General features: G+C 51.0%; 1 protein-coding gene, 2 long non-coding RNA genes and 1 pseudogene across 3 annotated transcripts; 2 read left to right on the forward strand and 2 right to left on the reverse strand.

Moving 5' to 3' along the window:
• Window positions 1–11,858: 11,858 nt before the first annotated feature.
• Window positions 11,859–15,242, reverse strand: LOC147579869 (uncharacterized; annotated as a pseudogene).
• Window positions 15,243–17,965: 2,723 nt separating this feature from the next.
• LOC147579870 (uncharacterized) lies at window positions 17,966–25,844 on the forward strand. Its single transcript, XR_015252237.1, has 3 exons — window positions 17,966–18,039; window positions 18,806–19,027; window positions 19,943–25,844. It is a non-coding gene; the product is annotated as an uncharacterized LOC147579870 (long non-coding RNA).
• Window positions 25,845–30,931: 5,087 nt separating this feature from the next.
• LOC147579871 (uncharacterized) lies at window positions 30,932–35,044 on the reverse strand. The gene is made up of 2 exons (XR_015252238.1): window positions 34,490–35,044; window positions 30,932–34,330 (listed from the first exon to the last, which is right to left on the reverse strand). It is a non-coding gene; the product is annotated as an uncharacterized LOC147579871 (long non-coding RNA).
• ZFP36L1 (ZFP36 like 1 zinc finger CCCH-type) lies at window positions 33,604–39,011 on the forward strand. Its single transcript, XM_086709439.1, has 2 exons — window positions 33,604–33,810; window positions 36,198–39,011. The coding sequence occupies exons 1-2, from the start codon at window positions 33,754–33,756 to the stop codon at window positions 37,155–37,157; spliced, it is 1,017 nt and encodes a 338-aa protein (XP_086565565.1). The 5' UTR covers window positions 33,604–33,753; the 3' UTR covers window positions 37,158–39,011.
• Window positions 39,012–70,086: the final 31,075 nt, after the last annotated feature.

Genomic DNA, 70,086 nt, shown 5'->3' on the forward strand with positions numbered 1-70,086 from the left:
ACAGGCTCCCTTGAGCCTCAGCCCTGATGGTTTGTGCCCCAGGGCTGATTAAGGCATGTGGTGCTCTCTGGGCCCGACTCCGCTCAGAAACATGCCATGATTTGGCTTTCCCTTCAGTTCTGTCCTGATATTTTCTTCTAATACCCAACTCATGACTTGACTTCCCTTTCGCTACACGCTTAAGGTAAGGCTGACGGCTATGAATCAAAACTCTGTTTCCGAAAATTTTTTGTGTTTTCGAGATATCTTGGCTAAATGGTTGGTGGTTTTGCTTTTTGTTTTTGTTTTTTTCCCTGTATGAAAGCTATGTCTGCATTTCAAAACCTATTGGCCAGTTCATGGAGCTCCTCAGTGCATTCTGAAGCCCTAACTGTGGCCCTGGATGCTCAGACACCTAGAGAAGTGGATTTCTTTGGAAAAAGTACGGTAGCTTTTTAAAAAAAAAAAAAAAAATGCTTATTTAATTTTGAGAGATTGAATGTGAGCAGGGGAAGGGCAGAAAGACAGGGGGCAGAGGATTTAGAGCAGACTCTGCCCTGAGGACCTAAAGAGGGGTCTGCTGACCTCAGTGAAATCCACGTGGGGCTCTAACTCATGGACCATGAGATCAGGACCTGAGTTGAAGTCCTGTGCTCGACCAAGTGAGCCACCCAGGTGCTCCAAGCTTTTTTTTTTTTTTTTAATTGAAGCGTGTGAGTGTCGGAATTAGATGGGTGCTTCCTGGTGTTTTGCTGTTATTAATGAGGCTGCCGAGGAAACCCCTGAACATTATCTTTGTACCCATGAATGTGGATGTGTCTGTAAGTTTCATTACCAGTAATGGGATTGCTGCATTGATGAGTATGTGCTTTTATAATTCGATAGACTGAAAATTACCTCTCATTTACGTTCCCACCTTAATGCTTGAGAGATCCCATTTGTTTAAAGACGAGCTTAAGATAATCTAATAGAATAAAAGCTGCATAACTAATTTGATATAAGAAGTGCTAGGGATTATCATCAATTAAATGTCAGTGTATTTGTGTGTGTGTGTATACACATACCTAGTCTTTTCATTGCCTAAGGTTTATAAATTGTGTGTCTGGTACTTTAAAAAAAAAAACAAAACTACTTGATTGAGGTCTGATTGATAAACAGAAAGCCGTGGATATTTAACGTATACAAATTGATGTGCTTGTGTCCGGTACATTTGAAGTCTCTCTGTCCCTGGAAATCATTCAATTAATGTATGTGGGGGCCAAAATATTAGACATCAATGTTGTCACGGCGCTTTTAAAATGAGAAAAATCAAGTCCGGCTGGGAGACTCTTGCCGCAATCCTTCTTTGGGCCAGCAGATGGCGCCTGTGCTCCCCAGTGGCCACCCCGCTTTGAGACTGGACTTTAATATAGTAACCAGATGTTGCCCCGAACATGTAATTTTCAAACCTCCTATCCCACCACAAGGAAAACCTCGGAGGATTTTCTTCTGGGAAGAGCAATTAGCCTAACCTCTTAGGAGGAGAAATTGCATCCCCGAGCTTGACTGGGAAAGTAAAATATCCTCCCTAAGCGGTCTTGGGGGGGGTGTGGAGAGAAACCGCCAAAGGCCTTTGGGATGGAGGGTGTGCCGGCGAGGGCTGGGAACTGCAGGACTGGGGTGAGGGCTCAGGGTGGGTAGTGCCTCGGGTCTGAGGACATCAGTCCCCAACCTGTCAGCCTCTGGGTTTAGGTTGGAGGGTGACGGAGACACTGAGGAGTGGCAGAATTACTTGGGGGTAGGTGAAGAAGGTGCCTCTCATCTGAGTCAGGTGCAGATCTATGGGGACCAGGCCAGCGCAGGAGACCTCATTATGCCACCCCCCACGCCACCCCCACCCCCCATCTATCTACAGTGAGCAAATGTCCCTGGGGATGCAACTACACAAGGCGGGTCTGGGCCTGCCTTCACAGAGCCTATAGTTTGGGGTGGGAGCAGAGCAGTCTTTCGTGGGGTCTCCTCCAGGTCAGCAGACCCCAGGTCAGCTGCTTTAGACTCTGGACACCCTGAGTTTGGAGAGAAGATTGCAGGGAGTGATCTGAACTGGAGGGGATGGCCTAGAAAGACCCACATAGCAGGCAGAGAGCTAGCTACAAGGGATCAGTGGGGGCGAGTGGGGAGCTTGGAGCTGGCGGTGGGGGGGTGGGTGCTTTTTACCACAAGGCTGTTCCATAATTAGAACCAAAGGAAGCATCCACACGGCCAAGATTGTGTGAACTTGGGCGCATACTTACCCTCTCTATACTTCAGTTTCCTCATCCATATGGGGTCGTACCAACCCCATAAGGCTACTAAAAGGGTTAAACCTAAAATAATGCTCATAAAGCACAGAGCACAGTCCCTGGCACCTAATAAGTTCTCAAAAGGTTGTTGTCGCTATCATTTATCATCATCATCATTATCAGTTGTTATCTGCTGGAAGAGGAAGGATGGATGGGAAAAGGTAGGACATGGATGGGCATGGAGAGGACAAGTCATGGCGTGGGGAGGGCAGAGCAAGCTGGAGAGTGAGGAAACAGTGGGAGCAAAGGCCAAGAGGTGGAAATGTCAAGTGACCAACGTAAACAATTTAGTGATGAGTTCGGTGTCTTTCTGTGGATGGGGGTGGGGGGAGAATAGTGCCGTGCAATCGTGGAGCAGTCTTCCTGAGGGATTTGGGGCAAGGGTTTTACGCGGAAACAGAGCATGATTGGCTTCACGGCCATGGATTCCCTTAAAGGCTAGCAGGCCGTATTTCCCTAGGGTCAGGTAAAAGAGCCACCGAGCGAGCGAGTGCAGAGTTGGAGGACTGTGACTGGTGTATATCCGGTTTCCTGATAGTGACGCATTTCCTGTTAATTGCAGCCTGACTTGGGTTTAGATCTGTGATGTGGGCCAGGCCACTGGGGTGGCCTCTATTTTGTGGGTCCCGATACATGAATTACCTTTATCAGAAGGTAATATTCTAAGTCCTTGCTTCTCAAAGTGGAGCCCGAGGACCAGCAGCGACACCTGGAGCTTGTTAGCAGTGCACACTCTTGGGCCCCAGCCCAGGCCTTCTGATTCCGAATGTTCTGCTTAGCAAGCCATGCAGATGATTTGTTTGCATGTTGGCATCTGCGAGGCACCCTCTCAGCCACCACTTGTGGGCGGAACCCGTTTGGTGGGGCAAGTCTCTGGAAAGACAGGTTGGGACCAATCAGTACACTTCCCCCTGAGTACCCCCACATGCAACTTGTTAATTAGGATTCAATATCTGTAGTGGTTTTTTCCCCCCTTTGAGGTAAAACTTATATACCATGAAATGTACACATTAACTGTCCCTTTGAGTTTTGACAAATGCATCTACTGATGAAACCAGACTCCAATCAAGACATAAAACATTACCAGCAACCAGTGAGTTCCCCCATGCCTCTTCCCAATCAATCCCAGCCCCGGCCCCCAAGAGGCAACTGCCCTTCTGATTTCTTTCGCACCACCGATTATTTTGCCAGCTTTAAAATATTTTTTTAAGTTTATTTCTTTGAGAGAGAGAGAAGAGGGGAGGGGCAGAGAGAAAGGGAGAGAGAGAATCCCAAGCAGGCTTCACACTGTTAGCGTGGAGCTCCATGCTGGGCTCGATCTCACAAATCGTGAGATCTGAGCCCAGATCAAGAATCGCACGCTTAATGGAATGAGCCACCCAGGTGCCCCTGTTTCCCCGGCTTTAGAACCACATATAAGTAGAATCACACGATAGGTCTCCTTGGCAGCCCTTTCTTTCATCAGCATAATGTTGTTGATACATTCATGATGCCATGTGTGTCTGTGATATGTCCCTTTTCATTGTGAAATCATATTCTGTTCGGTAGGGGTGCCACAGTCTGTTTTGGGGTTATTATCAGTACGGTTGCTAGGAACGTTCCTGTACAAGTCTTTTTGCGAACATATGGCTTCATTTCTCTTGGTTACATACCTAGGAAGTGGAATTGCTAGGTTATAGACGAGGTATATGTTTTGTTTTCAAAGAAACCACTAGACCTTTTCCAGAGTGGTTGTACCACTTTATACCTTTACCAACAATGTATGAATGTTCCAGTGAACATTCTCGTCAGCATTTGGCTCTGTCAGGCTTTTTGATTTTCACCATTGTGGTGAGCGTAGAAAGGTATCTCACTGTGGTTTTATTTTGCACTTCCTAATGATGACTAATAGTGATGACTAATAATGACTAATGATGTTGACTATCTCCTTTTATATGCTTATTGGCCATTCACATATCTTCTTTTGAAATCTTTTGTCTAAATCTTTTGCCTATTTGAAAATGGGGTTATTTGTCTTTTCATTACTGAGTTATTACTTCTATATCCTGGATACTAGTCCCTTGTCAGATGTGTTTTGCAAATATTTTCTGTGAGTAGATTTTTACAGGAATCCCAGGTACTGGCTTTGGCCCCAGGTGGGGGTTGTGTGGGTATGGGGCTGGAACTTGAGTGGACCGCTGACTTTGGGGGTGTATGTTGTATGGGGCTACGGGCCCCTCCCTCACAGGGCAAGTGTGAAGGGATAATGTGACAACAGCACAGGTAAAAGTCCTTTGTAAAGTATAACGAGATAAGCAAGGGCTTATCACTGACACTTTACAACCACAACAGAAGGAGGGACCGTTTTGCTGGGCCAGCAGCGCAGTCTCTCTTGGGAGCAGGAGACAGGAGAGAAAAAGCCACCCTTTGGCTGGAAATGGCCTCTCTTGTTAAGATCCGAGTGGTTATAGTGGAGTGCCTAGAACACAGTACAAGTTTGGTGTCACATCTAGGCTCAAATCCACGTTCTGCCAGATACTATCTGTGTGCTCTTGTGCAAGCCCTCATGTCATCAGGAAACTGGAAATAACACCTACCTCAGCCCGGTCGTTGTGAGGATTCAAAGAGCTTTTTCCTCTTGGTGTTATTATTTGTAGAACGTGGTGCGAAGAGGGCTGCGGATGTCGTGCAGTCCTCACAATGACTCTTTGATGTAGGCTGTATCACCTTAATCTTTGGTTTTAGGCAGTTGCTGGTTGCTCCGAAGATGCTCCTGGAGTCTGTGGGAGGCTGCCTTGAAGCTGTGCTCGCTTGAGTCCCGTCTGGGGCGTATAGCTCTATGCGCCTGTGCCACAGGAAGGCACCAGAGGGCGCTCGCGTCCCCACTCTGGGCCCATGCTGAGACAGGGATGGGAGGTCCCCAGCCCCAAACTCAGCTTCCCACTGCCGCCCTGCTCTGTGTTCAGACTGATCTCTGTGGCATTTTCTGGGATGGAGTGTAGTCTCCAGAAGGTCCCTATTTGGGGATATGGGGCTAACTAGCCCAAGGGGCCCTGCACCGGAAGGCCAAGGAGGGCAGTATTGGTCTCTGTCCCCTGAAAGGGTTCCTTGTGGCAGGGGGCTCATGCAAGGCCAGAGGGCACAGGGGAGGGAGCCAGGCTGTTTGAGCAGCTTTCTGTGTGCCCTACCCCCACCCTTCACACCCCCTGTTACCTCCCTGGACCACATGTCCCACACCCCCACATGCACCCATTGGAGGTAGGGATACAACTCATGGCTAGGCAGGGCTGTGCCTGACCAGGCATGACTCTGGGTTGAGGAGTATCTGGCACTTGTTCTCCAGAGATTCTTGGGCTCCCACCTGCCTCTTGCTTACTTCAGTCTCCCCCAGAGAGTTGACTGGGGGTGGGGAGTCCCTCTGTGTGCCCGTCAATGCACAGAATTGTCCTTGACTTTCCCTTTGGGTTTCATGGAAGGTGTTGGGAGGTAGGCTCATAGACCCCTAGGGGCCCCTCCCTCCAGCTCTAAGATACACAGCCTCTCATTAGAGCAACAGCCTTACCCTCGCCCCCTTTCTCACACATTATCTTTATTCCTGGCTCCATCTAGCCTCCCCCACCCCCAGTCCAGAGCCCAAGTGGGGCCTTCCTTACCCCAGAAGGAGGGGCCCTCGGCTCGCCTTGGCCATGGCAGTGAGCCACTTCCATGCCAGCTTGAACCCACCCCCTTAAGCAAACAGGCCAGGGCACTGACCCCAGGCCCAGCGGCCAGTGGACAGGGTGGCTATCCCGGCCAGGCCTACCTGCCTGTGCAGGGCATCGGTGAGGGCCTCTCGGCCACCCACCCCCACCTACACCTCAGGCAGGGCCAATGGGTCTCTTGCTCCTCTTTTCCTCCCAGAAGGGGTGGGCAGGTCGATACCTGGCCCAGGGTCCTCTTAAGCAATTGAGCTCCCAGTGGCCCGTTGATGATTGACCAGGCCAGCCGGATACTTGGTCATCGAATGTGCATGTGTCTGGCAGGCAGAGGCCCTGGGGCCTCCAGAGCCCCTTGTTCTGGAGACTTGCTGTCTAGGGAGGGAGATCTGGGGGGTATTCACGGTGAGCCAGCCTGCCACTGGGCCACCCAGTTTCTCAGAAGCCACATTCCTTCCTCTCTCAGAGGCCATGTGACAGCAGCAACTGCTTTTCCCTCCAGCTGGGCCGTTAACCATCCAGCTGCTGGTTTACTGGTTTACTCTCCACTTCTGATGCATTGGTCCCCTCCCTCCCTCATCCACTCATTCACCTGCCCACTTGCTCACCCACTGGGGGCTGTGGGACAAGTGGACCCACTTCTCCACTTACTCATCCCCATGCCTGTCCACTTGCTTATCCACTCCCTCCCTCATCCGGTGAATGAACACCTCAGGTGCCAGGCCAGTGCCGGGAACAGCCAGCAAGGAAGTGCTAAGTGGTCAAGGGCAGGGCCTTCGGGGCCAGAGGGACCAGATGTGAATCCTGATTGTATTGTTTCCTAGACGCGTGACTACGGGCACATTCTCAACATTTTTTTTTTTTTTTTTTTTTACTCTCAAACTTCTTTTCTTTTTTAAAAAATTTATATATAGAGAGAGCACATGCATGAGTGGAGGAAAGGGGCAAAAGGAGAGAGAGAGAAAGAGAGAGAAACAGAATCTTAAGTAGGCTCCATGCTCAGCAGAGAGCTGGAGGTGGAGCTCGATCCCATGACCCTGGAATCATGACTTGAGCTGAAATCGAGAGCCGGATGCTCACCCGACTGAGCCATCCAGGTGCCCATACACTCTCAAATTTCTGAGTGCCAGTCTTCTCATATAGAAAACAGAGACCCCATGCACCTTCCTCCTCCCAGAGTGGATGTAAAGACTGGCTTCAGGATGAATTAAAGTGCTTGAACCAGAGGCCAGGAAATGGGGCTGTGGTTACTGGGCCTCTTGGTGGCCATGTCTGGCTCTGGGGACTGCACTTGGCCTATTTCCCCACGGCTACCCCATCTCATCCCTGCCTTTCAGTCAGGCTATGCTCCTTGGGCAGGTGGCCCCCACGCCCAGCCTTGACATGGAAGGCGATAATCACTGCCTTCCCACGCACCCCTTCCCTCTGCCTTCTTGCCTGAGGGGCACTCTGGGGTTGTATCAGGTCAGCCAAGACACCTGGAAGATCTAGCTCCCTCCTTCCCTTTTTGCTGCCAAGTTCGCCATGACAGCTGTGGGGTGGGGACGGACCTAGAGCATCTGATCGCTCGAGGGGGTCATTTCAACTCCCGTCTGAGGCCCATACCTGGCCAGGACTCAGCCCCAACCCCAATCCCTTCCGCAGGCTTGGTGTGGACTGTTCCCTTCTGCTGCTCTGGGGGCTCCTTGGGGGCAGAAGGTGCTTTCTGGCTGCAGAAAAACTGGCTGAACTGGAAGGGTTAGCTGGGGCGGGAGAGGGGAGAGGGACAGGAGCAGGGTTGAAGTGGCCTCTGTCTGAGGGATTTCTTCCCCTCCCCCGCCCCACCCCCACCCTCACCCTCCGGCAGCCTGGCCAGGAGGCTTCAAGTACATGGGGGCCTGTGTTGTGCTAGCCTTGGCTGGGGAAAGCGAGTAGAACTGTGGGTGTGGACTCTGGAGTAGGTCAGACCAGAATGCAAATCCTCCGCCAGCCCTCTGACATCAAGCAAAGCACTGGTAAAAAATCTCAGGGGTTTAAGACATGCGCTGCGCGTGAAGTGCTGAGCATGAGCCTGGCACCTGGGAGGTGCTCTGTCATCAGGGGACGCCACAGGGGGCAGTGGCAGCGTACCTGCTTGGATGTCCCCTGGCCATTTGGCTCAGCCCAGCACCCCTACGACTGCCTCCTGGAGCCTGTGATGGGCTCAGCCCGTCCTCACTGGCACCTTTAGGGGAGCTTTCCTTGCTGGGAAAAGCCTTCTGCATCCTGAATGGGGGTGCCGGTGGGGGGTAGGGGGTTAAGGAGCCCACAGCCCACAGGCCCGTGTTTTCAGGCTAATTTACTGAATGGACCTGCCTTGGGGGATTGATTCCAGTCTAAAGATGGGCTCAGCTGCGGGATCCACGCAAACACACGTGCACCCACATTTCAGCTGCAGCTGCCCACACGGTTGGGGCCTGGCCTCTGGGCTCCTCGTCCCCGGCCATGGGGTCATTCCTAGTTTGCTTAGTTGGATTAGTTCACTCACTTTTAAGCTTCTAAAGGACAGGGACTATTTTTTCTTTAAACTTCTGTATCCTCGTTGTCCAGCAGTGTGACTGGCACTGACTGAATGGAATGAATGGCCACTAGGCAGGGTCAGAACGGGTTCAAGGGGGAGTGAGTACCATTTCTTGCTTGGGCGTTGAGTGAGCCAAGGTGGGCATCCCAGGCGGGTGTTCTAGACCCCTGTGCGCTGCCTGCCCTGGTGCCTCTGTGCTGAAGGGGGGGGACTCTGGCAGACCCAGCCTGTGTGCGGCCTTCTTGAGTGAGGTCAGGGATTTCCTAGGCCCTGTTCCTTGGTCTTAGCACCCGCTTTCGATTTGGGGGCTGGCACCCTCTTCAGAAAGGGGCTGCTTTAAAGGCCTGGCATAGATAGAGTAAATGCTTAATACACGCTCGTGCATTGAGGTACCCGCAGCTCTGCCCGGGGAGCTGGCTGGGGAAAATGCTCATGACGTGGCCTGCCCACCAGGCTAGCCCCAGGGCTGAGTCACCACCCAGCCTCATGACCCAGTTGAGAGGGAGGGCTTGAACCCCATGAGTGCCCTCGCCTGTGGTTGGCCAGGAGATGGAATTTCCCCTGAGGAGGTGGCCTCTTCAGCCATGCTCTGGCCTTGCCTGGAGCAGGGTGACTGGGAGGCCACCTTGCCCACGTCTGTGAGCCTGTACTGAGAAGAGGCCAGGTCACAACGGGGGGAGCCAGCATGTGCCAGCAGCAGCCCTCCTCTTGGGACAGTAGTGCCCGGGTGCCAGCCCTCTGGGGAGCAGGCCTGCTCGAATGCATGTTTCCACAGCGGGAACTCGGGCTGCTATCAAATCCCAGTTGGCCACAGATGGGCTGTGACCTTTGGGTGTTGATTATTTGCCCTGAGTCTGTTTCCTCATCTGTAAAATGGAGGTGCTTACATACAATGGAGCATTATTCAGCCATAAAAAGAAGCGGAATCCCAGCCCGTGCCTGAAAACACACTAAATGAAAGAAGCCGGGCCCCAAAGGTCTGGGTATTTGGAGTATCAGAAGAGGCAAATCCAGAGAGACAGAAAGTAGACTGGCAGTTTCCAAGGGCTGGGGGGGAGGGGGCAGGGGGAGCAGCTGCTTAATGGATAGGAGTCTCCTTCTGGGGTGAAGATGATTCACAACCAGATAGGGGTCCGGGCCGCACAACTTCGCGCACATGCTAAATGCCCCCGAATCGTTCACTTTAAAAGGTTCATTTTCTGTCATGGAAGTGTCACCTCAATGAAGATGATGGGGTTGCCACTGCCCCAGTAGGTGGCTGGGAGGATCCAGAGAGAAGGTGCGTGTGAGGCGCTGGCTGGGGGAGATGAGGGCAGGTGGCTGAGGCTGGCATAGCCCCTCTTCCAGGGGAAAGAGGGGACTTCAGTGGCTGCTTCAGCAGTTGTGGTCGTGGTTCCCGTGCTGCCGAGCCAGGCTCCAGCCTCCGATTTGCCGGACAGCTTTGGGCTGACCCTTCAACCCCGGTGCGTTTCTTAATCTGCTCATACCTGCTTCTACCCGCCTTGGAGAGTGTATGTGACCGCTGTGTTCGGCATGTCACCCCCGTCACATCCCTGTGTCCCATCTCTCGTCATCTTCACAGTGCACACCATTGCCGGGCAGTGTATCAGGAATCTCCCTGTTCTTGTGTTTCTTGTGTGTCTTCCATATAGAATGTGAGTTTCACAGGAAGAGATCCTTGATCTCTTTGGCTCACGACTGTATTTCCAGCACCCATTGCCTGGCACCTAGTAAGTGCTTGATAACTGTCTGTTGATTGAACAAATACACGAATCCTCATTCTTTACACAGTGGGTGCCAGGTGCTGCCTGTACTAAGTGTTGTCGGTGAATAGCTGTGAGGTCCAGGCTATCCTTATGCCCACTTCGCAGATGAGGAAGCTGAGGCTCGGGGACACGATGTAGCCACTGTGGAGGTGGAATCTCCACCCAGCAGCCTGGCATCCGAGTCCCCGCTGTGACCCACCCTACCCTAGGCTGTCCGCCTCCTGCCCTCTAAGCTCCTGGTCTAGAAGGCAGCCTGGAACCTGGAGCATTCTGCCCCCTCAGCCAACTGGCACCTCCCACTCCCAGGACCTGGGCGGCCCCACACCCACCAGCCGGGAGCCTTTTTCTCAGGCTCACAACCACCTCAGCCCAGCTACCTTCCCTGAGAATCTCTGTCATAAAGAAGGCGAGGCCCTGATCTGGCCTGTCTCTCCACCCCCGGGCCTACCTCACCCAAGGGAACCTGGGTTATAAATATGGGGGTCACGCCTTGCATTTGTATTAAGCACCTTTCATCTGGGGAGCTCCTGGCTGTGGGGAGGCTAATTAGCTGCTCTCTGGGAAGAGTGAGTAAGAGCTGACGTCCCAACACCGGCATTGGCTAACTAGACCCGGGGCTGGCCCTCCTGGGGAGAAGTGGGTGTGCCGTCTTGTCCGGCCACTCACCTCTCCGCAAGGGTCCCTTTTCTCTGGCTAAAAAACGAAGGCCACCATTTATTGAGTGCTTACCGGGTTCCCAGGGCTCACTAAGCTCCTTCTACTGAAGGTACCCACTTGTACAAAGCACTGGGGGCCGCTGTGAAATGGTAACAGTCAGGCTCCCATGATCAAACCTCACTCCTTGCAGCACCTCGTGTTATGGATGAGTAGCCCTTAGCGCAGGACTTTGCATGGAATAGGCACTTGGCAAACGGTAGTTAGTACTCTATCTTCAGAACGACCCCATGCGGTAGGTACTGTCCTGTCCTCATTTCTCAGATGAGGAAGCTGAGGCTCAGAGAGGTTAGGCCACTTGCTGGAGATCACACAGTGAGTTGGGAGCAGGGCGAGTATTTGAACTGGATTCGTTTGACTCTAAAGCTGCATGTATTTTTTCAGGTGTTCTTTCCTCCCTCCCCTTGAGGCTATTAATCCAAAGGCCTTCCTTCGCATAGTTGTAGGGTCACTGAGCAGGGGCTTCTATTCATCTATCCCTCTGACAGTGTGCTGGCAGGCTGGGCTTTGACCAAGACACCTGGGGGATCATCTAATGATGAGCAGACGGGGGAGGGCAGTGACTGTGCAAGCTCAGTATCTACCTTTTCTCCTCTTCTCTGAATGTTGACCCTTCTGAAGAGGCAGGTCTCTGGGACCAGTTGTGCTGATCTGGTGGGGGGGGGGGCTGCTGTGACCCTCTGCCTGCCCCCCAGCTCTGCCCCTCCAGTCTCTGCCCCTCCACAGCTTCTCCCTGCTCTGCCTGAAGCCACACCCCTCATCCGTTCCTCCCCAGATCTCTCCCCTCCTCCTTCTGGCCTCAGTTTAAGGGTTTCCTCAGGGCGGTCTTCTCCAATAGCCCATCCCAAATGGAAACCAGTCCCCCTCACCAAAAAAAAAAAAAAAAAAGAAAAAAGAAAAAAGAAACCAGTTTCCCATGTATATATGTTCTTCGAATGCTTTATTTTCTTCCTTCACGGGAATTTGAAAACTTTTTTCAAATGGAATCTTGTATCTGTTTATGAAATTATTTGTTTAAACAAGTCTATCTCCTTTGTTAGAGTAAGCCACACAAGGGTGGGAACTTGGTCATGGTCACTTCTTGTCCTCAGTGCCCAGCAGGTGCATTATATATTCAACGAGTGATGCCAGAATCCCCAGGAAAGGATGGGCAAACTGAGCTAGTTGGTCTGTAAATGTGGTCCCAGGACCAGTGGCAGCAGCAACCCCTGGGAACTTGTTAGAAATGCAAATTCTCTGACCCTGGGTGTGGGACCCAGCAACACGGGTTTGACCTAACTGGGGGGGGGGGGGGGGGGGGGTTCCTGGTGCATACTTAAGTTTGAGAACCACTGGAGCAAGCAAGTCCCCTGCTTTTCCATCAGTGTGCACTGTGGCAAGGGGCAGCTTGGGCCGCCTGTAAGGAGAACCGCGGGTGAGCAAGGCCCCGTGTTCAAACGTAGCAGAGGAGCAGCCCTTCTTTAAGGAGATAAGCCCGGAGAGGGGATCCACGCCGGCCCCCGCGCGCTGTTTGGCCGGCTGGCCACTGGAGGGCAGTGCGACCACGTTCATGGCGCCCCTGCGAAGGCGGCCGGCGGGAGCGGGAGCAGCCCTCGGAGGCCGGCCGGAGACCAGCTGGGGTGGCTTCAGCCCGGGGCGAGGAAATGCTGGGACAGCCGGTCCAGGCAGCGGCCTCGGCCCTTCGTCTCCAGGCTCCTGGTCCCCCGCGTTCCTAGGGGCCCAAGGGCGCAGCCACGCGCAGCCCTGGCCCTTGCCTCCCCGACGACGGACCTCCCTGCCTCGCCGTCCAAGGCCGGCCTGGAGGCGAGTCTGGCTCGCCTTGGGCCTGGAAGGTTCTGCGGGACTGCAGGACACGCAGGGGAGGAGATACCGTCAGGCCGCCTGGGGCATAGCGCCAGAGAGGGCGGCGGGACCTTGACAGCCTCCCCAAGGCAAAGGGCAGCCTCCCGCGTGACCCCTCCGAAGTGCAAAACAAGTCGGCCATCTTGGCGGCCGCTTAACCCCCTCATGGCCGGGGGTGGGGGGGGGGGGTGGCGGACTCAGGGCCGGAGCCCCGGTCGCCGCGGGAAGGAAAATTCTAAGAACTTCAGGAAAACCTGACGCCCTGGCATCTTCCCCAGGGATGTTTGGAAATCCCATCCCACTAGCCATTCCAAAAGCCAGAGCTTTTGTAAGTGAATTGGATTCTTTGCAGGGCACGCTCTTTTCTTCTTGCCCCGTGTTGAAAGAGCATGAAGTCAGAGGCAGTAAAGTGGCTCCTACTGGTCAGCAGGTGTTGGTCTGGCAACCCAGAGTCAGGATCTGAGAGGAGTGTGTATCCAAGTGCGGTATCCTGTTGCTCACAGCATGAAGTGCCACTCCTTCCCAGATCACACGGGTGTCCAAGCCAAGGGTCAAGGACTGGCAGCCTGGGGCTGAATCTGAGTGGCAGTTTCCTTTCAGCCCCTCTCCACCCTGGGGACTTCCAATGCCATTCTGAATGCCACTTGAGGAGCCACAGCCCCTACAGGCCACACTCCAGTTGTCTTATATCGGACCTGGTTCACACGTTGATATTGTCTGTCATTTGGTACTTCTCAGCATTTAGAATATTCCTTGTAATATTGTCAGCCCTGCAAGGTCAAGCTTAAATATCAGCTCCACCAAGAAGCCTTCCTCAGTTTTCCTCCCTCTGTTGCCAGCAGAATGTGGCCCTCCCCTCCTCTGCCCACCTATGGTACCATTCATTAGCCTTTGCCACCAGGACTCCCCTGTTTTTCCTCCCCCTGCATCTTCCCCCACTGAATTGTGGGCACCAGGACAGGAGGGACCATGTGGTAGTTGGTAGTGGTCTTTGTGTCCCCTGTGGCACCTCACACAACAACAGGAAAGGGTTGTTGCAAGAGAATCCCTGAAATTATTGAATGGGTTTTGATGTTGGAAACAAAGTTCCCAAGCGTTTTGAACCTTGGGCGAAGGAAGGTGGAATGGTGTTTTCTTAAGCCCTGTAATGGAATCCTTTTGTGTTTTTAATTGCTTTAAGTTATTTTTAGTGGAAATGTCAGGGTGCCATAGGAACAAACACCATGGGTCTAAGCTTGATCAAGAAGACTAACTACTGAGCCCTGTGATGTTGCTTCCTCTGTGTGGCCTTGGGGTGGGGAGCCTGGGACAAGGTTGCCAGGCTGCAGGTCAGGCCCCAGAGGCCAGCCAAGAAAGGTCTACGCTGGACTTGAGGTCATGATTTCAGGCTGAGATCTCCAGAGGAGGTAGAAAAGAAAGTCTTAGAGGAAGCTGAAGCCAAAAGAAGACTCCTTTTTCCTTCCAGAAGAATAAGCCTAAGTTACTTCATGAAGGACTCCAGAAAACCCCTTTCATGCCCCACCCACAGATGATTTGCTGAACGCTCATTAAGGGGAAAACAAAGAGGTGGTTTTGTTTATTTATTTAAGGGGAAAAATGAATGAGCTGTGACAAAACAATCTGAAACCAGGCCCCTCCGAGACCTGGGCTTTCACTTCCTTGATGGGAAGTAAAACAGAGAATCGAATCCCCCTCCAAATAAAAGTGAAGTTAATAATCAGACAGCTAGAGCCCTGGCCACATCCTGTGTCAGCTCCCTCCCTCCCTTGGCTCACTGTTTATAGCTGCAAAGCCTCCCTCCCAAAGCCCAGCTTCGGTTTAACTCTTTCCTTCCCATCCCAGAGAAGCCCAACCCTTGGGTGCAGGCCTGGCCTTGGCCAGACTGGCTCTCCCCGGGCCTGTCCCCCACCCCCCTCCGTGGGCCTGTCCCCCACAGGGCAATCAGCCTGCCTCGAGGCCTCTGGCTGATGAGTTTAATAGGCCCTGCTTTCCAACTGAGTGATGTTTTCTGTGTGTCCCACACAAAAACCAAAGTGGCCACAGGAGGGCTGCACCCAGTCAGTATCCCTTTCCGTCTCCACCCATCCAGGGAAACACTAGGTAACATTTCTACTCCAGACTCAGGGCCTCTGCCCCATGCAGCCTGCATAGCCTGGTGGTCTCCGGGGAGCTGCATTCTGATGGAAAACAGCACAGCTCTTTGGGGTTTCTGATTTCCGTGGAGAAGGGTACTCTGTGCATGTCCTTGAGCCACTTTCTATGAAGATTTTAGGCCTCCTTCCACTACCTTCCCACCTTGTAGCACAGGTATTTCTTCCAGGAAACGAGGGGTTGTTGGTAGTGTGTCCCACTGGGCTGAGGAGGAACCCTTGCTAATATTTACTGAGGGCTTCTTCTGTCCAGCCATCACTGTAAGCCCCAGCTCTGCCCTATAGAGCCATCTGTTATCCTCATTTTACAGAGAAGACTGAGGCCCAGAGGGCTGAGTACCTTGTGCTTTTGTACAGGGGGGGAAATAGCAGAGCTGGGCTTCAGGCTCAGGCCTTGTGGCTCCAAAGGCTGTGCTCTTAGCCTCTACACTCAAGGTCTCACGACAGAGAGTGCTCTCTTCTCTGGAGCCAGGGGACTTTCAGAGAGCTTAGAATAACCCCATGGATGCATTTCAAAGTTCCCAGAGCCCAAGGACTTTTTGAGAGTGTTAAAATTTTGTGTAGGGCACCCTCCCTCCCTCCGTTCTGTTTCTTCCTAGGGTAGAAGGTGCAAAGAGCACGCAGCCGCGTTGGGTGGACGGTGGTGTTAAGGAGAGACTGGGACACGGAGCAGGTTGGGATGGGGCAAATACTTTCATCGCTTGGCAGGAGGTTGTAGAGCCAGAATCTCAAGGCTTGGGGTGGCTGCTTTCTCAGTGACAGGACTACCTTCTGCTGTGTCCCCTGTCCCTTCCAGTCCTGTAGCCCTCACCTAAAGTCACAAACACCCACTCCTGGCTGGTACCTGTCTCTAGAAAGCCACTTATCAGTTGCCTGGGGACAAGTGGCAAAGACTTTCGAATTGGCTCTGTGGGCCACCTGCCTCTCCTGGGATCCCTTCCTCTGGACACCATGGCTACTTAGATTCATTCTTGGAAGGGTGTCGGTGGTCCAGTCACCTTGACCAACCACTTGGCACATCCCTCTGACCTGGGAGGGTGTGTTCTGCTGCCCTTTGGGGTCTGGAGGCCTCCATGCTGCTTGCCTATAACAAGCTGGGAAGGTTCCAGAAGCTCCCTGTAGCGGGGAGCTGGTGAGCGCAGGATCTGCTGTCCATCTGTACCCTGAGCTACCTGCCTCTGTGATTGGGAAGGAGATGATCGGCTGTATACCTGCCTGCTTAGGATGCGTTTTGCCATTCAAAGGCACGGCCTGGAGTGGGGGGTGCCCTATTCCTCATTTTCCAACTCATTCTTCAACCAGAAAGCGGTGAGGGCTCCATCCCAAGTGGCCTGTTCTTCCCAGAGCAGGGGTGGCCCCTCGGGGGACGGAGAGGACAGCAGGGGCTTCTGTGACACCCAGTAGGATTCTTGGCCCAAAGAGGGCTCAGAGTAGGAGTGCTTTGACTTTTATTTAATTCAGATGTTGAAGTGAAGCCTCTGCAGTTGCAACAGAACCCCTAAGGTGGTCGTGAGAGGCTAGAGGCTGGCATTTGTCGAAGACCCCTCAAATCAGACCCATCGTTTATCACTTAGGCACTTCACGCTCATGAATCTCATTTCGCCTCACACTCTAGCAAGCGGGGCATGCGTGACTCTCCCCATTTTCCATTCGAGGTTGGAGAGGTTGCCCACTCTTCGATAATAGCTCTCTACTGGCAAAAAAAAAAATTCATTGTGCTTTAAAACACATTGAAACCAACTGAAAGGTAATTTTCACTGAGTTTAAAAGCAGTGCAAAATGAACACCAGCCTCTTCGAATGTTTCTTCCCAGCCTGGGAGGCCCTGAGGGACGGGGCACCACTCTTGATTCTCACGTGTGTGTGTTGGGGGGGGATGGGTGGAGGGTTTGGGGTGCTTTTCTGCCCCATGGATGCTGCTCTCCCTGCCTGTTCTGTAGTCCTCCCCACTCCTGGCAGGTCTCCCACAGGCTCATCTCATGTCCAAGAGCACATGTCCTCAGGAAGTAGATATCATGTTACAAGACCCAATAAGACAAGAATCCCCGAGTTAAGGTTTTTTTCAGCTTTTATGAACTGAAGACCTTTTATTATGGAAAATTTCAAACATATATGGGAAGAGACAGAGTAGTGTGATGAATCCCCGTGTACCCACCACCCACATCACCAACTCTTGGCCAAGCTTGTCCATTTATACCACCGTCCGCCTCTCCACCTCCCATATAATATTGAAGTAAATGCTATATATCAGAGCATAGCATTTTACCTGCCAGTATTTCAGTATGTATCTCTAAATAAAAGGGCCTCATTAAATTTAGCCATATTGTCTTTATCTCACCTAGAAATTAGCAATAGTCCTTAAATGTTAACAAGATTCCATTTCGTGTTCACATTTCCAGCACATTTCTGAACTCTTTGCCTTTCCACTTAAAGAAAGAAAACTGGCCCTGAAATAAGAATGTCTCAGCATTTGGTCATGTCCTCGCAGTCTGGCTCCTGAAAGGGCAGATTTCTGAATTTGGGCAGAAATGCCTGGTCACGAAGTCTCGGAGGCCAGTGATCCCTTAGTAACCTTGCTCCCCCTACAGCCCTGGGCCTGGCCGGTGCTGTGCACCTAGTGGGAGCTAGTGCTGGGTTTCATGTAAGGGTGAACCCATGCAAGGGTGGGGATGCAAGGAGTTGAGCTAACACAGCAGGACTGGAGTGCAGCCCCCACGCTCCGAGTGGCTGTCCTTGGCTCTCCATGCAGTGCTCCACCCGCCAGCTGCCTGGGCTTCCTCTGGGACCCTCTTCTCTCTCTTGCTTGGGATACTTGACTGTGTTCCAGTGACTCCGTGGAACCCCACTTGGTGGGGCCTCCAGCCTTCTCCTTAGTCTTGCCAATTCACTGCTTAACATACAGCAACAGTTGACTGGGGGGGGGGGGGTTGCTGGGAGGGAGGGGGGCTGCTCACATGTGCCAAGCGCCTCGCTCATCTGTCCTCACAGCAGCAGCCCCGGGAGATCAGGATTGCTGTCATTGCCATTTCATAGTGGAGGAGACTAAAGGAGGCAGGTAAGTGCCTTGCTCGCCTAGGAAGTGGCAGTGAGGGGTTTGAAAGGGGTCGGCCCGCACACTGGGCACTCTTTGCCGCAACATCGGTTCCCAAATGTTAAGACTCATCTGGCAAACTGCTAGGCAGCTTGGCCTAGGACCAGGCACTTACCCTTTTGAGGACAAATCTCAACAAGTTAGGATCTGCAATCACCATGCGCTTTCCCCTGCAATGTTCACGTCTTCCAGAACAGATATAGCATGACTTATTATTATACACACCCTTATTAGGAGATTAGCTCAGTTGAATGGAATAAATTTTAGGTCATTCAGCCTCTAATTTCCTGGTTTGTCTTTTTTCATGGTTAAATAATAGTTTGAGTCACAGATTATACGACTGTGGCAGGTTTGAAGGTTAGGAGGGATGAGAAGAAACCGGCTTGAGTATCTAAGGCTACAACCTAGACATCCCTTCTCTCCATTGTGTCACATCCCTCAGTTTTTGAGAGAAGAAAAATATGACTTTTGGAACATACAGAACCAGGGTCAAGCACTTAAGAATTCTTGGGGAGAAGGGCTGGTGCAAGAACCGTTTTCTTTGTCCTTGTCAGTCAGAGTTCAGCCTGTGTGGCTTCCCCTCGGCTGAACTTTGGAGGAGCGGTTTCAGGGGGCCTGGGGAGGCTCAGACCCCCGTCCATCAGGAGCCTGCCACCGCCACTGCAGACGGCCGCTAAACCAAACTCACTTACTTCCTCTGCTGCTTGATTTTGCCTTGGTTTGTTTTTAGCCTATCTCCCTACTCCTGCTGCCCTAGAGAAATGGAAGAGTGGGCAGAGGGGGAGTGATAACCTAAGGGAAACGAACGACCTAAGCAGACACAGACGAGAGACACTGGCTGACTCCAGAAGAGAGAGAGGCAACACAAGGCTGAAAGGCCAAGCCAACAAAGGGAGAGGAACCAGAATCTTCTGCCGGTGCTCATGGAGTTTATGAATACAAGGCATTAAAGGTGAGCTTCAAGGAGCTGTTTGCCAACCCAGCAATGGGAAAACTGTAGCTATCTTTAGGTCCCCTTGGGAATGCCTGGAAACTAAATCATCCAAGTTGTTTCCAAAAGTTGCATTTGCTGGGACTCCTCTGGCTTTGCAGGGCCCCTCTGTTCCAGGTTAGCCCTGGTCCACAGAGAGGTGGCTGGGGTAAGCCCCTCCCTGGAGGATGAAAAGCTGACAGCACAGCTGTATCACAACCCGGTGCTTCTCCCACCACAGGGCTCCTGCTGCTCAGATCCTCCAGTGGGCCCTCCAGGGGGCACCATGATGGAAGCCACCAGAGTCTGGGGCGGACTGGAATGCTTTTCCGCCTTGCCCCAGGGAGATGAGCTCTACCCCTGAAAAAGAGCAACAGTGGAGGTGCACCGGGGGAATTGTAGGAAAAACACTGGGGAGGAAAGCTTGCTTTCCTAGGATTGTCCTTTGCTCTTGCTGGAAGGCTCTGAAATCAACAAGACTCAAGCACTAAGACTCAGAACATTAGGAGTGTGGCTGGTTGAGGGTCAAAGCAGTTTTAAACTCACTGCTGCCTCTGTCTCTCTCCTGGGTCTCTATTTTTTATTTTTTTCTGGTGTTGTTTGCTCTCCCATTCTTCTCTCTTTTCAGCATATTTATAACCGCCCCCCCCTTCTTCTTCATTCTCAATTCCCTTCCCCACCCCAACTTTGCCTTCTTAGCATAATTTTTCTTTCTTTTTTGGCTTCCCTTGTTTTACATCTGGATTCTCGGACGGTTTATTTTGTCTGTTTCCTGAATTCCCCTCCTCTCCTGTTTCTTAAGAGTCCTTCCCCTCCTTTTCCTTCAGCGTCAGTTCTTTCCCCTAAAGCTTTCCTTGAGCCACACAGGCTTTTATTCTTGCTCATCTGTTTAAGCAGTGCTGGCAAGAAGGAGGCCACAGCCGGCAGGCAGAGCCATGGCGGCAGAAGAGGACCTGAGCATCTGAAGATTCTCACCGCAGCCCTGGTGTCCCTGGAAGAGGAGCTCCCTTCTGGAGAGGGAGGGCTGGGGACAGGGCTGCTCTCCCCCTGTGAGGGTTGACATCGGCTGCCAGGCCCCGGGCTGAGGGTTGGGGCAGATGGTGTTTCCTCCACGGTGTGTGTGGGCCTGGGCCCCACTGCTCAGGGAGGCAGTGGAATCCGTCCCTCTCTGAGCAGACAGGTGGGGCATTCACCAGATTCCACCCTAAAGGCCAGAGCTCAGGGGAGGTGCGCGCACTGGGAATGTATTACTCGCAAAGGGATGTGCTGTGGGTGGGGGACTTGCCGCAGAGGGGGCTGCCTCTTGGAGGAGGCCGGGTGTCTTTAGATGTTCGCTCTCTGGCGGAAGACCGAGGCGGTTTTCCAGTAGAAGGCCCTTCCTTCCCGACACCCCCACTCCTGCCAGTGCGCGTTTTTGAAGGGGCACGGGGAATGCAAGTGGTGCCTGATCATTTCAGGTGTCTGAAAGGCTGTTGGCCGCTGAGGAGCAACACAAACCCCACCTGTGGGGGGCCTCAGGGTCAGCCCCATACTGATAGAAGCAGGTGGTGCTTCTCGATGGGCGCGGGCGCGGTGGCAGAGAAACCCAAGAAGTTGCAGCCGCGCCCCTCCTTGTCTGGAGTGATGGGGGAGGGAGGAGAGGCGCATCCTGGCTCTGCTCCCCAGCTGTCTGAGGCAGATCGACTGGAGTCCATCTGGCTGTCCCCCTCACCCCCCACCCCCGACCCAGGCTTGCCTCCCACCCTGGGACGTCAATGCCATTGGGTCCTGGCTGAGACCTTAGCTGCCTAGATGAGGGGCAGCTAAGTCAATGCACACCTGGGGCTGAGCTGCGTCCTGGGGTGCCGGGGCCCAAGAGCACCAGGTGGACGTCCGCGGGGCTGCACTGTCTTTTCCTAGGCCCCGTGTGATGGCGGCCACGTGCTGTTCTGGAAGTGCCATCAAGGGCTCCCCCACCTTCTCCACACCTTGCTCTCTTGCCAGGTCCCATCCATTCCTCGTCACCATCCGTGTACCATGTTACTGCTACTTTGGAAAGGTATTATTGATTATATAGAAGCTTGAGAGAAATCTTTGCCTATTTTATATTTTGCTTGTATTTTCTAAGCCTTCAGCCCTAGAGTCCAAGTCTTGGGGCCGAGCATCCTTAAAAACTCTAGAACCATGAGCCCCAGGGGCCCACAAATCCTTAGGCCTGGGCCCTGTGGAGCTGCTCTGTCTCTGGTTGAAGGCAGGGCCTCCTTCCTGGCAGAGAGGCCTATGCTAGCCAGGAGGAATGAACGGTTAGGGGACTTAGGAGAAGGATGGTGAACTTTCTTTTAAGTTCTCCTCTCAATTCTGGCAGGAGGGCTGGGGACAAAGACCAGCCTCTTTGATGTAGGGGTTTGGGGTGTTGAAGGGGGGGATTAGGATCCTAGCAGCCTCTTGCCCTTCCCACCTGAGCGCAAAGAGTAGGCTCCTACACTCTGCGGTCTCGGGGCCGCCTCGTTCCTGCCACCTCCCTCTGCCCACATAGCACGTTGTATAAATATTTACACCCCCAGGCTGGCAGGAATCTTTCTCTAGCCACTTCCCTGGTCTCTGGGAGAGCTCTTTCTCTCACTGAACAGCTGCAACAGATCTGGTTGCCTTTGGTCAGACAAGGGCAGGCCCTGGTTTGGGGGCCCGTGGTCCCCACAGGGTGGAGGGTGCATTTGGCAGGAGAAACTCATCTTGGGAGAAGTCACAGGGCTGTGGCAAAGGTCCATCCTCTCTCCCGCTGCCTATGGGCGACCCTCCAAGAGTTGTCTGATCCCTGTTCTGGCTGGGAAGGTTGAGTCCTGCTTCTCAAAGGAACAGCTCCCCAGGGCGGGGTTGGTCCCACTCCGGGCTGGAGGGATAATTCCAAAGCCAACTGGCCGGTGCTGGGACAAAAGAGAAACTTAGTTTCCTCGTGAGCACTTTACAGTTTGTGTCTATAACCTTTATTCTCCCCGAAGCAGCCACCTTCCCCTCCCATCAGTGCCTGTTCAGTCTTTTGAACTGGGGGCGGGGGAGCGGGGAGGATGAGGATATGTCTGCCATCTTCCCTGGTGAGCCAGGAAGCAGGAGTTTGCCAAAGAACGAGGCTGGCATTTGTTGGGTTCCCATGGGCCGAGCACTGTGTGAGGTACTTCCCCATATTCTCATGTAATTGTTTGAGTCATAAGCCTAGCAGCTTGTTCAGCTCGTGTGTCTCCTCTTCCTGCCCTTAGACAGCGGGCCGCACAACAGCAAGTTCCCAGACACGGGGCCCTATGTTTCTCTGGGCCTTTCGGTTCAGTGGGTACCTCTGAGAGCCAGCCGGCGGATACACATCTCACCTCCGCTTCCTGTGCCTCAGTTTCTCCCACATCCGTGGGAGGTGATTAACCTGTGTTCCATAAAGCATTCCAAATTCAGACGAGAACAGGTGTTTAGAGAGCAACATGATGGTTCCACATAACCCCTTTTTCTCGGTATGGGTGTGAGCGCGTGACAGGTATCAGGCACCGAGAAAAATGTGTGTTCAGTGCTTGGGGGGAGGCTGAGAAGGAAGACAGGATTCAAAAGACCTGGATTTCATATACAAGAACCGCCCCCCCAACCCCAATTGCAAATAGCAGAGCCACAGAGGATGGGGTAAGGGATTGGGTAGGGGGTTCTGATGGGGCCAGGGACAAAGGTGCCCCACACTTGTGCCAGAAAGCAAGCAAGCAAGCAGGTTCCATCTCTCACTCTCACTCTCTTGGAATGCTCAGACCCCTTCTGGAAATGGGAGAAGAGTAGATGTGAAAGGTACGTGGGTGAGACTGCTTGGTATTCAGTGGGTAGAGAGCTACCCTCAGGTGAGGCGGGAGGGGGCAGGGTGGGCCTGCTGGGAGTGCACAGGGAGAAAGGTGGAAAACCACAGCTCAGAAGCCGTGCAGCCGTGAGATGTTCCTGCTGCCTGCCTGTCTCCCCACCCCCAAAAGGTGAAACAAAACCCAAATAAAAGCCTGACCCGGCAGATATTAATACTCCAGAGCCAGGGCTGGTGTGCAAGCAGCCACCCCCCTCTTCCCCCTTGTGTTTCTATAAGCGGCTGAAATAAATTTAGCGAAACAACCCCACCCATCCGAGGGCCTAAGATTTCAGAGCAGTGTGACTCTTTACCCTGAAAGCCCCTGTTTTTCAGAGCCAAGAGCTTTTTGTTTAGATTCCCTTTGGGAATAGAATGCTCTCAGTCTGAAATAATTATTTTGTTGCAGTCATCTTTTCCTGATAGATCAATGCTTTGACACAGAATGGCTTGCTAGAAAGCTGCAGTTTCAAGTGGCCAGCTCCACGGAGCTAATGCCTGGTTGGATCCACTGGGGTATTTATCGTCCAGTTATTCTTCACAATGTCTGAATGTTCAGCCAAGTCCTTCTGCTGTCTGTCATAAGGGCAGTGGTTATGGCTGGATAAGTTACTAAAGTAGAGAATTGTTAACTGTGTGTTAGGTACCATTGCAGGCACTGAAGGTTGAGTTGAGAGCAGAGAGACTGCTCTCATGGCGTATACATCCTAGTGGGAAGGGAGATGTCAAAAATTTAAATGACCAGGGGCACCTGGGTGGCTCAGTCGGTTGAGCGTCTGACTTTGGCTCAGGTCATGCATGACCTCACGGTCTGTGAGTCTGAGCCCCGCGTCGGGCTCTGTGCTGACAGCCTGGAGCTTGGAGCCTGCTTTGGATTCTGTGTCACCCTCTCTCTCTGCCCCTCCCCCACTCATGCTCTGTCTCTCTCTCTCTCTCTCTCTGTCAAAAATAAATAAACAACAACAAAAAAGTTAAACGACTGTAAAATAACCTGAAACCAATGTTGTACTTAATAGTCAAAGACTGAATGCTTTCCCCTAAGATTGGGATCAGGTGAGGGTGTCCACTCATGAATGCCTGTTCAGTATCATACTGGAAGTCCTAGACAGGGCAATAAGGCAGGAAAAAGAAATGTAAGGCATGAGATTGGAAAGGAAGAAATTAAGCTGTTCCTATTTGCAGATAATTGTCTATGTTAAAAACACATACACACAAAACAAAACTTAAGGAATCTACCAAAAAAACCTTCTTACAACTAAGGTGACTTAGAACACAGGATACAAGGCCAATGCACAAAAGACTGTATTTCTATACACTAGCCATGAAAAATTAGGAACTGAAATTAAGAAAAAATATAATAGTTCCCCAAAGGAGGGAAATACTAGGTATAAATCTAACAAAACGTGTAGGATCTATAGGCTAAACACTACAAAGGGGTGTCTGGGTGGCTTGGTTGGTTAAGTATCCAACTTTTGATCTCAGCTCAGGTCTTGATCTCGGGGTCATGGGCTCCACGCTGGGCAAGGAGCGTACTTAAAAATACATATAAATAAAAACTATAAAACACTGATTCAAGAAACGAAAAGCTTACATAAATAGACATACCATGTACATGGATTAGAAGACTCAACATAGTAAAGATGTCACTTCTTCTTGAACTGATCTATAGGTTTAATGCAACTCTAATAAAATTCCTAGTACAATTTTTTTGGAAGATACAGACAAGATGATTCTGAAATTTATATGAAAAGGCAAACTAATGAGAATACTTTTGAAAAATAAGAATAAAGTTGGAGGAATTACACCACCTGATTTTAAGACTTCCCATGAAGCCACGATAACCGAGACAAGTGTAGCACTGGCAAAAGAATGGACACACAGACCAGTGAAACAGAATAAAGAGACCCATACAACTATGACCAACTGATTTTTGAATAGGCGCAAACAATTCAATGGACAAATGATAGTCTCTTTAATAAACAGTGCTGGGGGGGGGGGTGGGCCTGAGTTGCTCAGTTGGTAAGCATCTGGCTCTTGACCTCAGCTCAGGTCATGATCTCGGCTCAGGTCATGATCTCACAGTTCGTGGGTTCCAGCCCTGCATGGGGCTCTGCGCTAATAGTGCAGAGCCTGCTTGGGATTCTGTCTCTCTCCCTTTCTCTGCTCCTCCCCATCTCGTTCTCCCTCTCTCTTTCTCTCTCTCTCTCTCTCTCTCTCTCTCTCTCCCCTCTCTCTCTCTCTCAAAATAAATAAACTTAAAAAAAACCCAACAACAGTGTTAGGATTGAACACCCAAAGGCAAAAAAACAAACCTCAACCTAAATTTCCCATCGTATATAAAAACTAACTCAAGATGGATCACAGATCTAAGCGTAAAGCATAAAACTATTAAATTTTAAAAGAAAAAATCTTAATGCAGGGTCAGGTAAAGAGTGTGAGATGCAACATTAAAAGCATGATCCACAAAATAAAAACTGAAAAAAAGTCATCAAAACTGAAACCTTCTGCTCTGTGAAAAATATTTTGCTCAGAGAATGAAAAGCTAAGGTGCAGACTGAAGAAAATATTTGCACATCACATATCCAACAAAGCAACTGTATCTAGAATATATAAAGAACCCTCCGGGTGCCTGGGTGGCATCCTTCTCTGTGATGACAGCATGGAGCCTACTTAGGATTCTTGCTCTCTCCCTCTCTCCCAATAAACAAACAAACAAACAAACAAACATTTTAAAAATAAATAAAATAGCTTAAAAAAAAAAGAGGGGCACCTGGGTGGCTCAGTCGGTTAAGAGTCTGACTTCGGCTCAGGTCATGATCTGGCAGTTTGTGAGGTGGAGCCCTGCATCGGGCTCTGTGCAGATTTTGCTTCAGATTCTGTGTCTCCTTCTTTATGTGCCCCTCCCCCGCTCGCGCTCTGACTCTCTCTCAAAAATAAATAAACATTAAAAAAAAAAAAGAACTCTCAATACTCAAGAGTGGGAAAACAAATAACCCAGTTTAAAAAATGGGCAAGACCTGGACAGATATTTCACCAAAGAGGACATACACATATAGCAAATAAGTACATGAAAAGATGTTGAACATCATTAGCCATGAATGAAATGCAAATTAAAACCATAATGAGATACTACCACACACTATTGGAATGACTAAAATAAAAAATACGGACAATTGTAAGGCTTGGTGTCGGGGTGTGGAACAACTGTTGCTTACACGTAACTTACATATTGCTGTTGGAGATGCATAATGGTATATCCACTCTGGGAAACAGTTTGGCAGGTTTCTTTTTAAATGTTATTTATTTATTTTGAGAGAGAGCATGCGAGCAGGGGAGGGGCAGAGAGAGAAAAAGAGAAAGAGAAAGAGAGAGAGAGAGAGAGAGAGAGAGAGAGAGAGAGAGAGAATCCCAAGCAGGCTCCATGCTGTCAGTGCAGAGCCAGACTCAAGGATTGAACTCACTGTGAGATCATGACCTGAGTGGAAATCAAGTGTCGGAAGCTCAATGACTGAGCCACCCAGGCACCCCAGTTTGGCAGTTTTTAACATAAACTTCCACATACACTTACCATTTGACCCCGCAATCCCACTCCTACTTATTTACCCTAGAGAAATAGGCACCGTGTTCACAGAAAAATCCGTACACAAATGCTACTGCAGCTCTATTCATCAGGGCCCCCAACTAGAAATAATCCAATGTCTTTCAACAGGTGAATAAACAATGGTGCACCCATACAGTGAAATAGTATTCTTCAACAAAAAGGAATGAACTAGCGATACATGCAACAACATGGATAAATCTCAAAGGCATTACGTTGTGTGAAATCATACATCCTATATGATTCTATTTATATGGCATTCTGGAAAAGATGAAATTACAGTATAGGGACCAGATCGGTGGTTGCAGAGTGAAGGGAGGGGAAACACATGACTACAAGGGGGTAGCATGAGGGAAGTTTTTGGGGGTGATGGAGCTGTTCTGTTTCCTGGTCATGGTGGTGATTAATCTATTCACGTTAAAAGTCTGCATGCTGGGGGCGCCTGGGTGGCGCAGTCGGTTAAGCATCCGACTTCAGCCAGGTCACGATCTCGCGGTCCGTGAGTTCGAGCCCCGCGTCAGGCTCTGGGCTGATGGCTCAGAGCCTGGAGCCTGTTTCCGATTCTGTGTCTCCCTCTCTCTCTGCCCCTCCCCCGTTCATGCTCTGTCTCTCTCTGTCCCAAAAATAAATAAACGTTGAAAAAAAAAAAAATTAAAAAAAAAAAAAAAAGTCTGCATGCTAAGGGCGCCTGGGTGGCTCTGACTCTTGATTTCGGCTCAGATCACGATCCCAGGGTCCTGGGTGGAGCCCTGCATCAGGCTCTGCGCTGAGCGGGGAGCTTACTTAGGATTCACTCTCACTCCCTCTGCTCCTCTCCCTGGCTCCTGTGCTGTCCCTCTCCATCTCTAAAATTAAAAAAAAAAAAAAAAAAAAAAAAAATCTGTACACCAAAGATAGGTCAATTTTTCTGCATGTGAAATTAAAAAGAAAAAAAAAAGTGACAGGAATGAACATATACTTATAAACGGAAATAACTACTCTGAACGAAATGAATATTCCATGAGGACTTCAGAGAGGAGAGAGATACCTTGTCTTGGAGGGAGTGATGCTTGAGCTGGATTCTAAAGGATGATTTAGAATTTATTTGGGCCAAAGGAAGGTCAGTTCAGACAGGAGAAATAACAAGTGTCAAGGCCCTAGGGCAGAAGGAAGTATCCTTCATTGTCATCTGAAACTGACCAGAGCAAAGGGGGTGCCCTGGGGGGTGGGAGAAGTGGTGGGAGGGAGGGAGAGGTATGAAAGTCCAGACTGGAGCAGTAAGAGAGTCAGACTGTGCTGGACTAGGGGTATGGTTTTTATTCCAAGAAGGATGGGTAGCCAAGGTTTTTAGGCAAGTGTAACACAAGATCAGGTCTAGGTTTGGGGGGTGTTGTTGTTGTTGTTGTTGTTTAAAGATTTTATTTTTAAGTAATCTCTACACCCAATGTGGGCTGGAACTCACAACCCTGAGATCAAAAGCGGTATGCTCCACTGACTAAGACAGCCAGGCACCCTAGATCTAGGTTTTGGAAAAGATCACTTGGAGGGGCACCTGGGTGGCTCAATAGGTTAAGCGTCTGACTCTTGATTTCAGCTCAGGTCGTGATCTCATGGTTCAGAGGATTGAGCCCTGCGTCAGGCTCTGCATTGACAGCGAAGAGCTCTGTCTCTCAAAATAAATAAATAAGCGTGAAAAAAAAAAAAAAAAAAAAAAACAAGAAAAGAAAAGAAAAAGATCACTTGGGCTGCCCTAAGGAGAAGGGTTTCAGGGGGAGTGGGGATAGAGCCTAAGTATGCAGGGATCTTGGGAGTTGGAAACAACCTCTAAAACTGGGTTTTTCAGTTTGGGTACCATTGACATTTTGAGTCAGATAAATTTTGTTGTAGGGGCTACTGTGTGGATGTTTAGCAGCATATCAGGCCTCTATCTTCTAGATGCCAGTAGCACTGACCACCCTACCTCCCAATAGTGACAACCCAAAATGTATCTAGACATTGCCAAATGTTCATGGGGTGGGGGTGGGGGGCAAAATCATCCCTGGTTGAGAACTACTGATCTAACATAATCAAATCCAGTGCTTCTGGGTTCATAATAGATTCACAATAGAATTATCTGGACAGCTTAGAAGATACAAATGCTGGGCCTCACACCAGACCAACTGAAGTGGAATCTTTGGAGGAGGCTGGACTGGGATGGGGTGGCGCAGGGCATCTGTATAGCTTTAAAATCTCCCCAGGTAATTCTGCTCAGCGTGATATTCGAGTACCACCTGCCTAGTCTAATGCTCTCCATCTACAGAGCAGAATATGGAAGCCTGGAGTAGAGAATGACCTACTGAACTAGCGGCAGAGTAGCTCTAGAATCCAAGATTCCTGACTCCTCGACCAGTGCTCATTCCATTAGACTATGTCACCTCTTAACAGCTGCACAGAACTTGCCCTTGGCAAGCCGTGGAAGCCCAGCCTTCCTGAATTACCAGCTCTGGCCTTCTGAACCTGGTAAGGGTGCCATCTCCCCTGATGGCAGAGCCCAAGGCCTCCCCCCTTCCTGTCACTCCTGGAGCCTCGTCCATCCTTCTTCTATTCCCACTGCCGGGTTTAGGGTGACCAAAGTATCCTAATGGTTACAACAGCAGGTGCTGTAGTAGCTGGGGAAAAAAAATGAATTGCGTACCTACTCAGGACCTACTCCCGAGACCCAGGTAATAGAGCTGCCCTTGCCCTCCAGGAGTTGACAGGTCCAGTGGGAGTAAACAGATAATTCCCATAAAATGCAGTAGAATGCCGGAGTGCCGCAGGCTGCAGTGGGCCTGCTGCGAGAGAGGTATTTTGCCTGCTCTGGGAGCTGCGTGAAACCCCAGCAGAAGGAACCTCTTGAGCAAAGCCCCAGGGAGGGCTGTGCAGCAAACCACCAGCAACTGCTAGAGTTTGGAGTGACTGGAGGGCAAGTGGCTGTCGGAGCTAAGCACTGGCTGGAAGAGTTTAACCTTCCCGACCACCCCAGAGAATAAGTGACCTGCTTGAAGTTGTGCAACTGGTGACCAGCTGGCAGAGTTGGGCTTCCCCTCAACGTCTAGGTGGCTCAAAACTCCTGGGCTATCCTGTGTCTCTAGGCAGGCCCAGGCAAGGAAGGAGAAGGCGCAGAAGGGGTCAAAGTTGTTAGCCGACCATTTCAGGATGTTCATACTGAAGCATCCTTTTGCAAAGTGAATACTCCCCAAAATGTGTTTTGTGGTGTAATAAGGCCTCAAGAATGGTTTCGTTTACATACAATGGCTAGGCATATAAAAGGGTTCTGCTAGGGTTGAAACTAAGCACTTTAGCGGCCAATTTTAGGCCGTATTATCATCCATATTTTAGGGATGAGAAAACAGAGGCTTTGGTCACTGTCTTGAAAAGTCACACGGCTAGAAAATGGCAGGGCCAAGATTTGGATCCAGAATGGCCCAACTTCAACGTTTTGGACCACTGATTCTCAGACCTCAATATGTGAGTCACTAGCAGGAAATTACTAGAAATGCAGATTCCTGACCCCACCCCAGAGCATCTGAATCCCCACCCAGACCATCTGATTCACTGGGCCTGGGTCCAAGCTCAGGAATCTGCATTCCACAAGCACTACAGGTGAATCTAAACCACGTAACTCTCAGGCCGCACTTGGCCATACCTCCACCTCTCTCTAATCCAGAGACCTTACAGCTGTTCCAGGGTCTCAGGTGGCAGAGGTCCTGGGCGGGCGGGGCCCAATCCGAAGAATTTGGGGATTTGTGCAAACGACCTGAAGCCGTGGGACTCTGCGATGGCAGATCGCGTGCTGCAACCAGGACAGGATGGGATCCTGGGGAGGGGTGCCTTGGAGGTCGCTGTTGACGTGGCCAAGCCCGCTAGGGGCCTGGCACCCCACACGCTCACCTGCCGCGAGGTGCGCCCACGGTCCAGAATGACCCATGAATACATCCGTCGCGGTTCCCTAATTTCGAGGGACTTTCACCTTCCTCCTTGAACAAAACCTAACACCCCCATCCAAAAATACCTGCCCAGCCCCTCCTCGCGAGGGGACCGGCTCCAAGTGCGCCAGGAGGGCCCTGATAGTCGGGCCTGGGACGGAGGATCCGGCGGATCGCCTCCCGGTCGGAAGCTGCAGTGCAGGTGGAGGGACTGCCTCTCGCGGCCCCGCGCGGGTAAGGAACCGGAGCGCGGACTGCATTGCTTAGGGGGCGGGGAGCTCGGCGGATGGCTTTCGTCGGCCTCCCGTCCGGGTCGGAGCTCTCCGCCGTCCCCGCCGCCATCGGGCACCTGCAGAGCCGGTCCAGTCGGGGCGGGCCGGCTCCGGCCCCTGGACTCTCAGCCCTCCTCGGCCCTGCTGGACGCCACTCTGCGGCCCGCCGGGTCAGCGAAGGGTTAAGGAGGCTCGCTCCCTCCCCTCGTCTCCCTCACCCTTGGAAAGTCCCCGAAATGACGTTTCAACCCAACAATTAAAAAAGAGTTTAATTATAGAGGCAGGCTCTGGGAGCTGGAACAAACTCGGTGGGTCGGCGGGGCCGGTAAACAACTCCGGAGCGAGCGGGCCAGGCTGGCCGCCGCCCCGCGTTGCCCGCGCCCCGGGAGCGGGGGAGGGGAGAGGCGGCCGGGAGTTGGAAAAGCGGAGGAAATTCGAGGAATCGGAGTTCTCTTGGGGGGGGGGGGGTTGGGAAAAAAGACTTTTTAGCTAGCCTGCGGCTCCGGGGCCGCGTGATGGTGCTTCTAGCCAGTCCTGCAGCCGCGGGCGGGGGGGGGGGGGGGGGGGGGACAGCGGGCCAGGCCTGGGGCCGGGCAGGCGGCCCCACCCGCTCCGGGTCCCCCTTCTCCCTCGCTTTTCCACCCCTCCTCCATCCCCCCAGCAGAGCTTCGCGAACCCTCCAGAATTAAAGACCAATGGGTCTTTTGGGGTGGGGGGGGAAGGCAGATAAAAGGACGAAATAGCTTCACATCAGGACGCAGACTAACCTTGTGGTTTTAACGCGCAGCCTGCTCTGTCCTGAAATCTGGAACTCATTACCTCATCATCAAGAAACTGCACGACCCCCTCCCTTTCTTGGAGCTGGGTAAAGGAGCGAGCAAACACCCCTTTAAGAAAGAAACCTACACTTGAGTGATTTAAATTAAGGTGGATGGAAGTTATTTCCCTTTCTGGCGCTTGCCAGATTTCAAGAAAAGCTGAACTATGGGAGCAGGGGGAGGGAAGCAACAGGCGGCTGGACAGCAGCAGAAGGAAAGGCAAGGGGCAGCAGCCGGGTTAAAAATGGGGGCCATCAATTTAAGTCAGAGGGGCCAAATAAAAGCAGACCCGGCTGGGATCACGTAGGTTGGTGGTTGCAGCAAAAGTTCTGTGTTTCGCAAAGATGAAAAATAACCGGTTCCTAAAACAGTTGTGATTTGGAAGGTTTCCCTGGGTCTGCTCGGAGGTTGACGAATACACCAGAAATGCAATAAAAAATGCGTGAGTGTGTGTGTGTGGGTGGGTGGTGGTGGTGAGAGCGCGACTCGAGCGCTCTGCTCCGCCCGCCCTGTCCTTTCCAAAGAAACGTGCTCATAATGGGGTGACCTAATTACATCGCAATGGAACCCGCTCTTAGCCACTCAGCGCACGGGGTTTCATAACAGACCCGGCCGCCTTGAGTGCTGGGAAGAAACGTGCGAGGGCTGAGGAGGCGGCCGGGCACGCGGGGAAATAGGAAAGAAACACAGCCCCGCGATTTCCGCCTGGGTCTTCGCTCCAGCACCCGGGGGCCGTGGGCGACACGTTAACAACTTTTTATTTGGGTGGAAGGAGAGGCCTCTGAAGCTAACAGTAAATATATTACAGTCTTAAAAGGAGTAATAATCTATGGGGGGGGGGGTTGGAAGATCCCATGCCCCCTTCCCCCCATCCCGCCCAAACAGCGCAGCGTGACAAGCCATATGTTCCGTTCCCGTGGGGGCGGGGGAGAAGCAACAAGAAGTTAAAAGTGTCGCCTCCCCCATTTCTTTACCTTCATTCTTGCCAAAGTAACTTTTTTCATTGTTCAAGCGTCTAGGGGTGTGTGCGTGTGTCCCATAGTTCAGAGCGCTCGTGGAAAGTTGTGCGTTATTGGTGTTTGGGGGGGGGGGCGAGGAGGGCGGATTGGAAAGGACATTCATGAGGATTCATGTTTTCTTTTTGAAGAAGTTTAAGGGTTGAATGCGTGAAACAAATCCCACTCCCAAGCCTGTTAAACAAGCAAGCAATCCTTCCGGGCGGTGGTCTTTTTCGCTACTGCCCCTCCCGCCGTTCGGTTGCGAAGCACAGGAGAGTGTAGACGCGTGCGGCGCGCGAAACCGTGCTGCGCTCTCCCGGCCGGGCCCGGTCCCCCCCCCCCCCAGGGAAAAACTCTCCCTAGTTTCCCCCACCACTCTACCTCCCCCACGACCTGCTGAAAAAAAAAACAAAAACTAAACAAAAACTAAACTAAACTAAAAACCTTAGACCCGAATGCTTTCTGCGTCCCAAATTCCCGATGTTCTGGTCCTGCTTGGTTTGCGGAAGGCAGCCGAGTGCGGAAGAAAACTCGGGAAAAGAGTTAAGTTGTGGGGGGCACTTGGAGAAATTTCAGGGGAGATCTGCTCAAGATGGAAACCGCAGCCCGGGCGCTAAGGACGGGTTCTGCTCCCGCCTGCAAAAAGAGAAAGTCGAGCCCGCCTTCCTGCCCGACAAAAAAACAACAACACAACAACAAGAACCCCGAAGAGGGTGGAATGAATGATGTCACAGAGCCGCGCTCGCAGGCTGACAAAGGGGGGGGGGCGCCCCTCGCCCCTCCCCCTCGCGCCGCGCGGCCCCACAGAGGGGCGCCCCAAGCGCCGGGTAGCCAAGCGAGAGACTCGAAACTTTTCCTCTTTAAGAAAAAAAAGTTGTGCGCTGCTTGCAGTTGGTTTTTTTTTTTTTCTTAGCCTTCTTTCCTCGTTTCCCCTCCCCCTTCTTCCTTTTGAAAGTTTCTTTTTTTTTTTTCTTCCCGAGTTTGACCGCATGGCTGATTCAACTTCAGTGTCAATCACCTTTTTTTTCCTCCTCTTCCTCATTTAAATAAGTTTAAAGCTCCTCCTCCCCCGGTCCACCAAATCTGAACTTTATAAATTGGGCTTCGCGCGCCGCAGTCGGGGAGAGTCAGAAAGGCGAGGGGCGCCGGGAGCAGGCGTGTGGGACTCCAGACCGGAGAGCCGGAGGCTGCGCCTTCCCCGCACCGGGACCTTCGCGGCACACCAGATCCTCGTCCCTGCCCCGTGCGAGCGCCCAGGATGACCACCACCCTCGTGTCTGCCACCATCTTCGACTTGAGTGAAGTTTTATGCAAGGTAGAGTGGGGCGGAGGGTTCGCTTTTCAAAGTTTTCTTTTTCCTTTTGCCTAAAGAAAGAACCCTCAAAAGTTCAGGTCTTGGAAAGTAGGAAGGAGAGGAAGAGAGGCAAGATGGTTCTTTTTTCCGCCTTACTTTCCCCCCAGTTTAAAGGAATTTGGCTCTCTCCTTCCCACCCTTTGAGTTTCAACAGGTCCTGGCGGCTACTGCATGGGAATTTGGAGATCAGAGTTTTGGGGGGCGAAGTTTGCGTGGCGAGGCCGCCCGAGGGATGCGGGTCGTTTGCTGGGACCTTTTTTTTTTTTTTTTGGTGATTCCGTCGCCGGTAATGTGCTGCTTGAGCCCGGTTTCGCTGGTCTGCTCGGTTTGCCTGTGCGCGCTCTGGGTCTCGCTGTCGCCGGGAGGGGTTCGAGTCTCCAGCCACACCGCCAGCCAGTGGGGTCAGCAGGGGCTCCCCTTGGGGAAGTGAGTCTCCGGACGACATCTCTACTGGGATGTCTGATGTGGAAGGGCTGGGAACCTACGAGAAAAAGGCCAAGAGTTGTGATTCAAAAGGATGTTGCAGAACGGGTTTGCAGTAGGACTTCAGTTCGCCCCAGCTCGTCCAGGCTTCCTTCTGGGATCGCCTACAGTACTGCAAACTTTGGGGTGATAATGGTACTAGGCTTGACCCGTTTACCTGTTTTCCGAGGGGGTTGAGGGGGGCCTGGAGAACAAAATGCCGGCCTGAGCTCAAGGGGCTCTGCGAGGAAGGATTTAATGGGGCCTCCTTAAGTGGCGTAGCTTGCCAGCCTGTGTGAAAAAAAGCAGGTTTTAAACACAATTTTCCATGAATGCGGTTTAAGTGTACACAGCAAAAGCCTTTGGATGTTAGATTATGTTCATCCCCTCTCCCCACTTTGAAAGCGGGGAGCTGCTAGGCTACTTTTAATTGCTAAAGTGTTTTGCCTTCTTTTAAACACGTTGGGTCATGTCGCTCTCTTTTCCCAGCTTGCTTCTCCAGTCAGCCCAGCTGCCAGGGCCCCAGGGCTGCAGGGTTGGGGTGCAGGGACTCCGAGGAGCTGAAGAACAACATCAAAAAAAGTTTGAATTTCAGCTTCCTTCCCTCTCTGGGCTTTCCCAAACTCCAGTTGCCCTGGCAGCTAACCTGAGCTCTGTTGCACTCCTTCCTTCTCTTCCCAGCTTTCTCACTCTTTGATCTATTTCTCTTTCCCTCGCTCCCTACCCCCGCCCCCCCCCCCCCGGACTTTTTAAATGAACCTTATTGTTGGGAACCGGGCTCTCAACTTGGTTCCTGTAATCCGCTCTGTGGGGTGGTTGCTGTTACAGATTCCCGAGCCCCTGCAGCTGATCCTAAGGGACCAACTTTAGAATTTGCACAATGACACCCACATGGGCTGGGAGCCAACTCCCTGGTCCCCAGCTTGTGCCCTTTCCGAATCTTGGGTACAGATTGGGCAGGTGACCAGGGTATACCATTGGAACAGAAACCTGTCTGTGGTGGCTCTGCTTCCCTCCCCCCAAATCTACTATTGACTGGGAGGCGGGTGGGGGGATTTGGTGCTTTCCTTTTCCTTCCCACCTGCAGCTTTGCGTTAAAGATTAAACACTGGCGCTCTTATCCAAGCCTGCCCTTGCAGCCAGAACACTAACTGCAAAGGCATCTTCCCAGTGGAGGGGGTGGGGAGATCATTGTAGAAGGCACCTCTTTCCAGGGCATGGGGCAATGAACTTTATTTTAGAATCCCATCCTTCTCCTGCCCCCCACCCCCCACCCCAGATGGAGGATTTCTCCTGACCCTTCCTCTTCCCCTCCTCTTAGCAAGTAAAGCAAAGGCAGTCTGGAAACCTGTTGCCAAAGGAAGGGAACCTTTCTGAAGGAGGAAGTTGAGTCTTGGGAAGCCAGGCGTTTGTTTGTGTGGAGTGTCAATCAAGGAGGGACTGATTAAAAGGAGGGTACTCAGAGTCTCCTGAGGTTTACCTGTTCTTGTTTGGGGGAAAGGGAATCTAGAGAAGTCGGAGTTACGGGAGATCTTTTTAGCTGAGGAATCTACTGGGGAGGTAAAAAAGTTAGATTTTATGGATAAAAGTGGTAGCTTTGGAGACAGGATATGGGGGTGCATTCCAGGGGTCTGCATGGAGTAGGGTGCATGTATAACAATTTTTTATAGGTTAGGACTTTGTAGTTTCTTATGCATGGGGCCAAAGTAAAGCTAGGTGGCTGGTTTGTGGGAGGGGGCTTGCCAGGGCTGAGTTAGAGGTAGTTCCTTAGAGACACAAGGGGCATTTCCGATTGTGGAGGGGGCTGCACTTAGGGGTACTTTTCTTGGCCCTGGTACATGGCCTTTGTCACCAACCATCCTCTCTCTTCCCTCTCTTCCCTCCAGGGTAACAAGATGCTCAACTACAGTACTCCCAGTGCAGGGGGCTGCCTGCTGGACAGGAAGGCGGTGGGCACCCCTGCCGGTGGGGGCTTCCCCCGGAGGCACTCGGTCACCCTGCCCAGCTCCAAGTTCCACCAGAACCAGCTCCTCAGCAGCCTCAAGGGCGAGCCGGCCCCAGCTCTGAGCTCTCGGGACAGCCGCTTCCGAGACCGCTCTTTCTCAGAAGGGGGCGAGCGGCTGCTGCCCACCCAGAAGCAGCCAGGGAGCGGCCAGGTCAACTCCAGCCGCTACAAGACGGAGCTGTGCCGCCCCTTTGAGGAGAACGGCGCCTGTAAGTACGGGGACAAGTGCCAGTTCGCGCATGGCATCCACGAGCTCCGAAGCCTGACCCGTCACCCCAAGTACAAGACGGAGCTGTGCCGCACCTTCCACACCATCGGCTTTTGCCCGTATGGGCCCCGCTGCCACTTCATCCACAACGCTGAGGAGCGCCGCGCCCTGGCCGGGGCCCGGGACCTCTCCGCTGACCGTCCCCGCCTCCAGCATAGCTTTAGCTTTGCTGGGTTTCCCAGTGCCGCTGCCACCGCCGCTGCCACAGGGCTGCTGGACAGCCCCACGTCCATCACCCCACCCCCCATCCTGAGCGCCGATGACCTCCTGGGCTCACCCACCCTGCCAGATGGCACCAATAATCCCTTCGCCTTCTCCAGCCAGGAGCTGGCGAACCTCTTTGCCCCTAGCATGGGGCTGCCCGGGGGTGGCTCCCCGACCACCTTCCTCTTCCGGCCCATGTCCGAGTCCCCTCACATGTTTGACTCTCCCCCCAGCCCTCAGGATTCTCTCTCGGACCAGGAGGGCTATCTGAGCAGCTCCAGCAGCAGCCACAGTGGCTCAGATTCCCCCACCTTGGACAACTCAAGACGCCTGCCCATTTTCAGCAGACTTTCCATCTCAGATGACTAAACCCCGGGTAGGGAGGGACCCCCTGCCTACTCCACCTTCCATCCTTAACCCTCCCCTCCCTCTCTCCCTGATTCCTGACAACCCCTACATTAACAAGGTTAAGCTCAACCCCTTTCCCCCAGAACCTTGGAATGCCCCTTCCCTCTCCCCTCTCTTGACCACCCCCCCCCCCCCAACATAAGGACAAGTCAATTTGTCAGTAGCTTCCTCTGGCTTGAAACCCCCTCTCCTCGATTTTATAGCCCACTTACCATGCATAACAGACAAGTCCCATATTTGTCAGTAGATGCCTTTTTCCCCTCGGCTTACGCCTTAAGTGCCAAATCACAAAAGAAAAAGCAGTAACAGTTTACAGAAGCAATTTAGTGCCTTGTAATCTAACTTTGTCACTGTGACTACATTACCTCTTCAGCGCCAGAGGGCACCCGTGGGCCTCCCTGAGCCTCTGCCCATGGGGGAGGGGGAGGGGACCCAGAACCAGCAGCTCCCTCCGCTGGCGACCCAACTGCACCTTCCCTTATTTCAGCCTCCCACACCCTCCCCCTCCCCTCTCCCCATGACCCCCCCACACCCCTCTTGGGAGAGTTGTTGCCAGACTTGGGTTTTTGGGGAAACCTATCTTGACATTCAAAACCTTTTTCTTCCCGACCTGAACCTCTGTTGACTAATCTTGCCTGGGTTCGCGTAGGTCTACAGGAAGGAAGACAAAAAGTGGATGAAGATCGCGACATAAGTGGGACTTTGTGATTTAATTTTTTCTTTCTTTTTTTTTTTTTTTTTTTTTTTAAGTGGGGAGGATGGGGAAGCTAGATGGACTATGAGAGACTTGATTTTGGTGCTAAAGTTCCCCAGTTCATATGTGACATCTTTAAAAAAAAAAATAACAAAAAAATGAGAGAAAAGCTAAAAAAACATGTAAGGGGTGAGCAGTTAATGGTATTCATTCCACATACAATAGCTGTGTTAAAACGATTTCCTGTAGAAGTAGCTTCAATGGTTTTTGCTCTAGAATACCGTAGGTCTATCCTTAGAGCACTCACGCCATGCTTTTTTCCCTGGGTTTTAAACTTCATATAACTTTCAGAAATTGGAGAGCAAAAATTTTGCTTGTCACTGCACATCAATATAAAAAAGCTTATTTAACTTATCAAAACGTATTTATTGCCAAAACTATGCTTTTTTTTTGTTAATTTTGTTCATATTTATCGGGATGACAAATCCATAGAATATATTCTTTTATGTTAAATTATGATCTTCATATTAATCTTAAAATTTTGTGACGTGTCTTTTTCCTTTTTTTTCCACAGTTTTAATATATTATTCTTCAACGACATTTTTTGTAACTTTACACTTTTTTTGGTTATTTTATTTTAAAAAAATGAAAAATTAATTTAAAAAAATGCAAAAAACTGTTGGATTATTTATTTTAGAAATTTCCCCCCTTTGTGTTGGACTGCAAATTGAGTTTCTTCTTCTTTAGGCCTTTTCAGCTAGGACTGAGAATGTATGTAAAAGTTCTGTGACAGTACAGAAGGAAAACAACTTTTATGTATGGCTTCTAAAAGGGAAAAAACAAAAAAACAAAAGAAACCCTTTGACTTCCACGTGCCCATCTCAAGACATTCCGATTGCAGATTTGAGGTTCTGGATTCCAGGTTTGGAGTTTTCCAATGTTAATGCAAACAGAACTGGCACACACACATTAAGATGAATGTAATTATTATTCCTCTTGCTGGTCACTACCGTCGCTTTCTATTTCTCTTTCTTTGTGTGAATTTATTTAAAAGAAAAAAAAACTTTTTGTAACGACTATTTGCAGTTTAAAAATCAATAAACCCCGTTTTTTTCAAGAAACATGGATGGTGAAGCTGGTTTTACTTGGTTTGTGGTTTTCCTTTGCCTTTGTATAGGTTTGTCCTTTGTATAGGCTACAGGTGCTGGGGAAGAGGAGGAGTGCTTGTTGCTTTTTTCTCAGCCATAACAGCTATGGCTGTAGTTCCCTCCATTGATGCTGGGAGTCTCTGAGCTTAGAGGGGATGGGATGGGAGTTTATTGCAAAGGGAGCCCATACTTCTCTATTATCTTCCCAGCGTGTTGGTTATTGACCAGGGACCAGCCTTGGGTACCTGTGCAGCTTCGGAGGCCTTCAGCAAAAGCTGAAGCACAGTCTTCTCCACTTTATGGTCTTCATTCCTTTGGGTGGTGATTGGAGTGCCAAAATGGTAGAGGGGGAACCTGGCACATGGTACTCCAACCAAGTCTGGGTATGAGTGAGTTCTTTGTGGAGTGTTTGCAGGCTCATTTTTCCCACATGAAATTGACCTGAAACTCTATAGCCTCTCAACACCTGTCTGGGGTGGGCAGGATGAAGGATTGCAGGCTTGGAGAGGAGCATCTAAGATGGTCAGGGGCCCAAACAAGGGCACTGGAGTTGGGGGTGGGTCCACCTGGAGCTGACCTGCACTTCTGTATTTGGAGGGCTGTTAGGGGGAAGTGGCTATTAAGATGGCCAGTCCTAATGGGAAGTCCTCAGGAATTCCCACCACCTTAAGTCTTGTTACACATGCCAGGCAGGATAGGTAGGTTGTCATCTTGGGAAGAGTCAGGTCCCCCTAGCTAGAAGCACTGCAGCCAAGGCCAGATGACCGCTTTGAAGGGGATATTTTGCTTGCCAGAGGGGTTGGATCCTTCTGAAAACCCTAAGTCTGGTTCTTGGTTCTTGGGAGCCGTTCTTTTCGGGGAGGCAGGGATGGATATTGCTATTTGAGGCTGCCTTTGGTTCCTTGCACTAAGTTTTGGGGGGTGAGCTGAATTTCTACCTTCACTTGATCTCTCCCAAAGTTACGTCTGCAGCAGACATTGGCTGGGCTGCCCTTGAGGCTTGGGAAGACCTACCTTATGCACCCTGTCAACTCTTCCTTCCCTGCTGGGGGGGGGGGGGGGCAGATGCCCTTTCCTAGGGCAGCGACTGCTGGTGGAGGGAGGGGACAGCAACCCTTCCTGGGACTGGAGTGAACCCAGGCTGCCAGTGCGTGCAGAGGGAACAAGGGTGTGTGTGTGTGTGTGTGTGTGCGTGCGCGCGCGTGGTGGTGGTGGTGGTGGTGGTGGTGGTGGCATGTGATCTTCCTTGCTGACTAAAGGCAAAAAGACATTTAATTGTTTACCTTGAGCTCATTCCCTGCAGGCGTAGGTGAGCATATGGCAGACATCTAATTCTCTGGCTCATGGTGACACTGGCTGGGTTCTCAGAGGCTAAGCATACCCATCGGTCTGCTCAGAATTTCTTCAGTTGGAATCCATCACTCGAGTGATACCAAAATTAGAAACATAGACTCCAGGATGCCTTTGAGGGTGGGGGTTGCCTGAGGGTGGGGGGTGCCACAGGCAAGGAGATACTCGCTATGGCCTTGGGAAACTCTCTGTACCTAAGCCTTGACCCTTTTCCCCACCTAAGAGTCTCCATGGGAAACACAGGCTGGGATTTTGGCCACTCAGGCCCTGCATGGTTATCACCACAAAGTTGGATTTTCTGCCATCTACATCTTCAAGATAGAGGAGATCCGTCCAAAGCTATATGGGAAAAGAACTAGCAAAAACTTGGGCCTTTTCTTCCCAAATCCTGGAAGATGGAGGGGCCTTAGCAATGGGCCTGTGCTCTAAGCTGCAGATGAGGGAGGTGTGAGCCCAGAGTTGGCAGGAGACCTTCATCCCTAAGTTCCTCTGCAGCAGGGAAGACGGGAGACATGCAGAGAGAGCTGGAGGTAAGGCCTACACCAAGGGAAGTGGAGCAGGGAAGGTCAGGTCTGCCTTTGTCAGCAAGTTCCTTAGATGCAAGGACTGCTTCCCTACCTCCGGTACCAGACCTTGGGGCATCTCTGGTTTGGGGGCCTGCATGAGGTCTGTCCTGGTAGGGCAGGGCCTCCATGGCTGTTTGTCTGGCAACCCATGGTCTGGCCCTTGGCTACGGGTCTTCCCTTGGAGCAGCAAAAAGAAAAGAGTTACTTTGGCCACTGAGCAAGGACTTACCTCTCTGGGCCAGGAAGCTTCATTTTCAGGAGGAAGTTTGGGGGCCTACTGCAGCTCATTGACACTCTGGTGAAAGGAGGGCCTTTGAGAGAACAGGGAGGCAGACGCGAGATAGGTTTTATAGCCCATTGGATCATGAGACACTGGTTACCAAAGGAACAGATAGCGTCATGGCAGGAGGAAGCTTCCATGGCATGGAGGGAGAGGGCGATGGAACCCTTTGACCCGGGTTCAGATCCCAGCTCTCTTTGTGCCAGCTGTGCCTTGGGCAGATGACTCAACCTTGGAGTTTTCATCTGTATCTCAAGAGGTGGCTGAGGATCCAGTGAACAGTTAGCAAAGACAGCTCTTCACAAGTGGCAGGTAGTCTGAGAACTTCGTGTGTGTCAACTCATTACATGCTCATGTGACCTCATGGAGGCACTCCTATACTCTCATTTTATGTATGGAGAAATTGGGGCGCAGAGAAGCTCACTGATTGGTCACAAAGCTAGAAGTGTTGAGATTTGAACCCAGGCGGGCCAGCTCCCTCATTGCATTTTGCCACCAGGTTGCAGGCTGGCATACTGACTACATTTGGCACAGTCCCTGGCACATAGTAACTGCAAATCGACCGGTGTTAGTTCCCAACTCCCTTGGCCTGTGGAGACTTTGTAGGGACACAAGAAGCAGCCAGTTGGATTAGATGACTCTGCACACACCCCTCCAGTGTCATGATCTCATGTCCCACGAGGTCCTGGGTTGGCATGTTTGGAGGACGGTGCCTGGGAGGAGGGGGTAGGCCTCCCCCTTGGACTTTCCCCTTGTCTGCCTGCCATGGGGTGGCTTCTGTTAATGATCGACAGAGCAAAGGGTGCCCCAGGGCCACCTGGGGTGTTGGCCCTGTGCCCTTCTTCCCCTGGGATCTTACCCTCCTGCACGTAGCCAACCATTTAATCACGTCTGGCTGGACTGCCTGAAACAGTGCCTGGGTTCAGGGGGGGAGGGGGCCCAGGAGACTACCCAGGCTCCTCACCTCCTCCTGCTGTCTTGCGGATGACCCTTCTCTGACCGGCTTCTGGTCTGCTAGGCACAAGCAAGGACCCAGAGAGTTGGGGAGCAGTGCAAAACCTTGGCATTTTCTTGAGATCAGGCCAGCGCTAGGAGTCCCCATGGTGACCCACCTCTTCTTAGTGGGCAAAGCTTGGATTGCAGAAGATCTCCCGGCCTCAGAACCCTCAGTCACAGAGGGTTACATCTGAGCTACTGTTGTGGGAACTAATCTCTGAGGAGCCAGGGCAGGTGCTGTCCCCAAGCCAGGCCAGATTCCCTCCTCCTACCCATGAGAGCCAGCTGCTGCTCAGGGACGAGGATGCTTCCCCCACGTCTTGGCTGTTTGCAGTTATTTCAACATGTTGGCGAAGGCCAGGTCTCAAGGTACAAAGCTGGGAGTGACACCTGTGCCTGCACCATCAGCCTGGGACACAGTGAAAATAAATATTGGCAATGGCCAAACCTGAGGCAATTTTCTCACCTCCCGGGGCTAGTCAGGCAGCTGCCTCCTGACTCCCCACTGTGCCTCAGGGAGAAGGAGGTCATGACCACAAGGCACAGAGTTCATTTCTGCCCATCCCAGTGCTCCAGGGGCATGGGAGCCTCTGTTGTCCAGGGTGAGGGGCTGGATTTGGAGCCGGACGCAGCTGGGTTCAAATCCCTGCTCAGTGTCAACCTCACCATTGTGACCCCAGGCTGAACACTTAGCGAACAGCTTAGAGCCCCAGTTTCCCCATTTGTGAGATGGGATGACGACAAGATGATAACGACACCTCGGTCTGATGGATAAACCGCAGCGCACACAATGGAGTACTATACGGCTGTATAAAAAACCAGTGCAGGGAAACACAACAACATGGATGAATTATAGAAACGTAAAGTTAAGGGATAGAAGCCAGCCAAAAAGAGTGTATTGTGTGTAAGTCCACTTATATGAAGTTCATAAGCAGGCGAAATGATCTACAATGATAGAGATCCCATTAGAAGATAGACTACATACACACCAAAGTTCATTGAGCTGCATGCTGAAGATGCTAGTACTTTACTGTATGTAAGTTACATGTAAATACAAACACCTATCGCGTTGTTGTAAGTGTTCCTACATATAAGGGAAAAATGAAATTCATAAAAAAGAAAGAAAGAAAGAAAGAAAGAAAGAAAGAAAGAAAGAAAGAAAAGAAAAAAGTGAAACGAAACGAGTACCCGGCCCAGTATAGGCACTCAGCACCTTGTGGCTGGTTTTGGTAATAGCCACGACCTGAGGACATCAGTACCGCTCCTGTTCCCTTTTTATAGAAGGAGAGAATGGGTTCGGAGCAGCTGGGGGACTTGTGTACGTGAAGTGGGATTTGAATTCCAGCACGTCGGTTTCAAGCCTACACAGCTGCCCACTACCCTATATGCCCCTCAATGCACAGGTGGTGTTTCCTTAGAAAAACTCAACACACAGCCATCCAGACTCAAGCAAGCTAATTAGTAAACCAAAAGATCTCATTAGTAAATAGAAGCTTCCACATTAGAAAAGAGTTTCTTGCTCTGCAGATTCAAAATTAATCTGTGGCTAGTTGGTACCTCCCACACTTTGTGTGAGGTAGAGGGAAGCCAAGTTAGAGCCTTTCTGAGCTCTGAGGGGCTGGAGAGAAGAGAGCTTGGCTGGGCAGGCCAGCATTAGCGTCCTGGGATTCCTCCACATGGCCTGCCTGTCCAGGCCCATCTGCCCCTGAGGCTGATGGGGGCTGGGAGGCCTCTGAGGGGCCTGCCTGGCCCAGCCTGTCTTCCCCCGCCCTCAGGCTTAAGGGTGCATTGAAGCCTCACGTGGCCGTCACGGCACCACTTCTGACCCCTGTTCCATTCCACTTTTTTGGGACACGGTTCCAGTATTAAGCCTTTGGGAAACTTCTTGGATCCTGAGGGAGACACCCAGCTCAGCTGATGGGTCTGTCCACCCCCAGGCTGTGGGGACAGGCTCTTGCAGGGCTGGTCCACAAGGGCAGTATGTGGAGGCCGTAGCCTCAGTGCTCTGGGAAGGGCCTGAGGCTTAGTTGGGCTCAGACAGAATGGCGGAATTGAAGATGTTCCCTCTCAGTGTTGTACAAATGAGTGCCTCCCTAAATTTGGCACTCCTGCCATCTCACTTCCCTCCCTCTCACTCTAGCCCTGCCATGCTCGCCTGGATTTATAACCCTGCTCCGGCACTTACAAGCTGTGTGGCCTTGGGCAAGTCACTTAACCTCTCTGAGACTTGCTTTCCTCCTCTAAGCATGGGTACAGGAAACATACCCTGCTGTGGTGAGGATCAGAGGAGACGGAGAGGAAGGAGTTTTGGAAATGAAAGACCCTGGACAAAGGTGGTATTGAGAGCGTAGGAGTAGCTTGTTGCACTCCAGGGTGACAGAGCCCCCTCCCCAGGGATGTTTTAGTGTCATAACTTGAAGCGCTTTGTTGATGTGGCCCACCTTCTGGGTTCCCTGCCTTGAATTCACATGTGGTGTGTATGTTCTAGGTGAATCTTCAAAATTTGCATCATAAAAATAATGACACTCTTCAGTGTTTGTGGAGACCTACCAGGTGTTCCAGGTGCTGGTTTCAGTCTTCCATCACATGTTCTCATTTGATAGTAAGTACTATTATTAGACCCATTTTACAGATGGGGAAAGTCGGGCTCAGGAAGAGGTCAGTATTCCCAATCACACAGTTGTACATGACTGAGCTGTAACCCTGGTCCATCTGACCCCACCACCTAAGCTCTCAAGTCCCTACGCTCCAACTGGGAGGGAGACAGATGTTAGATGCACTGGGGTCACCAGCAGATTTGGGTTCCCAGGTTTACTCTCCCCTGGGGACCCACAGGAATGGAGGAGAATATGTCTCCCCTCAGCTTGTCCTTCCTTGGGATGTTGCCATCCCATCTGGTTACCATCTCCACAGCGCAGGGGGTCGGGGTGGTGAGCAGAGGGTAGGCTGATTTTCTGCCTCTTTTACAAATGGAGAAACTGAGGTACAATATGGTAGTGGCGAGTGCACCGGGATCACCCTCAGTTGCAGCAGCTGCATTGAAAACCAAGTCCCTGTCTCAGGTGTGTTGCTGCATGACTAGTGGTGGAGAGAATAATATTTTAGTGTCGTCCTGCCCGATGAGTGACGGAGCGACCCCGGATACTTCAGGAGCCTCCTAAGGGCTAAGGTGATTACTCCCTAACCAGCCTTCCTGTCCACCTGGAACCTGGGACCTTGGGGGTCTTCTCTGGCAGGCCCTGGACAGTTGCTGGAGTTGCTGTTCCTTCTTCTGGTGCTTCCTTTTCTGAGAGATGCTGCCTGTAATTATCTGACTGCATTCCAGCATTCCCCCTCCACTCAAGAAAGTCACTTATTCCTGCGAGTGCAGGGTCAGAGGGAGAAAAATGATAGGTTCTCAAGCTGCAGCCAGTACCCGATGAGGACAGTGCCCGGTGAGGACAAGGGAAGGAGGCACTGTCGATCAGCCACAGCTCCCACTCGAATCCTCCCCCAATTGCCTCAAGCTGGGGGAGGGTGGGCAGGGCTCAGTGATTGGCTCAAAAAGGCCTGTTTCCCCAGGTCTCTTTCTTCCCCTGTTGCTGACACTTTGACTGCCCCCGGCCTCGAGTGCCCTCAGGCAATCTGGGCAGCCAGGCGGTGGGTTCGGTCAGACTCTTGGACTCAGGTAAAAACCAAAATATTTTTGGTTTCTGTGTGTTGTCCTTGCCTCTGCTTCTCTCCTTGCATCCTGCAGCTTCTGGTTTGGTTTGGAGCTACAGCAGAGTGTTCCTGCACAGTGGATGACCCTGCAAGGCAAACAGAGCACATCAACGCCAGAGAGGGGGCCCGGCCCCTTCCGTGCAGAGTTGGATGTTCCGGAGGGTTTCTGGACTGCAGGTCTACATGCAAAGGGGGTTCGGGAGCTGGGCTTTCTCATCTTAGACGTACATTAAAAATCACTGGAGGATTGCAAGTTCATGCCAACATGAAGGTAAACCCGGGAGTTATACATTATTAGTACAGCTGCCCAGCTGTGCCCAGCCTGGTTTGGGGGCTCGAGAGGACAAGTCCCACCCTTGCCATAGCTTGCTGATGAACCTGAGTGGCCACTTCTAATTTCTAGCCTTTCATTTCCTTATCTGCGCCATAGGGGGGTTGGACCAGATGCGTTCTTGGTTCTAGGATTCCATGAATCTCTTAGAAAGCAAAATGCATGGAGCCAAACTTCCTCTTTCATGCCAACTGCTGGGGCAATGGAGCCAGCAGTGTCGATGCTCCAAAGCCCCACCTAGAGTTCTGGACAGTAGGGTGTTGAGGTGTCCTGTTAATGACGTCAGGTGACTCACACGGACGGGACTCTAGAAGTTGACTGTCTGAACCTCCTTTAAAGTGGTGGTTTGAAACACGTTTACGAACTGGAGGTTGAATGAGACCCTGTAAGTCACCTCCCTGGTATGTTGTACTTGCCAAACACACCATTTAACATCAAAACATTCAAACAACTGTCTTATTTTAGGATGGTGCTTTGCACTTGCACATGCTGCTTAACATCACTAGCTGACTGGTTTCTGTGACACTTGGAGAATGAGTTATTGAAATTTGAAGTCCCAGGGAGGGAGATTTCAGCTGAGTTCAGGAAAGAGCTTTTTAACAAGCTGGGTTGGCCTTTGGAGGTAGTGAATTTCCTGTCATGGGTGATATTCAAACCAAAGCTGGGGGCTTACCAACCTCCCTCCCAGGCCCCCACAATGCTCTCCAGCCCTACCCCACCCCCCGCTGTCATACGATCCTGGTATACTATTTTAGTACGGCTCACTCTCTGAAAGCGTCATATTTATTGATTTATTTATTTATTCTCAGTCATCATCGTGCCAAACTTGAAGGTCAAGGTGACAAAGCAGACACCTGGGCCCTTATTCACTGTTCTGTCTCCAGTGTTCCATCTCCTGGCACTCAGCAGACACCCGGCACATCCCGAATGGATAAAATTTTGCTATTGGAATAGGCTTTATAGCTTCCGATCCTACTAGCCCCTCGTCCCACGGGATTGGGCCCCTCAGTGGTTGCAGACGTTGGAAGGAACTGAGGGAGAGCAGAGTGAGCCCTGGGGAGTCAGGTGGGCAGAGTGTCTCTTGCTGGCCGTATCCGTGGGTGAGTCACCCAACCTTTTTGGGGGCTTGGCTGCTTCATCTGTAAGAGGACAGGGTTGGATTTGGTTATCTCAAGGCTCTTTCCAGCTGGACCACCTTGTGATTCAAGTACTCTGTGTTTTGTACTCACTCCTCTGTTCTCAAACTGTTTGTTCAACTCTCTTTTATTAGGGGTTCTGGGGCTATTAAAAGAGGAAAAAAACCCACAACTAAGTAGGCTTGGGAAGTGAAGAGTAAATACAAATGCAAATGGATTATTTTATTCCACATAACAAATTGCAAGAACCTCAGGTAGACACCAAGGAAACTAATTAAGTAATCACCAGGTTAAATATAGATAGTTCAACTCAGACACAAATTAACAACTGAGGATTGTTTTTTCCTGATATACTTTAGCCATCTAACAGTGCACTCGGCTGCAACATACCTAATTATCTCTATGCTTTAAAATATACTTTACAAACAGGTTTATACATTCTTCCTTCCTGGCTAGGAGATGCCTAGTAAGCTTGGATGAGTCCATTTCACTGGTGAGAAAAAATGAAAAATCAGCTACTCTTTTTTAAATTTTTAATGTGTATTTATTTTTGACAGAGCACAAGTGGGGGAGGGGCAGAGAGAGAGGGAGACACAGAATCCGAAGCAGGTTCCAGTCTCTGAGCTGTCAGCACAGAGCCCGACGCGGGGCTCGAACTCCCGAACTGTGAGATCATGACCTGAGCCGAAGTGGGACACTTAACCAACCCCAGGTGTCCCCAAAACAAGCTACTCTTAATGACAACATGAAATCAGCCCCTGCAGCTATTTATGGTTGCTGGTAAGTGTTGATGCACAGGGCATAGAGATGGCTAATTTTTTGTTGTTAGATAAATTTGGGTCTGGCCCTACATACTCCTCTTTCTTTGTGTTCCTGGAAGAGATTTCTTCTGTATCCTGATGTGTTAACCCAAATGGCATCCACCACAAATTCAGAATTCCCTCTGTGCTGAATCCGTCCACATGTAGACAGGTATTGGGTACTAGTACAACATGAAAGGTGCTATATGGTTCAAAAAGACAGAAAATGTGATCCTTGTTCATAAAAGAGTTTGCTTTTTGGCTGAGGAGGTAAGGCATAAATTAATGAAGCCATCCATTAATGAGATTGGATTTTGGACTTTGATGGCATTCTATACACATACAATAAAAGACTAGCTTGAGATAATTAGGGGCTAGTACAGCTTGTGACAGTCTGCAAATTGGGTGGTGCATTTAGTGCCAACAAGTCACAGGGGGGAGAGGCTGGAGAGTGCCTGCATCTGTCTGGAGAGAGGCTTGCTTGTGGTTGCCCACTGGCCTCGCTCTGGGGGGTACGGGACGGACCCGCTACAGCTCTAAGCCATCAGTCTCAAGGAGTTGATTGGGAATGGCATCCACTGGAGCGGCGACGTGTGGTGCCCCTGCGTCATGAAGAGCTCAGACCGCAGAGACCTGGAGATGATAAGGATGGAGAGGTCTCAAGGTCACTGTCCATGCGTTTGAATCAGCCAGCCCTTGGGCCCATTAAAATGTACTGTGCCTTACACAATATTTCTAAATATTTTGGGCCAACATTTAAAAACCAGCAGATTTAGAAAATAGTAATCTGGTTTTCTGGCATGTCTTGAACCATTGGTGTATCTGGCCACAGAAGACTCATATTCCCCTTGGACATCAACCGAGGTGTCAGTCATGTGGATCTGAGGAGTGTCTTTTAAGACCCGGCTTGTGCTCTCTGGCCTGCCTCAGTCCCCACCACTCCCTGTAGGTCCCCAGGCCCTCCTACACTTTTTTTTTTTTCTTTTTCCCCAATGGTAGAGACGTATTTCTCTGTACTCCTATCTCTATCAAGAGTAATGAAAATAAAAGCCCAAGTGCACTAAGGGTTTGGGGGGGAACAAAAAGGCAACAGGAAAAAGCCTAGTTCTTCAGAGAAGTGAAGACAATGCAAACAAAAGACAGTTATGTTGAAGGAATTTAGCCCACTAGCCACACTCACATGCATTCCTGCCGGGCCCCGCGCCAGCGGAGTTTGTGGGCAACACGGTGGATTATACAACACAGGTACCGCCTTAAGGGGAATCCTAATAGCTGAGGTTTATTAAGGGCTTATAGGTGTCAGAGGTTCCCTCACTTAACAACAAATTTTTTTTAATGTTTATTTATTTTTGAGAGAGAGAGACACGGAGTGTGAGCAGGGGAGGGGCAAAGAGCGAGGGAGACACAGAATCCGCAGCAGGCCTCAGGCTCTGAGCTGTCAGCATAGAGCCCGACGCAAGACCTGAACCAAACCCCGCCGTGGGGCCCGAATGCAAGAATCACACGACCTGAGCCGAAGTCGGACACTTAACCGACTGAGCCACCCAGGTGCCCCTGGGGTTCTCTCACTTAACCTTCCCAACAACCCTGCGAGATAGGTACTGCTACTATCCCTATCTCAGAGTGGGGAAACACACAGAGAGGTTAACCAACATGCCCAAGGTCACACAGCTACTTGAGGCTGGAGACAGGATTTAGATACAGGTCTACCTGACCCCAGAACCAATTCCTACTTCTGCTTCCTCTGTGCCGTGAGGCTCTAAGACAGAAACCCCTGGCCTGGGGTGAGAGATATATGTTGTGTGTGTGTGTGTGTGTGTGTGTGTGTGTGTGCGCGCGCGCGCGCGCGCACGTGTGCGTGCATGCACTGTATCTCAGCACCCAGAGCAGTCTTGGCAGCTGAGAGGCTCTCAGTAGATATCTTTGAATGTATGCACTGGGCAGATGGCTCCTGTGTCCCTGGGGCTGGGGAACTTGTTCCTCTGAGTACCACATCCTGCCAGGGGCTCAGGTTGGGCCTTCTGCCAGATCTGGGCCCGGTAAGAGAGACGGGCAGGGTAGCCCCGCCTACTCCACACCTTTCTGTTCCAAGTCTGGCTCTTCCTCTTTTCTCAGTCTTTCCTCCTCCACCCACCTTCACCCTCCAGACCATGAGGTGACACAGTTGGTGGATGGCAGAGTGAAGGACAAAGCCAGGTGGTGGAGGAAATGGTTCTTCAAGCCACTGAAGCCCCGTGAGGAGCTGTCCTGGGGTGTTTGCGCACAGAGGCGGTGCGGGTGGGTTAGAGGGCAGTGTCTATGCAGGTGGCTCCCTCACTGGAGTGGAGGAAGCAGTGGAAACAGAGGTGAGATGCTGACAGCAACAGTGGTTCTGAGTAGAAGCCCCAGCCTGGTGCCCCCTGGTCTTTAGTTGCTTAGAAGTAAACCCCAAGATAAGGATTTGAGTGCAGTGGTTAATTTGAGAGGTGACCCCAGCAAGCCCCAGTAGGAGAGTGGGGGAGTGAGTCAGAGAAGGGAAGGCAGCCAATAAACGGGTTTGTTTTCCAGTTAGTATCACTGGGGGCGGCTGGACCTTGATCTTGTGGGACGGTCTAGGAACCGTAAAGGACACGTGTCTCAGGGAAGCACACCCAAGGGGCAAGGAGCTGGGGTATGCATACGGCAGTCCCTCAGTCATGGGTTGAGGGCCACTTGGCCCTTCTACCCTGCTGTGAGGATGGGCAGGGCGGCTCTGATGGCCAGAGACAGGCCCCAGGCGGAGATACAGGTGCTACAATTGGCAGTTGGACAGGGATGCACTGAGATGGGAAGAAGACTCTGCTCCTTGGGCGAGGAGCTGCAAAGTCCCATCTAGAGGATAGGAACGTTTGTAGCCATTTTTACAAATGATCTATCCATGTTCCATGCCTTTAGGCAGCTTGTGGTCTGGTGGACAATCAAAACCAGTGTTTGTTCTACTCTTAGACATAGTAGGAGTCAGAGACTATCTGGGTCAAGTGTGGGAACGTCTCTGTCCTATAATATTCTCCTCCACTGATTACCGGGGTAGTGGATCTGGGTGCGGGGGGAAGCAGCAGAGAGCCGAGTGGCTTGGAGAACGTCACCCATGGTCGCTTTTCTTTCGGCTGGTGCCTGAACCTTTCCCCGTGTTTAGGGATTCCTGCCTTCCTAGTCCTAGTGGGTGGCATGAGAGCCTGCCTCTTTAGATGATGAAAATGCCATGTGTTCCCTTTCCCAGCCTCCCTTTGAGGCCAGGGCACGGACCTATGACCTGGGCTTTGGCAATCAGACATGCCTGCCCTCGTACTCAGAACAGGAACTAATGATGCGAAGAAGTGGAGACCAGTAAACTCTCTCTGGAGGTGGTGTGAGTTTGGGGGCAGTGGTGGCTGTGGGGCTAGGAGCTGGGTGCAGGGTCCAGGGATAGCGTGCTAGTGGCACAAGCCACCATGCCCAGTACCCCCGGCAGGTGGTGTTCTAACTAGGCAAGCCCTGGGCTGTGTTTTAAGGAAATTCCTCCAGCTGCAGAGTCCCAAACTTGTAGACAGAGTCAACATATAGACAGATTATGTGAGGTATATACTACCCTTTCAGTGAATTTCTATTTTGCTTCAATCAGCCAGATCACATTTCTGTTGCTTGCGGCCAAGAAGCTCTAACTTGTATCATGGGGGTGGAGAGGGAGGAATAAAGAAAGGGAGGGAGGAGGTGGATGGAACGGAGAAACTGATTCTATGTCACTGTGTTACCTGACGTGGCCCCACTGGGAATTGAAAATTCAAATTGGGAATTTGAAAGCATGTGTGAGTTTATTAGGTTTTTTTGTTGTTCATTTGTTTGTTTGTTTGTTTGTTTGTTTAAGAATTTCAGAAGGTAGAAGGTTTGCCCCTTTACGAAGCCAGTTGAAAAACTGAGGGCTAGCCTTCTGAGGGAGAGGGGCAGATAGGAGACAGAGGGATGTTGTGTGCTTCTGGTTTGGGGCCCTGGAACCAGACATGAAGGTCTGTGACTCAGGGGAAGGGCAGAGGTGGCTGTAGGGGAGAACGTGAAGCACAGCCGTGGATTCCAGAGAAAAAGGACCGAGTATGACATTCATTCATTTTTCTCTGAAGAGCATCCAGAGTTGGATGGGGACACATTGCCAACAGTGACGTTGAGTAAAGAATATGTACTTAGTGGTTTACTTTTTTAAGGCCCTGTACTCGCATAGCTAATAAGCAAAATTAGCTTAATAGAAACTTTGATAAAAGATGCCTTTCCTTAATAGAAGATACTTTTATAGAAAAAACATAGGTGAGTGGATCACACAGGATATTACTGCTTCTCTTGGTTTATCAGCCCTTAAAGAAAGTTTCCTTTTGAGCTTAGGGAAATTTGGCAGGTACTTCAAAGGTAGGTAGGATCACCAAGAGGTAGAAATTCACCTCCCTACATAAAATGCAAAAGAAATGCACTCACAAAAGGCAAGTCAAAGAGCATCCAGTGTACAATATGGCCCTGCTGTTTATCTTGAGTGGAATGATAATTCTTGTCAAGACATGGGTGGGGGAGGACAGGAGCCTCGCAGTAATCTGTTTCCTGGGCTGCCTGGGGCCATACCTCCACCTTTGGGTTACGCACCTCCTTGCCATCCCACAACTCACATTAAGGTGCCTCCCACAGGTCCCTGGCCGTTTCTCCTTCACCCCCCTGCTCTTTTTGTTACCTGAGCTGCTGTGTAGAACCCCACTGTGTTCCCTCAGCACCCCCAGGCTCAGAAGAGAACAAATTCAGGTGTTGTCCCAAGGGCTGGGGCTACAGAACCAGAGTGGGCATGGAGGAGAGACACCCCAGGCCAACTCACCTTCGGCGGGAGGAGAATCCAGCCTGGAGAGCTAGGCTTCTGTGTAAAGAAAGGCTGAGAGACTCGGGCCCATCCCCGTTCACTGGCAATGTGGGTTTGCTGAAGGAACACCTTCGATACTAAGACATCAATCTGCAGTGGTTAGAGTGGAGCCCCTCCTTCACCCCAGGAATCAGAAGTGTTCTTGTAACATCTCCACCTGAGACCAGCTGGGTGTGAACTGCGCATGCACAGTTCAAATATTCATGGGTCAGGATGAATCTGTGGGAACGGCACTCACCTGCAGTTCTCACTGTGCATTCCGGAAGCCACAGGGACCTTCTTCTTGGCTCTTGGTGCCATTGGCTGGGGATCTTCCAATGGCCAACCAACCCATAGCCTTTGTGAGCATTTGTGTAGAAACTCTCTGCGTTCAAGAGCCCTCCTTCCCTCTGTTCTTCACCTCAGTCCCTGTTTTACGGGGACTTTTTACAGAAACTGAGGCTTCTAGAGATCAAATGGTTTGCCCAAGTTTATGGAGGTAGTAAGGAGTGGGAATTGAGCCGTTTAATTCCAAATCCAATGCTTGTATCACAATCCTTCAGTATTAATCTGGAATTTGCATTGAAGACAAATGATTTAGTGTAGGGATTTGACACAGGTCTTCCTTCAAAATGTGATACACTTTAGGAATGTTCCAGCCACCTTTTTTATGGCGCCACCCCTGTGATGGTTAATTTTATATGTGAACTTGACTGAGCTAAGAGATGCCCAGATAGCTGGTAAAACATGATCTCTGAGTGTGTCTGAAGGTGTTTTCTAGAAGAGATCGGCATTTGAACTGGTAGACCCGGTAGAGAAGAGTGCCCTCACCAGGGTAGCAGCATATCATAGTATGCGAAGAGGGCCTGAATAGAACAAAAAGGCGGAGGGAAGGAGAATTTGCTCTTTGTCTGAGTTGGAATATCCGTCTTCTCCGGCCCTTCGACATTAGTGCTTCTGCTCTCAGGCCTTCAGACTAGGGCTGGGATTTATATCCTCGGCTTCCCCGTTCTCGGGACCTCTGGACTCAGACCAGGACTGGGACTCACACCATCGGCTCCCATCGGCTCCCCTGGTTCAGGCCTTTGGGTTTGGACTAGAACCATGGCACGGGCTTTTCTGGCCTTATGCTTTGTAGGTGGCAGATGGTAGGACTTCTCAGCCTTCATAATCCTGTGAGCCAATCCCTGATAATAAGTCTCTTTCTATATATCTCCATGTATCCTATTGATTCTGTTTCTCTGGAGACCCTAATGCAAACCCCAGGTCCCCTTCCCTCGTGCTTAGCAAATGCTCTCTTCTCACTGCCTCCAGCCCGCACTGGGATGGGTCTGGCCGGTGTCTCAGCACCTTCCCTGCCCCGAACCACCACCTTTGGGTAGGTGGTATACAAGGGGGTGTCAAAGAGCTTGGGAAACCACAGGTCCACAGGCCCATCTTCTACTGGTGCCGACTTTACTGGAAACATTTTTGCGGGAGGATAATACTACAATATATATCTACCTATGTGGGAGAACATATACTTTGAAGACTAGTGGCTTTTATCTTTCAAATTAATGCAAAGACATTCTTGCTTGCAGCAACTGTTTCCAGAGATAGCCCTGGATCTTCTAGTGACAGCCGAGTCTCCTCGGCAGGCCGTGGGGGTTATTTGCTGAAATATAACCCTCATTATCTGAAAGCCTTGTTGGGTATCTACCATATGCTCCGGGACAATGTACTGAGCTCTTGTGTTTCTCATGTGTTGTTAGATAACTTTTCTAGTCCAGCCTGTTAGGTTACACCCACTCTGAAGCTTTTGCAGTGGCAACAGAGCAGCAAGTACCTACTAAAGTACCTACTATGTGTCAGGAGTGGGGCTGGGACTAGGGTGAGGTGAGTAAGGCACCTAGTTTATAAATGTTAAGCAAGCATACAGTGCCAGCCTCTCACTAGCATGACCCGGAGAGAGTGCCTTATTGAATTTTGCGCGACTGTCTCCTTGCTTGGTCCCGCCCTGGCTGATTCCCTTTTTTTTTTTTTTAAAGTTCATTTATTTACTTTTGAGAGAGAGAGAGAGAGACTACAAGTGGAGGAGGGGGCAGAGAGAGAGGGAGACACAGAATCCAAAGCAGGCTCCAGGCTGTCAGCTCAGAGCCTGACGCGGGGCTCAAACCCACAAACCGTGAGATCATGACCTGAGCTGAAGTCGGACGCTTAACCAGCTGAGCCACCCAGGCATACCCCTGGCTGATTCTTTAAATACATTTTCTCACAACAGCATTTTACAGATGGGGAAAATCTGAAGCATGCGATGGTTAAGAAACTTGCCCGAGATCCCACAGCTGGTTCCAGCAGGCTGATGGTTGATACTGACATTACCTCCTTTCCTTTTACAACAGCCCTGAGACATAATTGGCCATGTATAGTATTGGTTCAGGAGGGCTGATTGCTAAATTTCCAGGAATTTTGTGAGTCAGCCGTTAAACACAGCCATTATTAACTAGTAAATTAGACACGCATAAATAATTAAATAAATTCTATCAGAAGCAAATGTAACAAATACCCCCAACTCATCACTTCCCAGTTCTGATTCCCCAGGGTCGGGGGTGGGGGTGGGGGTGGGGGCAGAGGGGAGTCCCGGCTCTGCCACTTAGCAGCTGTGTGACTTCACTGTTCTGTGAAGAGCTACGGAGTGAGGAACCCTTGGGAGAGTGGAAATGCTTGCAACCAGGCCCTCGGATTCAAGTGCCGGCTTCACTCCTGCGCTCCGTGTCAGGTTTCTCATCTGCAAATTGGGAGCAACTTACAGATGAGCAAATTGACCCTGGCGGCAGCGTCTGCCGTATCTGTCACATGCTTTTGAACACATAGCTTTTGAACATTTGCAAAACACTCATTATGTGCCAAGCATTGTTCTAAGCCCCTTGCTTATATTTTCTTACTGGTGTTCCAGCAACTCACTGAGATAAGGGTTGTTTTTCCCCCGCTTTCAGATGGGGAAAGAGCCTCAGCACAAAGAAGTACCTTTCCCAAGGTCACACAGCCAGTATGTGGCAAAGCCAGGGGTCCGCCTTGGTCTCCTACCTAGGAGATGCTCAGTTACTGTTTAATGGATCAGCTCCCACAGCCCTCCGTCTAGGAAATGTCTTGCGTCCCAGTGTCATTTTCCTTGAGAGCCTTCCAGGTCAAGTGTCAGAAAGGATAAAGTCCCTCCAACTTTTCAGATGGTGGGCCCTGAAGCTGGCCAGGCCCTGAACAGGCAGGGGGCAGAATCCAGACCCTGCACCCAGACCCTCTACTCCCTGTCCGAGGGCACCAAGGAGCAGCTGTGGCTGCTGTTTGCAGCGAAAATCCCTTCTCTGTAGGGCGGGAAGAGGTCAGCTCCTCCCTGAGCCAGCCGGATGCCACTTCTTCCGGTCATTCTCCAGGGCGGATACATTGTAGAAATCAGCCTTTCAGGCCGCAGGCAAGAAAAACACCCGTTTCCCTGCTCCCAGCGCTGGTGATGGAAAGCTCCAGGCTGGAGCTCCCTGAGACCTCTTCCCTGGGTGCCAGCAGAAACAGGCTCCCCACAGGGGTGATGTATCTCTATTGCCCACAGGCCTGGAAGGGTCTGATGACAAAAGGCTGTTATTGCCTTGAGACTGAGGAGGCAGTGGGCCTGAATGAAGGGGCTTGGCTTGGAATGCCAGAGAAGCCTGGGTTCGAATTTTGCCTCTGCCTCTTACCAGCTGGGTGTCCTCGGTTAACTTCTCTGAACTTCAGTTTTTCCCTCTGTAAAATAGGAGAATACCCAATTTTGGACTCTTACTGAGTTGTGGCTTAAAAATCAAAGAAATGTGGGTGGTTCAGTTGATTATGCATCCGACTGCAGCTCAGGTCATGATCTCATGGTTCATGGGTTTGAGCCCCACATGGAGCTCCGCGCTGACAGTTTGCTCAGAGTCTACTTCGGATTCTCTGTCTCCCTCTCTGTCTCTCTGCCCCTCCTGCTCGAGCTCTCTCTCTTTCTCAAAAATAAATAAATAAACATTTTGAAAAAAATCAAAGAATTGTGCACAAAGCGTGTAAGACATAAATGGTGGAAGGAATGGAATACATGTTAAGCAAATGAATATTCATAGCAGGTGTGTGCCGGGCAAGGGTGGACAAGAGTCCGGAACTCTGCAGAGGCAGAGAAACAAACCAAGAGAGAAGGTGCTGTGGGTGTGGTGCCATGGTAGAGGCGTAGGGAAAGAGCAGGGAACAGGGGGCTGGTCCTAACTTGCCCTGTACAAGTACTCACTGAGTTAGTACTGAGACTTGCTATGTGCCTGGGATGTAGCTCTGAGTACAATCCAGCCCTTCCTTCTCAAACACAACACTAACAGGCACAGGAAGTGACATGACAGTACAAGCAATAGAAGCCTTAGAGACCGAGGTGCATGAAATCATAGAGCAAGAAACGTGGCGCTTGACCGCTGGAGAGGGACGGGCAGCAGGAAAGCCTCTTGTTCAGACTTGCAGGAGAGGAGCTTCTGGGAAGGTCTGAGTTCTTCTCCGTCTTGTCTTAGCAAGGTGGAGGACAGAGGATGGGCCTGGCCAGAGTTTGCTTTTTTTCTGCCCCAGCAGTTTTTCCCCCAGTGCCCCCTCTCTGCCTCTGCTGCTTGGGCCCAGGGCTGAAGACCTGTCTCTACAGGAGCTCGAAGCCAACCTGGGACCCTGACTTGTAGCCTGTCTCCATTCACATCCTCCACGAGTGCCAGGGACGTGCATGGAGGAGGAGTGAAGAAACTCAGGAAACAAAGCCAGTTCTTTTTTTTTTTTTTTTAATGTTGATTTATTTATTTTGAGAGAGGGGGAGCACGCGCGAGCAGGGGAGGGGCGGAGAGAGAGAGGGAGAGAGAGAATCCCAGGCAGGCTCTGCACTGTCAGCACACAGCCCAATGCGGGGCTCGATCCCACAAACCATGATCCCACAACTTGTGACCTGAGTTGAAATCAAGAAATCAAGACGCTCGACCAACTGAACCACCCCGGGTGCCTCAAACAAAGCCAGTTCTTAAATGGGAGCTGGGGGGATTTGGATACGAGCCGGCCCTTTGTCCTGGATCTATTTCACCCTCTTTGGCTTCCTCTTGTACGACTTGGTCTCAGTTGAGGCAGGTGGGCCTTCCTGGGTTGAAGAAACAATTTCGGGAAGGGTATAGAGGTAGCGTGGGGGTGGCAAATCAGAAAATGAGGCCCTCCAGAAATTCCCCAGGCTGGGCCCTTGTAAGGCCCTAGGAGGTGTGGCCACCTTGCTTTCTCCGAGGTCCGAGTATGTTCCTGAAGCTCCCCTGCCTTCCCTTTGTGTGCAGTGAGTTTCTCTTAGAGCACATTGTCTGTTGTGACAGTGTGTTGGTGTCTGGGGACACAGCCTCTTGGTACATGTGTCCTTATGCTTTACCAAGAGGCTACTTTTCTCCCAACCCAGTATCAATTAACCCATAGTAAGCAATAAAAGTATGGTGGGGTGCCTTGGTGGCTCAGTTGGTTAAATGTCCGACTTCAGCTCAGGTCACGATCTTGCGGTTCGTGAGTTCGAGCCCCCACCTCGTCGGGCATGCTGCTGTCAGCACAGAGCCTGCTTCGGATCTTCTGTCCCCCTCTTTCTCTGCCCCTCACCTGCTCACATTCTCTCTTTCTTTCTCAAAAATAAAGAAACAAACAAAAGACAGCGTGGTGATATCTCACTCGATGTTCCATGCCTACATGACATTAAAAAGGGATCTTCTGTTGGTGTAGAAGGAGCAGATGGAATGTCAATCATGTGGGGTGAGGTGCTATCCTGTCTCTGGGTCTGCAGGAGCATTGTTTAATGGCTCATACAGGGGTGTGCTTTCCCCCAAGTTCATTTTCATATTACAGATCACAATACCCTCAGAGAAGGGGCCTCTTTCTGGAAAAAATAAGCTGTTTCTCTGCTCCTTATGTGGGAGATGGGAAGGGAGGCAGCAAGGACTGGTGATTACAAGTGTGGGCTCTTCTGAAGTTGGAAAGCTAGGGGTTCAATCCTGACCTTACTCCCTTGCTCCTTGCATAACCTTGGGGAAGGCCCTTGACCTCTTTGAGCCTCAGTGTCCTCACGTGTGAAATGCAGATCATAAAAGTGACTGTCCTCATGGAGAGCTTGTGTGGATTAGGGGAGGTCGTGTGGTAGTGATGGAGGAGGAGATCCATGTGGGGGCTTCTGGGCCACTTCTTGCTGTGTGACTCTAGGGAAATCACGGGCCTCCTGAGGTTTGCACACGTCTGTAGTGAGGGTTACATGTCTGACCCATTTTACAGAATTGTCATGGCTTAGGGGATGGTCGCGTGAAGTCTCTGCATGACGAGGAGCTTGGCTCTTTCTGTGTTTCTCTCAGGTCCTGGGGCGATGAGCAACCAGCCTCCCAGGGCCACCCTCCCTCTTGAATCAGCCTGGCCATCAGTCATGCTGGGTTGGCCCATGCCTGCCGGCCACGAAAGAACCACACTCATTTTGCAGCCTCCTCAGTTTGGAAGCTTCAACTCAATGGTTCTGGGACCGTGGGGGCCACCTCCTCCCATGACTTGGCCATGTTTTCATTCCTAACCATCCTCACTAACCCAGAACACTTGGGACTCTCTTGTCTCCAGCAGAACCCCAAACACCTCCCACCCCCTTGTTGGTGCAGTGGTTAATTGTCTGTCAGTCACAGAAACCAGAGGCAGATATCAGATGACCGTTCACTCAGCCCTTTCCCGAAAGGCCCATCTGGGCTGGTTTCCTCAGCTCAGCAGCCAATGCTCCTCCACCACCTGTCTTCTTGTCCACCAAGGGTGATGGCCCTGAGGCTGGTGACCAGCTGTTGTCCATCTCCTGGAGCCGAGCAGGGAACTTAGGTGGCAGCAGGCAGCCCTATCTGGTAGAGCCCAAAGAGCCCTATCTGGTTGTTGGGCTGCCGTGAAAACTTCAGCCCTGGAAGTCTTTCCCAAACAGAGGAGAGTTTCATCTCTCTGGAATGTGTTAGGGCAGCAAGGCCTACCCGTCCTCTCTGCCCAGATGGAATTCACCTTCCATGAAGGACTGGGCCCCACGTCTGAGCTCCATAGAGCTGCACAGACCTTCACGAATAGAACATAGGGCTCCACTCGTGGCCTCAGAGGCCTTGAATGACTCTCTTTCTCCAGGTAGGTGCTCATTTCTCGAACTCCCTTGAAGGTGAGAATTGCATTTCATTTGGGAGCCACACATCACTTAGCATGATGCTGGATACTTATGAAGCATCTACGGAGGCCCTGTGGTAGTTAGGTGTCTGCCCCGAGCAGGGGAGCCGAGCTTGAGAGGATGGATCACAGGACTGGCAGGTGATTTTTTGTTTTGTTTTAATGTTTATTTATTTTTGAGGGAGAGAGAGAGAGACAGAGAGAGAGAGAGAGAGAAACAGAGCACGAGTGGGGGAGGGGCAGAGAGAGACAGAGACACAGAATCCGAAGTAGGCTCCAGGCTCTGAACTATCAGAGCAGAACCTGACTTGGGGCTCGAACTCATGAACCTCATGAGATCATGACCTGAGCCAAAGTCGGACGTTTAACCAACTGAGCCACCCAGGCGCCCCAGGACTGGCAGGTTTTGAGGAATCCCATAAAGGGCTGGAGTTTGGGGTCCTGCCTGAGGAAAGTGGGCTCTACAGTGTGGGAGGGCAGCGGGGCTCAGTGCTGGGGACAGCCAGAGAAGATAGTAGCCTGGAGAGAAAGGGCTGGGGCCTAAAGAAGGGACGCTGGGACAAGGAGGACAGTTGACTGACTCCAGAGCTTTGTTGAGAACCATCCCTGGGATCCCTCGCACGGCCCCTCTCTTTATGTCCGTGTGGGGTTCAGACCTGGTGGGCCTCCACTGACCTCCAGCTGGATGGGACGGGGCACGGGAGAAGCATGGATGAGATGTGGCTTCAGGAGATGGGGACTTGGGTGGGCAGAACCAAAGGATGAACCTCCAGGCCGGGAGGGTACAGGGAGACAAGAACTCAGAATGCCACGGACTGCAGGGCTTCCTGCAAGCCTGGCGGTGTGGCCAAGCCCTGTGTCCTCAAGAAGAAGCTGAGCCCTGGGGCTGACAGAACATGGGCTGACCCCTGGGGTACGAGGGAGAGAGAATAATAATAAATAATGGCTGTGCAGGGCTTCACACTTTGTGGTGTTTCACAGTTTAGAAAGGGCTTTCACATCTATTAGTCAGGAACGGGGGGGGGGGGGCGGGAATGGAGGAGTTTCAGCTGCCTCAACCCCATATATTTCCAGGAGGGCCTTAACACTGACCTTCCCATTTCTCCTTCCTGTTTCTGGGACTGAGCACCTGTACTGGGATTTGGAGCAGGGTGAGAACAGGGGCAAGGATCTGGAGGGGTGCTCTTCTGAGCAGCCCTGCCTCCTCTCCCTTGGTCCTGCCCCCTGTCCTTCCCAGACGTCTGCCCTCACACCTGGCTTACCTGGGTTCCCAGGAAGGCAAGGAAGGGGGGGACCCCTCTTCCGTGTCTCCGTGAGGGAAGGAGCTCTGGGCTAGGAGGAGACCAGATCTTCTGGTACTTTGCTGGCATCGCAATAATCTATTTCTTTCCTCATCTGTCCTACCTACGAGGCACACCCATGGCTTTCCACCTTGCTCTGCCAGGGGCTCTGTGGGTCTGCCAGCCCCAAAGGTCAGTACCCGTCTCCTACACCGACTCAGGTCTCAGGCTCCTTCCTGACAAACTGCACAGGCGGCAGCCCCAATCCTGGCCTTGGTAAAGACTCTGATATTTGCCCACAAGCACAGCAATTTTTCCAGCTTGGGGGTTCTGGCTTCAGGAACTGCAACCGGCACCTGCAGCCTGTCCTGGGCTGGCCAGGGCAGTGACAGAGTCAGAGGAAAGGTATGCAGAAGCCCAGAAGACAAATGTTTCTGACCAGAAAACAGGAGCATGTTTCAAAGAACAAGAATGGTTGGCCACAGAGGAGAATTGCTTCTCATGCAGAAATGGGGCAAAGGGGCCAACATGAAATACTGTGAACTTTAGAGTATAGGGTGTGGAAGAGGAAAGTCGCCTGGGCACAGGTGTGTAGATCCGAGGCACAAATAAATCTGATGTATATGATTCTGGACTAACAAGACTGGCAGATCAGGACATGAATGTGTTTTTTATACATCCAGTGGACTCACCTAGAATTTTCAGGCTAGGACATAAAAGTGTGAGTTAGGGGCGCCCAGGTGGCTCAGTTGGTTAAGCAGCCAACTTCAGCTCAGGTCATGATCTAGCTGTTCACGAGTTCGAACCCTGCATTGGGTTCTGTGCTGACAGCTCAGAGCCTGGAGCCTGCTTCAGATTCTGTAAGGTCTCCCTCTCTCTCTGCCCCTGCCCCATGCATGCTCTCTCTCTCTCTCTCTCTCTCTCTCTCTCTCTCTCTCTCTCTCAAATAAATAAACATTAAATTAAAAAAAAAAACAACTGTGAGTTAGATGGCCCCACCTACTAAAAAAACTGTCACGGTACAACCCAGATCCACAAGACATTGTCCTCCAGAAGTCACAAAAAGAAGCATTGGATGTTGTTAGTGTAACAATCAAGCAAAATGAAAAGTCTTATGGGGAGGGCTCTGCAGTCTAGAGAATGTAATGTCATCATTCAGTGTCATCCACTGGAATCAGACGATCATTTCCCCAATGAGAGTCAGTGGAGAACTAGAGGAAAAACATGCAGTCAACTTTACTGGGACACATCTAGTGTGCAAGAATGAAGTCAGGGTTTGCGCGGTCATGCTGTGGTAATGACCACAAAATCTTGGTGGCTTGCAATAACAAAGGTTATTTTTCATTTGTACCACGTGTCTGTGGTGTGTTTCTGTAGGTCTGCTCAGTGTTTTTCACTCCTGGGCTGATGGACAGACGTTGGGACTTTTTGATCTGGGACTCTGACCATTTCATAGCAGAGGGAAGAGAGACTAATGTGATGAATCACTCACAGATCCTTAAAACTTCTTTCTGGAAGTGACACCTGTCACTTCTGCTCACATTTCATTGGCTGATGCAAGTCATATGGCCAAGCCTAAACTCCCCTGGGAGATCAAAGGATAATTGTCCTCTAATGACCAATAATCAAGTTTACTGCAAGAAAAAGGCCCAAAGAGTTCTGTTATAGGCCATATTAGGGTCCAACCTCACTAATACTTGTGAGTCGTAGAGACCTCAGAATCCGGTTGTGGACAATTGCCTTAGGATGGAGTTATAAGCTAGAAGCAGGAGTATAGGCTCCGGGAGACACGAGTCTATTTCATTCACTGGTATATCCCAAAGGCTAAGAACAGGTCCCTCAACATATCTTTATTGCCGAATGAATTATAAATGGGTTCGAGATGCAGTATGACCCTTCCTGCCTCAGTCAAGGAGGATCTGTGTCCCATGCTCTGATATCTTTGGGTGTGGAGATGGACATACTCAGAGAACTTGTGGCTCTCTGATGGAACCAGATGAGCTGGGACTTCACCTTCTGCTTTGGGATGCTGTGTTTCTAGCCCCAGAGTCAGCAAGCTTTTTCTGTAAAGGGCAGACATTAAATATTTTAGGCTTTACAGACCATATCATGTGGTCTCTGTCACAACTATTTGAGTCTGTTGTGGAGCAAAGCAGCCATAGACTATATGTAAATGGTTGAGTGTGGCTGTGTTTCAAGAAAACTTCATTTACAAAGACAGGCAGGGGACCAGACTTGGCTGGTGGGTGGTAGTTTGCCTACCCCTAATCCAGCCACAAAGCTGGCTTCTCAAACTCTTGCTTTCCTTGGGGTTTTTTAGGATTATTTTAGGGTCGTAGATTTATCACTCATCTCCGTAAAATGACGTGCCACCATATTGTAGTTTTGAAACCTCCTGATGTCTGGTTGGAGTGTTTAGGATTTTGGTTATTTTTGTCCAGGGAGCATGTTCATCCCCAAACACCCTGATCTGGCCAGGTTTTTGGCTTTCACTGTGCTGTTGTAAATCCCAGGTGCTCCACTCCAACCATATCCTCATCTGTCTTGCTTTTGGGGCATGCGTCCAGTCTCCCTGTTTGACTTGCTCCAAGGACCCCTTGGCTACCAGTGGGGGAAAGAAGGGCATGTGGCTGGGTGAGGAGGAGGGGCCTGCATCTCTCCTTACCATTCAGTTGGTCTGAGGAGTATAGAAATCTATTTTCTTAGAGATGTGGCTCGGATATTTTCATTTCATGGAACCTGATGCCTCAGACTCACAGATTTTTTTCAGGCTGGCATGCCTCTGGTGTAATGTGACAGTCTAGAGAGTATTAGCAGCCACCCTTTCTTTCTGGGTCAGTACCAGGCTTATGTAATTAGAAGTCCAAAGACGAAACAGGGAGACAGTCAGACTCACCCCAGCCAACAACCTCTCCCTGCAGGCTTCTAGCTGGTTGTCACAGACTTTTAGAGCAGAAAGAGAACTTATATCTAATGATCTCTCCTCCATCTGGTCCCAACTGGATTTTTATTTGAACATCACGAGGACCAAAATGCAACCCTCTTGTCCTAGGTGTCGAAGGCAGGGCACCATGGGCCCTCCATAGCCTATCCTTCAACTAACTTCCAGCCTGCTTCCCACCACCCCTTCCCGTCTCCTCCAACAAGATAAACACATCTGTGACCCCATCCTGAGGGGACCTGGGGGGAAGGAAGGAGGGAGGAGGGAGCCTCCCCAGTGCAGACAATCAGAGACTCGGCCTTGACTTGGGTTGTTATGATAGGACCGCCTCCCTTCTCCAGCTGGTGGGAGCACTGACCCCAGGGAGCTCAAGTCCTGGGGGAGGAGAAGCTAGCCAGGGAGAAAAGATAAGGAAGAGAAGGGGAGGAGTCTGGCCAACTCCCACCTCCTGGCTGCCGTTCCAGCCAAGTGGCTGAGCTGGAGAAAGAAAACTGATAACAGATAAGGATGCTTGCTTTCCTGTGGCCTTGTTTACCTAAGCTTGAGTTCTTGCTGGTCCCTGGGGGTGGGGTGAAGGAGCTATGTGGGTAGGTGGCAGTGTGGGGTTCCTGGCCCGAGACTTGCTTTCAGCTGGCCAAGGACGGATGGCTTACAGATCTCCCCCTTACCTCCCACCCCCCTCCCCCGTCCTCCCCCCCCCCCCCCCCCCCCCCCGCCTGTCCAGACTTCCTGCAAGAAGCCAGCTAGTCCTTGGCTTCAGCTGAAATACAAGGCTTTCTACATTTGGAGTGGGGCCTTTCACCCAAAAAGCAGTGGGCATGGGACTCTACATCTCACCTGGCCTCCTGGGTCTCTGGGGACCTGGGAAAAGATCTCCAGCCCCAGCAAGCCTTACAGTAATGTGCTTGAGCTAATCCAATGACCTGTCTTGCTTTTTCTGCACTGCATTCCTCAACCTCCCTGAAAGAAATTGAGTCGGAACTGTACTATTATGGAGCTAAAAGCCATCGAAGAGCAGTTGCTATGTGCTGGGGAATAGGCACAGAGTAATGAATAAAGTAGACCCAATCCATGCCCTCATGGAGATTCAAAGCAATTAAGTGATTCTATGAATCATGGGCCAAGGCAGGATGTGCTATGGAAGCACATAGAAAACACCTAACCTTCCTGAGGGTTGGGAAAGACTTTCTGAAGGGTGAGCAGGCTTGTCTAGACAACTGAGGGAGGTCTAGAGAAGGAGCATCCCGGGCAGAGGGACTACCACTGCAGATGGAAGCATTGACGAAGAGAAAGAGAGTAGGGGATTCAGGGGAAAAAGAAAGCAGTGGTATTCCCTGAGGCCTAGAGGGGGAAAGAAGCAGTAACGAGAGATGGGGCTGCAGAGTAGTCAGGCCTGGGTCTTGGTGGGCAGAGAAAAGGAAGAAGGGGGACCTGGAGTGAAGAAAAGAAACTCCCAGAGCTTTTCCTCTACAGAGAAATGAGAACCGCGGTCATTTCTGAGATACATTTAGATGCTAACTCCCGGGGCAGAGTCCTCTCCAGCCTTAGCCGGTTGCCTTCCAGCATCAATGCTCCCCAAATGACTGTGGGTTTGGGGCAGCCTCCTGTGGGTGTTCCTCTCGGCCTTTTGCCTCATCTATGGTAGGTATCTTTCTGGTCCCTCGGCCCAGCTCTGGGTGGTTTGAGATGATACCAGACTGGTGATGTTGTCCTGAGCGGTCAACATCGTGGAAACAGCTCACGTAGGTAGGGCCCAATTCCCTTGGAGCTGTCTGCACCCACCCACCTTCCCCATCTTGCCCTCACAGGGCAGCAGTTAGAAGGATCCAGTTGCTAATGGCCAACTCAACTCTTCCATGTGTGCGTTACCCTCAAGACCCACGAGACAATCATCCGTTTGCCCCTTATTCATCTCTTCCTTCTTTCCCTTCCCTTCAGTGGTTATTAAGTGCTTCTTGAGTCTCTGGTGCTAGCACATACTAGGTACCTTCATTGGCTCGTGCTTCCTTCTTGGTCCAAGAAGTCTCAGAGCTGATAACGTTAAGTTTAATGGGTCAGGGTACGGGCTCCAGTATCAGACCATAGGGGTTTTAGATTTTCTGACCACCTCAGCGACCTGGAGGACATCGCTTTTACACCTCAGTGTCCTCATCTGTAAAACAGGTAACAAGAGTACTTCTTGCATAGGCTGTTGGCGGATTAGATGAGCGATTCCTGTATAAGGCTTTGTGCACAGTAAGGGGTCGATGAATATTAGTTGCTACTGTTTATATGCATCAGCTGCTTACTTTGGGAACAGGAAATTGTTAGGAGGGAATCTTTTTGTGGTTTTTTACTGAGATGGTAACACAACAAAATTAAAGATATCTATGCTAACAGCAACTATTTTTACATTTACTTCCAGTATCCACCGTGAGATCATAATAAAAAAATCCAGAAGTCCGTAGAACTTTATGCTTTCCTTCTTTTCATCTACTCCAGTAAACCCGCTATATATAGACTCAGGAAGTGACCGTGGTGTCTGCAATCCACCCCCATATCCACGCCGAGATGTGAGAGCCCTGGATTTATATTCCGTTCCATCCCTTCCACTTTGTGTGATGATGGATAGCATCTTGGAACCTGTTTCTCCTCATCTGTTAAACGGAGATAATAACACCCTCTGTGGGGTATAGGAAGTAGTGCTGCCATGGGCAAAGTGCCTGGCACATAACAGAGAATTAGTAAATGTTAGTTCCTGCCCCTCCCTCTGGTTTAGCGTAGGGTTCAGAAAATGGGAGGTACCGAGGGATTGTTGCCCCCAGGCTGGCTCAAGCACGCCTCTAGCCTTCCCGCAGGAAGCCCCCAACCTACCTGAGAGGTCTGGAAACTCTGCTCTTTTTTTTTTTTTATTTAAAAAAAAAATTTTTTTTTTCAACGTTTATTTATTTTTGGGACAGAGAGAGACAGAGCATGAACGGGGGAGGGGCAGAGAGAGAGGGAGACACAGAATCGGAAACAGGCTCCAGGCTCTGAGCCATCCGCCCAGAGCCTGACGCGGGGCTCGAACTCACGGACCGCGAGATCGTGACCTGGCTGAAATCAGACGCTTAACCGACTGCGCCACCCAGGCGCCCCTGGAAACTCTGCTCTTAAAGAACTAGAGGGCATCAGCCACCTTCTAGTTCTCTCTCTGACACCAGCGCAGGGAAGGGCCAGACCACCCCAGCTTCCCCAGTTGGCCCAGTGGAGGGGACCTGGGAGAGGGAAAAAGCAAGGAGGAAACACTTGCTTTCCTCCTTGGAAAGTGTTTCCTCCAGGGAAGTGTTTCCTCCTTGGGAGCCCTTGGGGCTCTGTCCTCTGCAGTCAGGGTGGCCTGACAGTTGTTGGGGAGGGGAACTGTGGCATGTGCTGGTGAGACAGGGATCAAGGTGTTCAGAAAGAGGTGATGGACTGAGCCAGACACAACGACAGAAGCTTCGATGACTGGGGGTTTGGGGCTCATGAAATCAGGCTGCTGGGAGCAACCCGGCTGAGTTGCCTAAATCCCCCTCCACGTCCCCACAAAGGGCCTTCCTCAGACTCCAGGAGAATAGTATGTTAATAATGAATAATTTTTGTTGTTGTTTGTAGAACCTTTTACAAATCACAGCATTCTTTTACATCCATTTTCTAATTTCAATCTCTCAAAGAGGCAGGAAGGGGGATAATATTCCTATTTGACAGATGAGAAAATGGAGGCTCAAAGTGGCTAAGAAACTTGACCAGGTTCACACACTTATGGAGCTGGGATGTAAAGCCAGGCTTACCAGTGCCAAGGTACCCACAGCTGAACAATGAGCAGAATTCTCCAGGCAACTAGGGATTGGGCCATTTAAATAATTTAGAATTTTCTTGGGGCGCCTGGGTGGCTCAGTCGATTAAGCATCCGACTTCGGCTCAGGTCATGATCTAATAGTTCATGACTTCGAGACCTGCTGACAGCTCAGAGCCTGAAGCCTGCTTCAGATTCTGTGTCTCCCTCTCTCTCTGCACCCCTCCCCTCTTATGCTCACACTCTTTCTCTCTCTCTCAAAAATAAATAAAAACATTACAAAATTAAAAAAAAAAAAGAACTTTCTTCACTAAAGTTTTTAAAAGATGAAAGTACTGTCTGGCCCCTATTCCTTCTCAGAAACGTCAGCTTCCTTTCTGACTTGGGAGCTGAGTCCCCACGTGAGCAGCTCTCTGGGGACAGAGGGTACCACATAGCGGGAGGGATTTGTGGCAGCCAGGCAGAAGGATTTTCAGAGCTGCTTGTTAATAGGTGACTCTAATTGAGGTTACAAAATCGTGCTGTCTGGACATCAGCTGTCACCAATAGGATTAGGGGCCTCTTATCCATTTGGTCTGTATCTAAGAGATGACACTAACAAACAGTGTGAACGTGGGGCCTCGGAAAGCCTCATTTTCCTCTCTGGGCCTCAGTTTCCTCATCAGTAAATGGATAAACCTTGTTCTCCATTCACCCCCACCTGCCATCCCAATTACTTTAATTTGATTTTCTGTGTGCAGGTTGGTGGAACACACATTTCTTGAACTTCTGGAAAACAGTCTGGCTCTGTTATCACCAAAAGATGGCCCTGGACCTGTCACTTTGACTCTCTTGGTCACAGTTTCCTCACATAGAAAAGGCTGACGGTGGCTCTTTAGGGTCCTTATAGCTCCAGTGTTCGCTACAGAAGCCATTTACCAGCGGTGGGCCTAAAAGCCTGGTAGGAAAGGGGGGCCTAGGGCTTGCCTGAATGGGTCCAAATGAGGGGACCAAGTGGGTGGGCCGTGGTGTCATTAGAGGCCAGCTGAGGGGAAGGAGTCGGGGGAGAGGGCCTGGAAGAGCAGAGTTAGGAGCTGGGGCCGTGAGGAGGGAATCCAAATCCCCAGGTACCCCCTCAGGCCTTGCTTGTCCTGTGGGGTATCTCAAGGGAGATCCTAAGGCCCAGGTACAGCCTAGGGAGATCCTCTAAGGAGGCTGGAGCCAGCTACGTGACCTCCACTCAGTGACACAGGCCTCTCTGTTTCACAGGCCTGTCTGGCAACCAGCTCTCTGCTGAGCGGCTCTGTCTGAGGCAGGCGAGGAGGAGAGAAATCCCCCAGCTGGAGTTTGCCAGCACCGCCAGGCTAGCACGGGGTTAAAACTAAGCTCTCTAGGCAAACAGTATTTTTGCTATCTGGTGTTTGGATCCCAGCAGGGAGGAAAGGCGGAGTCCACAGGAGGCCACTGTTGTTATCTCGGGGCAGGGCAGTTAAGGGGGGGGGGGGGGGAGGCGGGCCAGCTTGCAGATAATGGCCGAACTGTTCACTTCGCCCCTACTGTCGTCTAGGCTGTTTCTCATTAGGGCCACTGCCTTTCTTTAAACAAGCGCCCTGGAGCCACACCTCTAGTCCAGCTGCCTTGAGACACCTAGCAACTCATTCAGTTTTTCTTGGACCGGGGTGCAGAGTGGAGGGGTCTTGTGCCTGTGGCCTCTTCACAGATAACGGGACCTGAGTTTCAGTTCTTGTGGCTCACTGCTGGCAAGCTCAGTCTCCCCTCTGTGACTTGGTGTCTCCATCTTTTTTTAACACTTTTTTATTTAATTTTTTTTTTTTTTTT

This window comes from Puma concolor, chromosome B3 (genome assembly GCF_028749965.1).
Source record: "Puma concolor isolate L17-30 chromosome B3, mPumCon1.1.hap2, whole genome shotgun sequence".
NCBI lineage: Eukaryota > Metazoa > Chordata > Mammalia > Carnivora > Felidae > Puma > Puma concolor.

What these genes read in the sequence shown, in the direction of transcription:
- ZFP36L1 (XM_086709439.1), top strand. Translation starts at nt 33,754, where the DNA reads ATGACCACCACCCTCGTGTCTGCCACCATCTTCGACTTGAGTGAAGTT. An exon ending in TGAGTGAAGTTTTATGCAAG is followed by an intron (nt 33,811 to 36,197) that starts GTAGAGTGGGGC and finishes TCTTCCCTCCAG; the next exon opens with GGTAACAAGATGCTCAACTA.